Source organism: Xenopus laevis, chromosome 1L (assembly GCF_017654675.1).
Source record: "Xenopus laevis strain J_2021 chromosome 1L, Xenopus_laevis_v10.1, whole genome shotgun sequence".
NCBI classification, from domain to species: domain Eukaryota; kingdom Metazoa; phylum Chordata; class Amphibia; order Anura; family Pipidae; genus Xenopus; species Xenopus laevis.
The window spans coordinates 88,999,775-89,071,863 of NC_054371.1; the positions used below are offsets into that span (position 1 = coordinate 88,999,775).

General features: G+C 38.0%; 1 protein-coding gene across 3 annotated transcripts; it reads right to left on the minus strand.

The window, feature by feature from the left end:
- Positions 1-9,231: 9,231 nt before the first annotated feature.
- Positions 9,232-35,204, minus strand: prag1.L (PEAK1 related, kinase-activating pseudokinase 1 L homeolog). 3 transcript variants are annotated; one of them, XM_018252997.2, is made up of 6 exons: positions 35,017-35,204; positions 28,720-29,109; positions 24,484-26,102; positions 17,309-17,475; positions 12,668-13,395; positions 9,232-11,453 (listed from the first exon to the last, which is right to left on the minus strand). In XM_018252997.2, the coding sequence occupies exons 2-6, from the start codon at positions 29,053-29,055 to the stop codon at positions 10,401-10,403; spliced, it is 3,903 nt and encodes a 1,300-aa protein (XP_018108486.1). In that variant the 5' UTR covers positions 29,056-29,109; positions 35,017-35,204; the 3' UTR covers positions 9,232-10,400. The 3 variants fall into 3 exon arrangements, with proteins under 3 accessions (XP_018108486.1, XP_018108478.1, XP_018108495.1); XM_018252989.2 differs by lacking the exon at positions 35,017-35,204 and adding an exon at positions 30,530-30,803; XM_018253006.2 differs by lacking the exons at positions 28,720-29,109; positions 35,017-35,204 and adding an exon at positions 27,363-28,270.
- Positions 35,205-72,089: the final 36,885 nt, after the last annotated feature.

A 72,089-nucleotide genomic window follows, 5' to 3' on the forward strand; every position in this document is an offset into this window, starting at 1 on the left:
CCAAGCAACTTAGACATGGACAAAATCTGTCAAGAAGAATGGGCGATAAACATTCCAGACCAAACAGTGTATTGTATGTACTTAAAGGGCATGTAAAGGAAAAAAAATAGAATCCCATTTTTACTTTCTTCAATGAAAAAGAAACCTATTTCTAATATACTTTAATTAAAAAATGTGTACCGTTTTTATGAGAAACCTGACTGTATGCAGTGAAATTCTCCCTTCATTTACTGCTGTGGATAGGAATAGTCAGACGGTCCCTAACTGCTGTGCAGAGAAACAATCATACAGCAGGGAAAGCCCCCACCTTACTTCCCAGCCATGCAGAACTCAAGCAGATTTGTTTTTTTCCCTGTAGAGCAGTCGGCGACTGTGTAGAGATTTGTATTGGATTTTATTTTTGCCTTTACATCCATTTACTGTTTCCAACTCCAGCTGCAGGGACCAAGATCATGGAGCCCCATTTAAACATATAAACTGGTTGGAGGATTATTTTGCTGCAGCCACTGGTTCTGGAGAGTTGAAGAAAGTTTGTATTAAACAATACAAAAACTATAAAATCCACATTAGATTACATGACAACTCAGGACCCAGTGCAGTCTGCATATTCTGATTATTAATCAGTCTTGCTGTTTGGACGCCGGTGAATTTTTGCTGGCAAATTTTTGCAAATTTATTTACCGTGTGTTTGAGCCTGTTGAATATCGCCCATCACTAGTAAAAACCCCAACAAAATTATTTTCAATTCTAAAAGGTGGACACATATGTATGGCACTATAAGCAGTAAACCAACTTGCAGAGCTATTTTCAGCAAAAAAAAAAAAACAAACTTCAAGAAAAAGTTGTCATCTTCCGAAAAAGATAAAAATAAATATTAATTTTTGGGTACTTGTTTTTTTTTCATAAATTATCTAGCTTCCACGGTAAATTATGTTTTTCCCACACCTGAGAAGAACAAGTAATGACAAAAATATACAGAGATTAGTGAATTGGTACTTGATTTTTTCACACTAGTAATGAGACTACTTAGAAAGCTTTTTGCTGAGAGCTAAAGTGGGTGAGATTTTAGCTCACATAATATTCATCTGCACAGAATTTATTTCAGACATTTTCTGTTGTCAGAAAAGCTGATATCTTGTTGGTTCACAGCCATGTGTAATAGTGTGTTCAAAAAAACATTAATTCATGTTTATTTTTCTGATAACTTTAACGTTATGTGACTTTATTGCCATGAGACAGCGCTGTCTAGAAATGCTCCACTGCACTCCATCCAATTGTGGCTGGAAAACCTGTCGAGGTCATGTAGAAGGCAATGGCAGATGTCCCTTTTGCAATTTGAAGATGTTTCTTAACATTGTGCTCTGCACTGGTTTTTTTACGATAATCCGAAAAAGTCTGGGTTTTTGTACAAAAACTCTATAAAAATCGTACGATTCTGGTGTCAAATTAAATAAATTGTACAACTGAAATTGTTGCATTATTTTGTTAAGACTTTCCTGCACTGATTTTTTTTAGCTGATTTTTTGATAAATGAGATAAATTCATGGATGGGCGTTAGGTCGACTTTGTTTTAATAACAAAATGGAATGAATTCGAGTTTTAGTAAGAGGCCCATTTATCAACATTCTCATTTTAGTAGTTTTAGAGCCTTTTGAAACCATGAATAAACAAATTTTCTCTAAAACCACGAATGCCATGTAATTTATTAAATGCTCCAGATATAAAAAGTACCAACCAACAAAAAAAAAGCAAACAAACAATAACCGAACAATGCGTTAAACAGTAAAAAAAAAAAACTTTAAAAATTCTAGTTTTTCTGACAATTGATAATGAAAAAACCCTATAAAACCTCTAAAAGTCTGAATGGCTAAAAAATGGCTAAAAAAAAAAAAAAAAAGGATAAGCACAGCTGCCATTGACTTCTTTGTGACCTCAACTGTTTTTTATTCAAGTTTTTCATGGTTTTTACACTTTCTAAATGTCAAATTTTTAGACTTTTAGAGAAATTTAAAAAAAAGAAATTTCAGGAAAAAAAATATGTTTTTTTTCCAGTATACTTACATTTTTTTTCCAGTTCAATATAATAAAGATTTAAAAACTCTTGCTTAAGCTTGAATTTTTTATATTTTTATATTATAACCACTGATGTTTCGGATGAGGCTTTTTGTCACAAAAACCCCAAAAATTTGCAGGGAAAAAAAGCGCAACTTTTTAAGGATTTATTATGAGTCAAAACTGCGACTAATCCGGGTCTGAAAATTCTCCAGCTAAAACCTGTTAAAATCAAGTAAAAGTCAATGGCAGTTGTCCCTTTTACAACTTGAAGATGTTTCTTGCCTTCATGATCTTCGAGGGTTTCAGGCTGTTTTTTGTCGCAAGGTTATATTTAACAAATTTTTCCCACACATGATTTTTTTCATTTCGATTTATTGGTAAATTAAGGGGATTCAGGTTTGGGAGTTTGATCAAATAATTTTTTTACATAGGTAGAAAAAGTGGAGTTTTAGTAAATACCCCCCTAATATTAGGGTTATGATCAGCAGCCAGATGAGGAATAAAGCTCTGCTTTGTGCAAACCCTTGTGCAAACCAAGGCTACTTGTTCCTAGGGAATGGCCCTCAGAATACTGCAGGCAGGGTGTAGGATTTTTGGTATATATAAGTGGTGGAGTACACAATATGCAGGAACTGCAGAGATTAATTAGTTGGCCACGCTTAAAAAACGCTTACGGTAAGTTCAGCTTGCAAATGGTGGTGCAATAACTAAACAGACATAGGGCTTTTGACCATGGGAAGTAGCTCAGCAGGCCTAGTATCCTAATACTAAAATATAACACATATTAGCAGGGCTTTACTTGCCCTTTAAGACCCTAAAAGGTAGCTGCAATTTGTATCCTAGCTGAAGAGGTTTTATTCTTATGTGTGATAAAATGTTGTTTAAGCACATAGGAGCCAGTTGATTATACTTGTTTAGTGTTACACGTCTCACAGTTAGCAGGCAAAATTGTGTAGAACATGGCTAAGTATCCTAAACTGCATACTCAATCGGGGTAAATTAATGCACAAGCTCCCCTAGGCTATATAGCCCAGTGGGATCAGGGGACCATCTAGCTTTTTGTCAATTCTTTTTTTTGCGATGATGGTTGTGGTGGGGCTCATCTGCTTGGAGAAGAAGGCAGGAAAGGTGTAGGTGTGTTTGTGCCCAGATGCTTGCAGATCCAGTGGCGTCAACCAACGGGTAGTGATGAGCGAATTTGTCCCGTTTCGCTTTGCCAAAAGATTTGTGAAACCCTGAAATTCTAGTTTTACGCATTGAAGTCAATGGGCGTGTTTATGCGCAACAAATTTTTACGCGCACGACAATTTTTCTCACTCCAAATGCATTAAAGTCAGTGGGTGTTTTTTTCTTATGGTGACTTTTTTCTCCAAATGCATTAAAGTCAATGGGTGTTTTTTGTTATGTGTGTTTATTCCCGGCAAATTTTTCGTGAAAAAAATCGCACATGGTGAAATTTAGAATTTTGCTGCAAATCCATGGCTGGTGAATAAATTTGCTCATCACTACTGGCGGGTGCCGAACCTGCCCCAGTATAGAGAGCTTTGGTGCATACATTCAGACCCAGCAGTAGCCTAGAAGGGGAGACCTGTGAATGTAGCCTAGGGGACCCACATGTCATTAATCCAGCACTGCACATACTGGAAACCTCTAAATAGAAAACTATAATACAGTTACAAATGACTAGGTTGTCCTTTTCATTAGAGATTTCCAAATTAAATAATGGCAATTTGTTGTTCTATGTCACCTATATGTGAACTTCTGCTTTTAGCATTTGCGTCATCCATAGCATGATTCACATATCTATTATCTAGGATTAACCTTCTAATTCCATCCTGAATCATATTTGCATTTCTACATCTATGGTGTTCCAGTAGCGCAGTTGTATTGACTGAACAGGAACATTCTATGGTATGTGATTCAGTCAGGGAACAATTTAGCTAGTTGAGTCAAGCTGCAAAAGTATTTACATTCCAAACACATTTTCAGCTTGTAAAGGAGTAAGAATTACTTAGGACTGTGTCGTTACCCACATATGTCATAAAAAGACACAAATGGATTTTTCAAGTTTAAATTAACTTTTAGTAGAGATGTAGAGAGTGATAGTCTGAGACACTTTGCAATTGTTTTTATTTACTTTTTATTATTTGTGGTTTTTAAATTATTAAGCTTAGCAGCTTTCCAGTACAATTTCAGCAATCTAGTTGGTAGGGTCCAAATTACCCTAGCAACCATGCATTTGAATAAGAGACTGGAATATGAATAGCAGAGTGCCTGAATGGTAATAAAAAGTAGCAATAACAATACACGTGTAGCATTATAGAGCATTTGTTTTTTTAATACAGGGGCAGTGACCCACATTTAAAAGGACAATCCAAAAGAAGAAGGCAAATAAAAACAAACTACAAAAAATAAAATATGAAAACCAATTGAAAAGTTGCTTAGATTTGGCCATTCTATAACATACTAAAAGTTAACTTAAAGGTGAACCACTTCTTTATCAGACTGAGTTTGCCATAATGTTCTCCTAAAATAATGCATAACAAACAATAAGTTGTATGCTTTTTAAACAGGAGACCAGTAAATGCTGATTGGCTGCTAAAGGTGATTAGACCATTAGTAAACACTGTCACACACTGGAGGTTATGTATAAAAAGAAAAGGTACTAAATTATAAACACAGGGCCAATTTGCACATGTGCAGTAGCCCACAGCAAAAAATCAGTGATTGGCTTTATTTCAGTTAGGAGCAAGTCAGGGACTGCTTGACTTTAGTGAGCAGGAGCTTTCACAACTTTATGCTGTGGCCCAACAAAGAGAAAACAGTGGAGTTTGATGCCTTACAGATAAGGGTTAAACAGAAGAAGTCAATGCATGCTATGAGTCAGGAAGCAGGCATGGAGTCAATAACCAGAAAAGCAAACAGGAACAAAGTTTAGGCAGGACTGTATCAGCATAGAGCCAATTGAGCAAAATTTACTAGCAAAATAGGCCCTTTAAACTTAAATTTGGCACAACGCTGTGCTTTACTATACAGGGTACATTTTAGAGAACAGGTTCCCGGTTTCATGCTGCGTCAGGATGTGTGCCTAATGTCTCCTGGTGTGCATGAGTTACAGTTACTGTCTGGTTGCTATTGGTTACTGCATCTGGGCAAACTTAATGCCATACGAAGATATGTAAAAGGCTATTTAACCTATCTATAAGCAGCCACAAATTGTATCAGCAAATTAACATTTAAAGGGATCAGTCAGCCCTTCTGAAAAAGGCTAAATTAAACTAATACATTTTTCATAGTCGTTTTTTAGTCGTTTACATTGTATCATTTTTTATTTTTCAGTAGTTTTTCATTTGATGAACTTGCATGTATTCTTGGCTTGCCTTGCAAGTCTGTTACTGCCTCCGCTTAGTACATATAGCCAAAGCGAAACATTGTATATTCAGCAAAAAAAAAGAAAAGAAGAAGTGCTGTATACACAGGAAATATTTAGATTCTTTTTCAGCTACCTTATACAAAGAAATATGCCCTTAATCACCCAAGGAGTTTTTACCTGTTTTCTGGTTCTTAAGGACACACCTCTACTAAACAGATCACTATATTAAAAAAGTTAACTGCATAATGGCTTGCAACCTTATACAGGACTTCTATAGAAAAACTATTTTTTATATTGTTGTCTGCCTGTTTGGGGCAGTGACCCATGGAACCATAAATTTGGTTGTGAGCCTAAAATTTTATTTTTAAATAATTTTTTATCCCATGTTCCACAGTGGCAGATTGCTAAGGGCTGTAGCCATAGCCTTAAGAAAACACACAAAGTTGAAGGGTTATGACAAGTGGTTGCCATCCTCCCATGTATGATGTTATGACTGTTGTTCAGCATTTGATTTTACATTCTGCAGTCATTCCAAGATCACTGGCGATCCCTATTGATAACACATCAGGTTTACTTGACTGCCACTCCTTTAAACAGTACTGGATACTGTGAAAAAGAGCCAGTGCTCAACTGTATTTGTTTTTAGCAATGATTCACTTAGGAATGTGTGTAGGCGGGTGCAAAGGAAGGGAGAGGCAGAAAGGTTAAAATTTGTGCACAGCATCCCATGGAAACCTTGGCCTATACAAGGTACAATGTATGGAAATAAAATGATTTATACAGAAGAATGTTAAAGAGTGTCTCCTTGTCTTTCCACACGCCCAATATAAGTTTATAATGTACTGGAAGGAAATGCATTCTTCTGTGTCTATTATAGTCATGGAACACCCAATTACCAGAAGTTCCTCTTAGAATTTTGCTTCATCATGCAATGGGCATGTTTCCCGTAGCACATGGCAAAGCCTTTTGTCAGAAATAAGATTTAAAATATGGGAACATTATAGCAGCATTTTGTCTGGGTTGACACATGCCATTTCCCTCTCTATATAGGGAATAAAAAGTACACCCACTTGTTAAATATAAGGATATTATAAGTTACCGAGGAATTCCATGATCAAATAAAAGCACGAGGCTGCGGTGACTTCTAATATCTTTATATTTTGCAACAGGGGTATTTTATTTAATATAATACACAGGTTTCTGAGTCATGTGACCGAAATGACATCACTAAGCACTGTTTAGAAGGATATCATTTACAGGCTATTCATGGCTCTTGTGTATTATATGTATATATAAAATCGGTAATGCGCCCCCCTTAGTGCTCATTCAGTTTGGACTTGAGGCAGGGGCACTGATTTTCTCTGAACCTCTGCACACAATTCTTTTAGCATGCAGCTGGACGCAAATTGCAAAACATGGAGGACTGCATCATTTATTTTGCACTTTGCAATCTGCATTGTATGTAGTAAATGACCATGTATGTAGCATACATCCATGGTAATGGCAAATCAAGTCTCTCATAAGCTCCCAAACCTATGTGGGTGTACACTATATATAGGGAGTACGGTAATGTACATTCTACTGTAAAATATAAGGATAGTATAAGTTACTGAGATGTTCGATGAGCAGATAAAGGCACAAAGCCGAAGGCTGAGTGCTTTTAAACAGGTCATAGAACTCTGAGTTTACTTTTAGGGCAGTTTTATCAAAGGTAGAATTTCGAAGTTATGTGAATTTTTTTTTTTATTCTAATAAATTCGAATGTACTCACAGCTCGAATGGGAGATTATTTATGAAAAAACGTGAATGTCTAATATTCGATCTAATACAAAGACTAGAAAATTCGAATCAAATTTGAATCGAGTTTTCCACAGAAAAAAAACAAAACTTGAATGTCAGGAAGGCAATTAACATCTTCAAATGGTACAACAGACCTCTGCCATTGATTTGTAAATAAACTCAGCAGGTTTTAGGTGGCGAGTATTCAAATTAGAACTGTTTCGAGGGTCTAGGTGTGATAAATCTCACATTCAAATTGGTGATTTAAAATTTAAATTTGTGAGTTTTGTATATTTGAATTCAGATTTACCATTCGAACCTTAATAAATCTGCCCCTTAATTTCCTTATATTTTTCTATAGGAGGTACATTCCTTGTATACACACACAGGTATAGGCGTTATTATCTGGAATGCTTGGAACTTGGGGTATTCTAGATAAGGGATCCTTCTATAATGAGGAAAGTTAATGCTACTGCAGAAATAAAAAGACAATTCAGAATAAAGCTTCTGTATTATATTATATGCTTTTGTGATAAGGCTGCTATTTCAAAGTCTTTTTGGCTTACATGTAAAGAATGCATTTCCGAAATAAGCCCTTCCATTAACTTGACAGACTGTGTTTTTTAAACCCAAATAAACAAAACACCTTACAACAATATCCATTTCCTGGCCCCACAATAAGCCTTTTTAACACTCCCCATCTCTGCTTGATATTGGTTTCTTTCTTTCATGGTGTAAAATATTTGAAACCTTTGATCCTTTCAGTACTGTACTAATATGCCAAAGTTATTTGAGATCTTTGAGTGTTGTTACAATAACACAATTCAGTATATTATGGATACAAAGCTTACTCTCTCCCACAAACCAAGTATTTTTGTTTGATTGTGAATATAACTTCCCTTTTGCATGCAATATGCAAGTGTGGAACCAGCATAACTATTTAGAAAGGGCTTTTGTCTGCAGCCTTTTTTTATTTGTTTTGTTGCAAGTGTAAGGGCTAAGGTACAAGGGGTGTATTTTGGTCTGTATTCTATAGGACCAAAACTAGCCAGACACCTGCCTGTCCAACATGTCATCCCCAAACCAAGGATGGTAACCTTTCCCCTGCCAATTATGTAAGTACTATGATGTCAGTAAGGGAAGTGACAATCTGCTGATGACAAAGTACCTATGTTTTGATGTTTGAGGCTACAGGAAAATCATCTTGCCTAGCAAAACAATGTTCCAAAAGTGAAACAAACCTGCAGCTTGAAAAGGGGGTAATATGACGCTGATGTTGGGGATCAGAAGTGGTTTACAATCAGCATTCCAATTCAATCCACCGTGTTCATTTTGGCTGTGGGCAGGTCTCTGAGCAGGCCAGCCAAGTTCTTCCACTACCATCTCAGCAAATGCATTGGGACATTATTGGGCGGATACAGTAAAGAATCTTCCCAAAACTGTTGCCGTAGCCTTAAAGTTTGCAGTTAACAAAACTAGAGGCCATAGCCAGTGTCAGACTGGGCTGTTGACCATTGTGACCTTAAAGGCCCCTCTACTGATGAACCCCTCCCATCACCCCTGCATCAAATAAGCTTTACCATGTTCCTCAACTGACTCGCAACTTGGATTGGGCAAGAGGTAGTGCATCTGTAGTGCCACGGGTTGGCAAGGCCCAAAAAGGCAAGGCCAGCTAGTTTTTTTCTGGTGTTCCATCAGCCCAGTCCAACCCTGGCCCTTGCCCAAATCAATGAAATGAGCTTTCAAATGTTTGCATTTTAGACATTTCGATCTTCACTCGTCCACTTCCTTGGGAGCATTCCCACATTTTCAAAGCGCCAAGTCAAATTTGTCACTTGGTTGCTGTAAAACTAGCCTATAATAATAATGTAGCATAATGCATCACATGTGGACACGCTAGATATAAAGCTGCAATGGTTTCACTGTATTTCACACCAAACACTCTTAATTCAATTACCCACAGCAATATAATATGTAGTATACACTTATAATTCATATTAGACAAAAAAAAGTTAAGACAGTTGTTAGCATTTTTTAATTTTATTTTTTACAAAATTCAGTATTCTGAAGTACAAAAAAAAAGAGTTCTTTCTCAACTTTCTTGCATCTCAAGTTAAGTACTTTTGAAATTGTTTTGTAAACATTTTAAACCTAAATTGTCCAAGTAGACACTGTATATCATTGCTCTGCAATGTGTTTTAGTCCCTTAGACAGAAAAATACACAATATATTTATATATACACAAGCATATACACATCTACAATGTACAAAGCAAAACATATTTACACATTATACTAAAGATCTAAAAACCAGGGGGTTCTCCAGCTGTTGCCTAACTGCAACTCCCAGTAATATCTGCTAACATATTGGATGCTGGGTGATAAAGATAAGCTACAGTTTAAGAGCCCCAGGTTGCAGATCCCTGATTTAAAGCATAAGTCTAAATCAATCAAGCTGTGCGGGAAAATTCTTTTTTGAAACAGATTTTATATGTAGCTATGAATCAAGTAAAGAGCTTCTTATTATGTGTTGGTGGGGCTTTTTGTAACTCCCTGAACACAAAACAAGTTTTATTACTATACATATCCTGTGTATTGAAATGAATACCTGCACTAATCTAAAAGCCGTTAGTCTAAAGGAGGGAAAAAAATTACGGCCACAGTCTAATTTACATTCCTAAAGAAAATGCAGCACCTGTACTTTTGGGTGACTATGAAAACAACTGAAGGCTTGTTGTCTGGTAAACACACTACAAAACAATATGCTAAGAATAGTGATAGTAAGTAAGCTTTCAACATCTTAACATCTTTTAAATAGCTTTTAAATTACAAACCAGTAAGTGGAGTTACAAGGAAAGACTGCCAACAGGTTTGTTTGTGGTTAATACAGATGTATATGTATTCTAATTTAAACTGCAGCAGCTCTGGACACTGAAAGTTTCAGTGATCCTACTTGACAACGACATTTTTTTTCAGAACAATGGGGATAAATTCTTGAGCAACCAAGAAGTGTTAATGATTATCTGAAGAACAAACAATAGTTATGCAAAGTTAAGGAGATGTGTGTTAATTTTCTGATGGGGTTCATCAGTGATAACCTCTTTAATGCCAGCGTTGTGCAAAGAATTGTTTGTATAACCCACCCTTCCAGTGGCAAAAGGGAAAATTTTATCAGGTTTGCTGCCCAGGTTTATTTAAATTTTGTCACTGGAGGACACAGTTGCAATTAACTTAATGAGTTTAAGTGTTTTATACAGATAACATGGATCTGCTGATGCTAAGTACTGGCAGCAGAGCCAGTCCTCCAATGAAATATTTTGCTGGGGCTCAAGGGCCTGCTCAGCGAACTTCATCATCAGAAGAGCACGTTTCATGTCAATCCAATTTTGAAGAGCACAGTGGAAAGCTTCCTCATGGCTAAAGGGTTGATCTGTCAAGTCTTTTCTTGGACCCCACAAGAGGCATTGAAGTATTCGTTTAGCCTCCGAAATACGAATCCGTTTAATTGGATCAGCTTCAAGCAGCAAGTGAGCAAGGTGCTGAAGCCCGCGAGAATAAACAGACAGAGCTGGAAGTGATGGCAAGTCTTTCTGGCTGTAATCATGTTCATGAAGGCTTGTGCGGACCTCAAATGGATTGGGTTGATGGAGTAGTTCATAAATAAGTATTCCTGTCTGAAACTCATCAAATTTTTTATATTGGGAAGCTGCCATAATTTCAGGTGCCAGTCTTGTTTTATCTCTCATCGGCTTGGACTCCTCACAGCCAGGTCTTTGTTTGGCTTTGGAAAAATTACTAACAATAAGCCTAGGAACATATTTTACATCTTTGATCTTTTCAGCAGAAGTCTGCCGATGAACGAGCAAGAGATTTTCCAAGCACAGATCTCTATGGATAATGCCATGTTCCTTTAGATGCTCCAAACCATTACAGAGCTGGAGCAAGAGAAGGCAAACCTGACGTTCATACACATCAGGCTGCAGTTGGTGGGCAGACACAGACTCATCTACAAATTCTGCAGAGGTGAGGTAGGGAACCTCTCTGGTGATCACCACCACACACTCCTGCTCACTAGCTGGACCCACAGTCTGAGAACTCTCATTAGAAGAAGGGCCCTTGGGTATGTCGGGTGGATTTAACATACTTAATGGAACGGTGGCCACAAAACTTCCACATTCCTGCTGTATGTTAAAGTGGACTGGGAGTGACAGACTTGATGGAGCTTTTGCATCCTCAGCCTTGCACATCTGCAAACAGAAATAGAAAGACATACATTAACCAATGGCCATGCTTTGTATTTTGAGTAATTTCATATTTGAAATTTTTGAGTCACATTGCAAGCTTCAGTAAACGTTATACTGCCGTCAAAAGACATTGTGTGTGATTCAAAATGTAATGTTTATGCATAATCTTTAAGTGTAATTTTATGTAATGTGACAATTTTAAAATTATTACATTTAACTGCGAGTGACATTTTGTACACGCTATCACATAGCAAGTCTGGGACATGGTTCTGCAGTTTATGAGCAGCCGATCAGAAATTATTAGCAGGAGTTAGTCAATCAAATTTGCCAGAGGAATGCAACCACCTTTTGAGGTAAACATAACAACCAGTAAGTAATGTGTGCCTACTCATGCAAAAACATGGTTATCTCTCAGCATGGCAAATTAAATAGACAAGGCCCAGACCAACAAATGCTTTGTTTGTTAAGTCCTGAAAAAAGCTTACTGAGCACATAATGCATTTATCAGTTTACAATTTCACACTGGCTAGTAAATTGATTTACCCTAAGTCAATAAATCCCTTAGCTAACAATGAACCTAGGAACATAATACTACAATGTATAAATTTAAAACTAATAAAGAGAAAACTAGATGTGGAAAATTGTATTTGTCAATATTTTTTGGTATACTACAAAGTAAACAACATATAAAAGTTTAGTATCTCAAATGGCATTTAGATTCTGTTCTAATGCAATGAAGTGGCATTTTTCAGTGAGTTTGCTTATAACATATCTCGAAAGATAATTTGTAGGCTTGTGATACAAGGATATTTTCCCCACTGGTTGAAATGTGCTCATGAAGAAAATTTCTGTATGTTGTTAGTCTTACTGTTTCTGTAATGCTGCTATTCAGCACAACACAGTGTGATAGTGGAGGCATCTTCATGTAGCAAGTGCATTGGGCATTTGCATGCTTATTATGCAAATTTATGATGCCAAGTCAAATTATATCTATCTATCTATCTATCTATATATATATATATATATATATATATATATATATAGAGAGATAGATATATATATATTCAGAAAGTACCCACACTCTTACTCCAAAATCCAATGGTGGATGGTTGGTCAAAGTATTGTGAATAATGTTCAAAATGGACCAGCACTCCAATTATTTTCTAATCAATTTTGAGTCATCACCACACACACACAGAGAAAGTTTGTGGTCTTACCTTTACAGAATAGTTGTTATTTGGATCTTTTGAACATGTGACACAATAATAAATGGCATCCCCAGCAATACAGCATGGTTTGTTACTCGTTAACTTGAAGAGTGACCAGTTGTTTTCATTGAAATGGAGTTCTTGTTTTTGTTCCCTCATAAAATGGTCTTCACATTTGTTCACTAAGCGGCGCATGGATTGAGCATAAAGTCCACTAAGCTTGCCATACATTCCCTCTTTGCTGTCAATGTTACTCAGCAGGTGGTGGAGCTGAAGGCTGGATCCTGAGGAAATATGACTAGAAACGCTCAACTGAGAAGAAGAAAGACCTTTTCCCTGAACAGAGTTTCTGCTTCTTATTTCATTTCTGTGACCACTACCTTTGCAACATTTCTCTAGGGATTCAGAGGAGGAAAACATGACGTGTTTTTCTCCAGGACTTAAAAGTAAACTGGACTGTGTTGCTATATCTCCACATACATTGTTTTCTGACTGGCTAATATTGTATCGGGGATTGTTTGAGGTAATTAAAGTTCTTGAAGGATTAGTCCTTCCCAAAGCAGAGTTGTCCGGTACTGAAGAAGCTCTATTCATTGATTTCTTTACAGGCAAAGGAGGTGGTTGAATGGCTCCATGTTGAGTATCCTTCCCAGAATCCAGAGATAAGATCTTTGTGAAATGTTTCTTTTCGCCTCCAGGAGAAACGGAAGGTGAATTCACTACTTCATAAGAGTGACCTGAAAAAAAAACCAAAACAAAAAAAGTTAAAACAGATGTGCAACGAGTAATTTCAAAAGTTTTCTCTTATGGAGTTCCTGGTTGTAAAAACATTTACTCTATGGTTACATACAAAATTTAAATGAATTAATTTATGAAAATAAAAAAAAAAATCCAAACTAGGTAACATCTTATGGATATGTTATGCATGTACCTGTTTTTTTAACACATTTGTGATGCAATCATACCATAGAACTTACATATACACTCGCCAACATTTATGGCATCCAACCCTTTAGACCACAGGTTGAACACAGATACATATGATTTCCCATACACAGATGGCTATATAATAAAGTCCTGCTTATTATGGACAACTCCTGCTCCTCTTACTTCCTCATCTACTTATGGAACATTCACCAACAAGTTGAATCAACAGCTGGAATTTTTAAGGTAAGACATGTGATCAGATTTCACCATAGGATAATTGGTCAAAAATGCATAAACATTTTGACCAATTATAATGGGCAACTGCCCACCCAGCTTGGCTAGCTTAAGACGTACGGCTTCTTGTTAATAGACTGGGATATACTAAAGCTGTAGTAAATCATGAAGAAATGTGCCAGTTAAAGGTGAAACGCCCCTTTAACATTCTTAACAGAATGAAGCCCTATTATAGAAACAAACCTCTCAGTCACCATTATATAGATGCATAAATGGAGAGGAATTCCTAATGAGCAAGAGTTCTAAAAGAAAGTTTCAATTTGACTAAGATGTCAAATTGGAAAGCATACAGTCACTAGGCACACAATGTACACATTTAAGAGACACGTGCAGTCAAGCAACACCGAAAACCTGTTATGGGAGGCTGAGTTTGACCTTTAAATAAATCCTTAGTTGGAGCAACAAGTAATTGCTTTGGGTAATGAAGAATTCAGATAAGAACAGGAGGCCTCAAGAAAGTGGTCCCCGCTGCACTGTCACCCTTTAGCTCTTTTTTCATAGTTTTTTTACTTGGGGGTGGAAAACAGCTGCCAAGAAAAGAGACATTTTCCCACAGAGTGCACATAACCATAATCTGATACTCAGGTTGATGGCACATAGGGCTGATTAAAATGGTTAAACTATGCAGTTTTAATGATCATGAACAAAGTTCATTAAGTTGTCCTGACAATTGACTGCTAGTATACACCCTACCCGACTTCATACCATCACAAGTAGTGAGTCAATAGAGTGAACTTGCACGTCCCACACTAGAGCAAATAGTTGGCAAAATATCAGAGACGGGAAATTCCACCACCCATTACAAAGATCTTGATGAAGTGGGAAAATAACTGATATTATATATATTTCAAGTACAAAACAGCACTGTAAAGTGTTCCAGCTGCCTATTCACTTGTCTGTGACAATGTAAAACCAGTCAAACAAATCTAGCACATAGCAGGTATTGAACAAGCCATTTATATGACTTTACGTGTGCACATTGACATGCTGGCACTTAGCATAAATACTAGTTTAGCCTTTGCGTGTATACAAAAATTTTACAAGATGGAACAAAAACATACACGTATCATTGTTTCATCAGCCTCACTTGGAAGACTTGCTAACCTTACTTCATAGAATCACAAATCTTCCCAACAGGTAGAACAATCTCCACTCCACAGTTTCTTTCATGGGAACTTTCATTTAAAGGAACAGTGGTTCGTCACAGTGAGAGCAGTGAGGCAGTAGAATGCCTTGCCGGGTGATGTTGTGATGGCCGATTCTATGAATGCCTTTAAGAGTGGCCTGGATGATTTCTTGAAGAATAATAATAATATCCAAGACTATTGTGATCTTAAGATCAACACTTAGTTAGTACTGATATTGATAAATATTGGTGTACATATAGTTTATATATGTGACTGCATACATAGGTCTGTATGAGTATGTGTATATATGTGCATAGGGGTTCTTTTAGATAGGTTGGAATTCTTGGATTTTGGATTTTCCAACCCAAATTTACTATGCAACTCTGTATCACTATAAGGGAAAATTATTAAAATGAAAATCTTATACCATAGTTGGTGCTAATGGATGACTCACATGAGACAAAGTAAACAAACTGTGGCTGTTGTAGGCCCTCCTAACTCATGCATTATGGTTAAACAGTAATTGGATTTTTTCTCCCTATGTGGTTTACACAAATGCAAGCTTTAACATAATTATGTTGTGCTTATATACAATACACTCTAATACAATGGTGTCTGTAAAGCTTATTTCTGCATAACAGTAAGCTCACTGGAAAGAGCATGTGCCAACATTCTTATCGTTTGTTTGCGTTGCTCAGGTAGGGAGTATATACGTAATGCATTCCAAGGTTCCCTTTCTTGTTCAAAGATAGAGACAAGGAGTGGCAACAGGTTGAATACAGATCTGAAAACCTATATTAAGCACACAGTCTGTACATAGGGCAGATGCTGCAATACTTTTAGTTAAAGCTTATCTCCTACGATCTTCTTAAAGAACACAACACACTTAAATCACCTTAAGGGACAACTATAGTGAAATGCCATCTGCTCTAATTTCAGACATTTGTAATTTCAATGAATTCATACAAATGAACTTTGAAAACATAAAAATAAAATGCAGTTTCAGACGTAGGTACAGGGTTTCCAGATAATGGATCCCATACCTGTAATTCATGATGAAGCTCTTATCTTGTAGATTTAGAGACACTAGTATGGCTGAAAATTATACATTTGTGTCTTTTGTTTTTCAACATTACTTTATTGAGCAAACACTCTAACCTAACCTTTTCAATCTGCATGTAATCTAAGCCCACCTAAATAATTCAGTCGGAAGGTATGAGTTAAGGTGAAATACCCTGTAAAATAGTTGGGTATTGTAGTTAGTATTGTACATACTTATAGCATTTCTTATACATGCAGTATAGAAGGTTGTTTATATTAGGAATGCACCGAACCCACTATTTTGGATTCGGTCTAACCCACGAATCCTTCACGAAAATGAAAACATTTTTTACTTCCTTGTTTTGTGATAAAAAGTCATGTGATTTCCCTCCCTGCCACTAATTTGCATATGCGGATTCGGTTCAGCCTGGCAGAAAGATTCGGCCGAATCCGAATCCTGCTGAAAAAGGCTGAATCCTGAACCGGATCCTGGATTCAGTGCATCCCTAGTTTAAATAATATTCTTTATATCATAAGATCTTTGTGGGTAAATGATTTTTTTAGTCATCATAGTGTTGATATTGTTCTAATCACATTATTGTGATATGACATGCTATTTATTGTATATTAAAATTACAAAGATTGCATGGAACCCAAACAAAAACAATGACAAGCAGATGTAATAACTGTTCTACAAAAACACTTTTTTTTCAAATGCTTTACAAGTGCTATTATGCATTTCTAGGTAAAAACATGAATTCAAAAGATAATGGATAGTAACAGAAAAAGGGAAAATGCTGTTGGGTAATAAGTGACACAATACCATAAATATAACATGATACGTTATATACGGTGTTATAAACTGCAACAGAGGGCATTATTCCACCCCAGTCTTATCTGTGGTTAGTACTATGTTCTCACAGTTAGATATCAAATTTCCTTTTCCTGTTTTCACCTTTACCGTCCAGCCCAAATAAAAGTCGGTGAGGGACTGGCACTAAGACAGGTGCACAGAGTACTTCCTGATAATTAGGGAGGACTCGAAGTGAAAGAATATTTTGATCAGAATAACAATATATCATTGTCTCTATCCAGCCTGTGCACCTAGTACAGGGCATAAGACCCTTGTGCAAAAGTTCTACATGTATGCCTTCCCTTGCCATTACTACAAGTAGTAGTATCCGAAACAAAATTAAAGTATCCGAATCCAAAATTAAAGTCAGATTTTGGTTGCTCTATGCATATATGAAAGAAATATTACCTTCTTCACTGCACGTTCTGGAATCAAGGCTGTCTATGGAGCCGGTGCTGAAGCTGACATTCACGTTTGAAACATGTGTGGCTTTAAATGATTCTCCCAGACTCTCCACTGAGCCAAGGCTCACCACCTCTAGATCAGTGCTACTCTTGTTTAGTTTCACAAGATGCCTTAAAAATAAAAGGAAAAATTGTTAGCAAAGGTTTTCCAAAACCAAGAGAAACCTGTGTTGAAGTAAAATTTTCATGCTCGCCAAGCAAATCTTTAAAAAAAAAAGCAAAGAACAATACAAAAAAAGGACAAAAGTGGCATTACTATTATTACATGTCGGAGCAGAAAATACTTTTTAAACGGAGGGCCTCTCTAAATACTAACCAAGGAAAAGGTACAGCACATTTTAATAAGAGTCAGTACTGTTCTACAGGCAATAATCTTAAATGCGTCAGGTAGGAGCGGCAAACTTCCTTTGCCCTCACTTTATTAAAATTTTTCAATATAGTTACAGCACCTTTCTATTTTTTTTTTTTTGGTGGGGTGCGGGGAAGTATTGTCCAGGATGAGTTTTACCTCCTGGTATTTTTTTTTAGTGCGGCAGTTGCCCGATTACAGTTTCTTGTATGTAAAGCCCTAGAACACTTATTTCATCCTCTGGATATGACACACATCCCACTGTCAAGCTATATGGGTGACCAAGGACTTCCTGTTTCCGAACCCACAATGTTTGAATGGGGATGTAGAAAAACAGGTTTTATTCAACGTTCCTATAAAATGTGCACATTTTTTCCCCATTTGCTGAAGCATGAAAACTCCCACACCCAGCTCTCATCGTCAGACTTCCAAGTAGTTACAATATCTTTCTTGGCAAACAGGAGAAATGACACATCAGATTTGTTGCTTTAAAGGGACACTAAACTGGATAGGTATTGAGTGTGAAAACAAAACATGCTGTGAAAGGTTTATACTTGAGTGACAAGGATACTCCCGAATCTGAGAAATGCATTGTTCCAGCATTATCATAATAAAAAGCAGAGTAAGCTTTTCAACAATTTGTCATTAACATTTAACTACCTGACACAAGATTGCATAAACATTCCTCCCACAAAAGAAGGCACAGTACAGGAAATAAACAGCTGCAATTCCAGATACTGGTAGTTTTTATTAACACACTACATTACTGTTTTTTCCTTTAAGATGTTATCAGAGACGAATGTAGCACAGTTAAAGGGAAAATACCTGACCTGAACTCATTGTGCTAGGTTTATGCCTAAAAGGTGCAGAAACACCTGAACTTCCAAAAATAAATATATTTATTTTTACACAGACATACCTCATTCCATTAACTGAGAGGAAACTATCTTTTAGATGGTAAGCTCATTTAAACAGGGCCATTTTTACATCTTGAATCAGTTGCTTTGTATTTTCAATCTATGCATCCATGTATTGTACAGCTCTGTTGGCACTTTTTAAGTATGTGTTAAAGCCCCCCCCCCCTCTAAGCTCACAATGTGATGCAACCCCTCACTCATCTTGTCCCTTAGGGAAGTAATGGATTCTGGGACTTGAAGTTTCTTTGCTTTACAGAGAATCTGTGCACCACCCACTCACAAGGTGAGGGAGGGCTTCCATTACACTTTAAACCTAAAGGTGTCCATAGATGTTACAATTACAATCTTTCCAGAAAAGAGAGTAGAGCTAAATTGTCAGATAAACAGTAGAAACAATAGTTTTCTACCTGTATCTGACGATTCAGCACTAACAGCGGCTGATGTTTGGTTGCCTTAAAAGGTGCGGAAGTAACTGACATTATCAATCAGCAAGGAACCAGAACCTTATTTAAACCTGCTTAAGACATGCGCAACTCACTTATGCCCCTGAAGAAGCTGGTTTACCGGCGAAACGCTTTGGGTGGCATAGGTGGATGTTGGAGGACCAGCCCCCAAGCGCTCCCTACGTAGCCAGGCAGGACTATCTGGGAAACATCTGGAAGGGAGGTGTGGGTTGGCTTGGTGGTGTCTGTTAATGTGCAAGCTGTATGGCAACTGAACCAGATTACTTTCACTCCGTGCTTGCCTTACTAATAGGGGGTAATACTGAAACGTGGTGGAATGTGAGTGCAGTATCGACTATTGACACTCCAGAGACCTCTGTTTTTTAGAAACTAAAGGGCACATAAATCTCTGGAGAGACATAAAGAGTGGAATTAACTCACACCCCATTGTTACCTCCTGAAATGATCGTGGCTGAGAAATCATCAGCTCAGTATCCATCCTATGTATGTTTTTAACTTTTATGTCGTTTTATGGACACGGTCCAGCATCACTGGGGGATAATCGTCAGTGGTGAGTCTTGTATATTTGGCAGCGTGTTTTTCTTTTTAATATCAGTTAATAAAAGTTGAGTTTTATAATTCTAATTACTTCAGCACCTGAACAAGTTAACTGGAGGATAACAGGGTGGATGCAAAAGCTACAATGTATTCCACTCTGTAACTCCTCAATTGCTACATATGTTTGCCTTAAAAGGCGCCTGATCAAAATTTACCAGCCAGCTCAATCGACGAGCCGACCAATATCAAAGTCTTCTGCCGATAACAGTCAGCTCGTCTCCCACCATACACACACCGATTTGTTTCATAAGATACTATTGTTGCCTTTATGGCCACGGATGGTGGGAAATCATTTGAGTATCATGGTTTCCTTTCAATCTTTGGAATCAGGTATGTTTGTTTTAAAAAGTAAATTTACATATATTTTTGAGGTGGAGTGTTTATGCTCGAGTTCAATAAATAGGGTTAATGCTGAACATGAGTTTTGCTTTTTGTTATAATAACAAAAATATATGGTTTCTGTTCTGTTCTTTTCAGTTAAGTACACCTGCAACCTTCCTTAAATTAAGTCCACAGCCTTTCATTCTCGTCATTCTCTTTACTGGAGCCCATTGTTACCTCCTGAAATGATCGTGGCTGAGAAATCATCAGCTCAGTATCCATCCTATGTATGTTTTTAACTTTTATGTCGTTTTATGGACACGGTCCAGCATCACTGGGGGATAATCGTCAGTGGTGAGTCTTGTATATTTGGCAGCGTGTTTTTCTTTTTAATATCAGTTAATAAAAGTTGAGTTTTATAATTCTAATTACTTCAGCACCTGAACAAGTTAACTGGAGGATAACAGGGTGGATGCAAAAGCTACAATGTATTCCACTCTGTAACTCCTCAATTGCTACATATGTTTGCCTTAAAAGGCGCCTGATCAAAATTTACCAGCCAGCTCAATCATCGAGCCGACCAATATCAAAGTCTTCTGCCGATAACAGTCAGCTCATCTCCCACCATACACACACCGATTTGTTTCATAAGATACTATTGTTGCCTTTATGGCCACGGATGGTGGGAAATCATTTGAGTATCATGGTTTCCTTTCAATCTTTGGAATCAGGTATGTTTGTTTTAAAAAGTAAATTTACATATATTTTTGAGGTGGAGTGTTTATGCTTGAGTTCAATAAATAGGGTTAATGCTGAACATGAGTTTTGCTTTTTGTTATAATAACAAAAATATATGGTTTCTGTTCTGTTCTTTTCAGAATAGTACACCTGCAGCCTTCCTTAAATTAAGTCCACAGCCTTTCATTCTCGTCATTCTCTTTACTGGAGCCCATAGACTCTCAACTTGATTTCAGAGCAAGCAGGAGATAGGGTTAACCCATTCATTATATCCTATGGAAATCAGTATGGGGCAGAGATGATGCAGAGGATTTATAGCAGAAGACATCTGAGGGCAGGATTTTTTTTTAGAGAATGTGCAATTGCATGCTGAAGTGGCCCACAACAGTGCCCAGAACTTTAACACAGAAAGGGTTGTGAAAGACAGACAAATGAAAAAAAAGATTGTTCAAAACCTTTAGAAAAGCCATTCACTAAACCAAAGCACTGCTTGGCTAACCATGTACATATTTCTGGGTGATTAGACTTGGAACAGGCACAAAACAAGAAAGATAAAAGATAAAATCTCTACATAAATATGTGGAAAAGCAACCAAGTGCTGGCATAATTATCAAGACAGTTTCTGAAAGAAGACAGTGTAGTGGTGTGCGTTTGTTCTACTTGGAACATTAACAATCATTAACCTCTCTCTGCCTCTTGCAATATTTACATTTTCTGCTGTGGAATGCACAAAATTGCAGGTGAACTAGCTTGCACAGAGTTTTGTTTGTATGAATGCTCTTTTCTCATCTACTCATTAATATGTGTAGCCAGGCATTTTGGCCTATGTAGATGACATATTTGTGAGATCTGAGGCTGAATAGAGATTCCAGACAGCTTTTCAGCTATAGAATGGAATGTAGATAGACCCTTCTCTAGGATTTGGTCATGAAAGCTGTGGGAATAGGTGACAAAGACTCCAAGGGAGAATCCACAAAAGCAGCTATATTCAGGGGCATATCACATTCTTGACATAGCTCACCCCCTCATATGCAGTTCTTCTACTGAAAAAAAATACCATTTAAGGCTTTGAGGTCAATGCACGCACAAAGAAAAGCCTAAAATATATACTAGAAACAAGTCAAGTATTTGATAATTATTTGATCATGGTGCTTGGTAAATGTCACCAGACAAGGGCCAGTAACACCAGAAGAGGGAAAACATAACACACTGTAGAAGGGCACTCCTGCCAAAACATAACTTTTATTTAAGGTACTTAAAAAAAAAAACCCCCGGTTAAAATTCCACTCTCTTGTCTCTTGCTTATGGTTGTAGGGAAAGATATAAAATTTCTCCATGCAATTTATTAGATTAATTGTTGGTAGAATGCAGGAATATTGGTAATATGTGTGGAAATGTGTCCACAGAAGGGTGCGACTAAATAATGATACAGCAACACTACAAGCTACCGTTCATACTCTCAGTTTAATGTGTCCATACTCACATTTTATCTCTAGAACTGAGGGGACAGATTTGCTGTAATAGGACTGCAGTAATTTAGTTGTTTATTAATGTTCTGTCCCTGCACGTGGCATGATAGTGGAATTGTAACAAAATGTTATTTTTTAGATGTTCTGAATAATAGTTAAAGTTTAGCAGGCGTGCCCCTCTGCAGTGTGCTCTTTTTACTTTTGGGTACCCTTTGTCTAGGAAAAACGGTTTCCAAACAAATTAGAGATTTGTTCCAGTATATACAATACTGGCAGTGCAATGTGTAGGTACCGCCAAATGGCCATGCTACATATCAGTAGATGAATGAGGAAGAGAAGCAATAGATCTTGGCCATTTCAGAGTGTGAAAACTATAAAACATCTTGTGCTCAACAAACCTTTGCTGTGAAGGTTTCTTTTCCTGGCTCTACATATGCTGACCAAAAAACCTGCACCACACTGTTTTAGCCCCAATAAGGGCAAAACCAATCTATATTTGAAATCTAATCAGCAACTACCCTGACTTTTAATCCAGTAGGTAAGCTTTAACCTATAGACTACCCCATAAACACAGAAATACTAGTAGTGAAACTTATTTTCCTGCTTAGGATTCCATCTCCTTTACCCTAATCTACTAAAAGACAACCTTTTGTGTGTCCAGAGTCAATTATCCCATTCATCTTATGACACAGGTCAGCGACAGGGCCCATCAAGTCACACACTTGTCAATGGTAAACAATTTGAATTCCCAGCTCAGAGTGTCTGCTAGGAATGCTGTGAGGATTTTACAGGAAAGGGTGATGATAAATGCTATCAGGGAAGAGTTACAGACCATTAAAGTGAAATGACCTTTGCACATCACTTAGGGAGCTAGCACACCGAACTGCCTTCCGGCTGCTATAATGAGAAAACGCCAGCGCCAATGCACTCGCGGCACTTCGATTTCCAAAGTCGCCAGAAGTTGCCTCACGAGGAAACTTCGGAAATCGAAGCGCTGTGAGTGCATTTGTGCTGGCGTTTTCTCATTATAGCAGACGGAAGGCAGTTCGGGAAGATTGTTGCCTCGCAGAAGAGGCAATTAGTCGCCATGCGACTAAATGTCCCCGAATCTGCCCGTGTGCTAAAGCCCTCAGCATTACTAAGATAGCAGAGAAATGGTTTGGTGAAAATAGTATGGAAGTCAGTCCTCAGTGGGTATGTGCTTCTGCATCTAAAAATACTACCTTGTTAAAAAAATTAAACCAGTAATACTAGGGTTTTCAGATAAGGGATCTTTCTATAATTTGGATCTCCATAATGTAAGTCTGCTAAAAACATTTTAACATTAAATAAACCCAGTAGGGTTATGTCAGAAATATGGATCCATGTGTATCAAATATATACAAGGTTACGGTTACTATAATGGAGTCCATCCCGTAATTTGGAGCTTTCTGGAAAAGAACAAGTCACTTTTTGCTGGTACATGGTTGACAGGAAATAACAGAGTCCATATTATACTGACAATGTTCAAATTAACAGATTTTTTGACTGAATTTTTATTGAATGAATTGTCAGTCCTGATTCATTTATTCCCATTCTGATCATATGCAAACTGTTAAAAATGATTGGCTAAAGGCCTCAAACATGAAATGATGGGATGCAACTCCATCAGTTAAATTGTATGTATGTTATGTATTGTCACTTAGACTCTAATAAATTAGCATTTTAATGGATAGCCGGACTCATGCCGTTGCTTGGGGTTTCAGGTCTATCAGCTATAGAGACAGACAATCCTTTCATTTGGGGGTGTTGCCATTGCCCTCCAAGAAAACAGGGCACCTTAAAGTGGATGATTCCCTTTAAATACATTTTTAGTATTTTATAGATGGACCTATCCAAAGCAATCAGTTGGCCTGCAAATTATTAGTCTCCCTATTCTCCCTCTCTCCTGAAAATGATGGTTGTTGGGAGGGTCACATCCTGTGGACCAGCTAGCAACAACAGCCAGTTTTCTATTCGCCAAAAGGGATCAACCTAAATCATTATGTTAATAATATGTTAAGTTTTCAAAACCAGAAACTGTAATTGTGTGTTTACAGAAGTAACTGAGAAAAGTTTCTTGCTTTTATTTATAATCTTTTACAGGTAGTTTATTTGTTAAAACATTCATCAGATAGCCCAAATTAAAAAGTGGAATGGATTTATGAATGAGCAAAAATGCCAGTATTAAAAACAATGATTTCCCTTAAAGACAGTACATAAATACAATGTAATCTCATACATACCGTGTCTGTTTCTTAGGTGGAGGAGGGGGAGGCTGGCTGGTATCTTTTTCGTGGTTTGCTTTAGACAGTTCTACAGGACAGGAAGCAGATTTACTCATGCCTTTCCTTGATTTCTGCTCTTCCACACTTGATTTTTCCTCATAATTAAAACTTGACTTTGTTAGTTGTCCATTGCTGACCACATTTATCCTTGAAGTTTGGGAGACTGATACTTCCTCCTCTTCTTCCTCATCAATTTTACACTGCCTGCTCCACTGTGCCTGATAGTACCTGTGCCTTCGCTCTGTAGATTGCAGACACCTTTCATTTACCTCAGGCGATTCCTTTTTTTGAGAAGACAAATGTACAATTCCAGCAGTTTGTGTTGGTGAGGAGAGTTTCAAGCTAGAACACTCATCTGGTTTTATCAGAATGGAAGACACAACAGTACTGCTATTCCCTTGGCTTTTAGGAACTGAAGGACCACAATACCTTTTATTTAACTCAGCAGTTTTGAATTCTTGTCTTCCTTGGATTCGTTCTCCCCATACAAATGGTGACATATTTGAATTTTCTGAAGAAGATGATGGGCTGCTACATGTCCACTGAACTCCAACTGCTGAATCTGGACTGCTAAGAAATATCGTTCTATTATCTTCTTCTGTATGAGCTGCCATCACTGTGATTTTAGCAGCAACCTGTGTTGTAGTAATCTCTTGCTTTTCCTCGCAAATAGGACTGTTTGGGGGTATAACATTTTTTGCAGTATTCCTTTGAGCTTGTGGCTTGATCTCCAACCTACTTAAAACTCCTTTCCTTTTTGTGCTCTCTGCATAAATGGGTTCACCATTACTTCCTTCAGCTTGGAACTGTAGATGATCCTCTTGGCATGTGAGTTGCTGGGAGTGTTTTACCAGATTCTTCCTGCAATCCATAGCTAAGTGAAACTCAGAAGTCTGGGAATCTTTGTATGGAGGTGATCCAAGAGGGTTGTCTCTTGTAAAGGTACATGACAAATTGTTTGTCAGGGCATCTGACTCAGAATGAAGTGTTACTTTTAGATTGCTGCAATTCTGGTTCTTACTAGAACCCAGCTCTAAGCTTTTTAAGCTGTTTTTGTCTTGAAATTTTCTAGTAGGCTTTATAGGTGTTGGGTTATCCAAATTACACAGTCCCATTCCAGACCTACCAGTGCTCTGGGACAATGAAGTGCCTCTTGTAAGTAAAGTTCCAGGTGGAGTGGTCCTGTCTGTAGAGGACAGAGTTCCAGAGGAGCAACCACTGCTGCTCTTTAAAGAAAGTAAAGTGGATTCTTCCTGAATGCAGCTTAATTTCTTTGTGTCTCCATTAACAAGGTTTCCATTAGCAGTTTGTTCGAAGGTAGAAGGCAATTTTTCCTTAATAAATGTTGCTTTATCTGACTGACCACTAAAGTGGCTCACATAGGTTAGGTTGTTCACAGCATTTATGCCCATCTTCCTGTCAGGGCTCTTAAGTCCATTAAAAACATAATTGGGAGTATTGTCATTGAAAGCAGTGAACTTCTGATTGAAGGAATTGCTGAAATTATCAAGGACTGACTTAGAAATATCCCCAGATTTCAGAAAAGAATTGCTTGTTTGAGACATCTTCCAACTAACCTGTAGCAGTAAGATAAAAAAAAATATATTCATATATTTCATGGAAACACTCTCAGTATTCAAACGGCTAATATCTAAGACACCTAAAAACTATGCGATACTTGTCAGAACAAGTATTTGGAATTTCAAAAAAAAATTAAATGCTTTAATTTGCTGACTATATCCAAAGCAGCATGTATGATTGGTCACTTAGGAAATAAAAATGACTACACAACTTATATTTTAAAGAAAATCACGTGTTTGATTAATGTTTGCGTGCAGCTAACAATTTTCTGCCTGGATGTGCCAACGAGCATTCAGATGTATGTTTAAGCACAGATGTGTTACACTGCATATGTAATTTTTCTGTTAGGAAGATTCCCACCACTTAGATCACACTCGTACCCAGTAACAGTCTGAGTAAAGGGACTGGTTATTTATCTTTAGTCTGACTGCTATACCAATATAAGGAACTACTGGGTGCAAGTGTCATTACAGGGGCAGTATCTCTCTTGTTCAACATTAGTTATTTCTTTTTAAACAAGGTAAGGAGGGAAGTTTAAGCAACTCCATGTTTGGCTCATTCGATGTAGATCTGCACAGGGAAAAAGCTCACCAACACAGAGCAGCCCTGAACAAAAGGGAAGAAATTGTGCAAGTCTGATTATACTTATTCAGTATAAATGGAAGCAACTAGAATTGGTAACACAGTGCAGGTACAGCATCTCTACCATTAAAATATACAGCCAAATTGTTCAGCTCCGGACTATGGCACAAAAGGGGTATTTTTCCCAAAAGCCCATATATGCTTTCAGTGTTGCTGGACTGTAGTCCACCTTTGACCGGCGGCAGACAGGGTGTTTTGACTATCTCCTCACTGTCTGTGAATATCGGTGGTCAAGATGGTTTATGTGCTATTAGCAGAGCACTAAGGCTATGGACACACATGCAGATTTTGGCAGCGTTTTCAGATCGGTACGCAACACGTTTTTTTTTTAAATAACCGACGTGGCATAAATACGATAGTGGTTTCCATCTTAGGCAATGGCATACCGCGTGTGTGTCCAAAGCCTAAAGGGAAAAGAAAACATATTCTTTTCTTTCCAAGTGCCCTCTTGGCCATGCTCAGTTTGCCAGGTGGATGTGTAGAGCAGGTCCACAAGCCTCCAGCAAAGGGAAGAGAAATATTTGAAGGTAAGGTGAGTTAACAGGCTTCAAGTCAGTACTGAAGTTAATTGCTGCTATTAAGTAAAATCCATCTGTGTTTAAATTGTTCCTTACTTTTTTTTCAAGTTACTATTCAGTGTTGAAATAAGAGGAAAGTCAATTTTAATAGTTCAGTTTACTTTTCCATTTCAGCTTGCCTTTCAACAAATGATTGTGGCAAACAGGATTTAGTTCCACATCTGACCTTTACCCGACATCTCTTTCAAATCCTAAAGGAGAAAGACAGCTTCCATTTTGTCATGTAATGGCAAATCAGTGCACACTGAATTGTTAAAATGGAGGATTGCCTTTGATGTCATTCTTGTAAGAAACAACATAATTCTAACAGTAATAGCTTAAACACTTGAAACTTCTTATATCACCACCTTTTACTGGGTGACCGATCTTTTCCAAAATGTTGCCATAGAACAGTGTTAAGGGATTTTTATAGGAACAATTCCATGAATTTTACTTGACATTAGTAACTCAAGTGCTGTACATTGTTACAACAACTTCAATATAAATAATTATCCCAGCAATAGTTTAATGGGAGATTATACCCGCCTCTTTAATGTGAGCTCATTAAATTGGACTTATGTAGAAAAGGCTCAAGCACACTCTGACCTTCCAGAAATAAATATACAGACATACTCATTTCACAGACTGAAGGAAAACCATAAAATTCTCTCTTTGTTCACAGAGATCATTTACCCACTTCCCTTAGGCTGACAGTGTTATATACCCCCCCCCCACCATCACCTGGTTCCATTGTGAAACAACAGACCAGACTTTGGGACTTCAAGTTTCTTTGCTTTCAAAACAATCAGTGCTCCACTATGGACAGTTGAGGGACTTAAAATTCCAGAATCCATAGATTTACAATGAAACAAACTTTAAGATGGCCATAGACGCAAATATCTGATTTCTGGACCCTGTGTGGAGAGTCCCGACATTTTTCGTCCCATGGAGATTGGTCGTTTGGTCAATCGGACAGGTTAAAAGATTTCTGTCGGCTGCCGATAATATCTCTGCATGAATTGCCGATCGGATGATTTTCAGTGGGAGACTAGCTTTTGTTGGACATAACTTTCTTACGATTGCTGTAGGGGCAGAACATCGGCTGATCTGTTCTTTTACTAACTTATTTGATCTGAAAGGTTAGTGGCAGGTCTGGGGGTGGGGGAAGTCCGATCATTTGGGGATCCGAACAATCGGATCTTTGCGTCTATGGCCAGCTTTACGCTATTAATCTTTGTATGTGTCAGTGTTTTCACATAATTCACATTCACTGCACATTATGAAAGAGAAATAAGAAGTGATGGTCAACACGCCATGTATGTTTAAAATAAGGTACTGTCACTTAAGGATCTATTAAGTACTATAACTACTGGATAGTGTTTTACAACAAACAATGCTAACCAATAAACTATACCTGAGTTAGAGTTTCCGTACTGTTAAGCTCTGTCCACATCTCATTATCTGAGGTAAGCATGGTTGGTTTCACAGCAATTGTGGGTTTTGTATACAAAGTAGCTATTACAGAATCTTCATCCTGACTTGCATTGTCAGGTTTGAATTTAATCCCATTAAGACTTTGCAATGCTGGTAGGTTTCCGTTCTTCCCATCAGAGAGTGTTTGTGGCTGTCTGTGGTCACTTCGTGGGTGAAAGCAGTTCTTGCAGGATCCAGGCTTCCAAATGTGTTCCACAAATTCACTGCACACAGACATTTTCACTCCCTGGCTGTTCAGTGTAATGGTTCTGTGCATCCTAGGCCCAGAGGATGCTCTCTCATTTTGTGCAGTACTAGGTGCAGAATGGCTCTAAGAAAAAAAGAAAAGTGAATTCAGTTACTATTAACACGCCAATACACAAAGGCATTAACAATGCTTAAGGAGGAATACCTATTTTAAGGTTCAGCAGCAAAGTTGCAAAGCAGGTGTGTGTGTGTGCGGGTGGGGGGGGGGTGTTACTGATATTTGGTGAGAATACACATCCTGGACCTTCTATGAGTTTCAGCTGAAATTCAGCACAATAATTTAAAAGATAGAAAAAAACAATGGTGTGTTCCTAGAGTAAGCGTGCCCATAGACGCACCAATAATGTACTAAAAATTTTTTGTAAGATATTCGGTGCGTGAATCTCCCTGAACTGCCTCCCGCCGGCTAGAATGTAAATCGCTGGCGAGATGGCACTCTGAGTGCATGGTTTTCCAAAGTTGCCTGAAGTTGCCTCACGAGGAATCTTCAGGCGACTTTGGAAAACGAAGCACTCTGAGTGCCTTCTCGTCAGCGATTTACATTCTAGCTGGCGGGAGGCAGTTCAGGGAGATTAGTCACCCTGAAGAAGAGATTTGTCGCCAGGCGACTAATCTCCCCGAATATAAGCGTGTCCCCTGACACTAAAGGCACCCGGAACATTGGGCATTGTTGGTGCTGAATCGTCAGATACAGGTAAAATTCTATTGTTTCTACCTTTATATCTGACGATTCAGCTCTACATGTGTGTACTGAAACAAACGATCTTTCTTGGAAAGATGTTTTCCAGGAAAGATCTAATTGTAACGTATATGGCCACTTTAGATAATAACTGAATTGGCACATTTATGTGGCTCTCTCCTGCCAGGCATATATAGGTCCCACTATAATATAATTTGTCCTAGGGCCAAAAAACCAGAGCAGCGGGATTTTACCCAGCAAGTGGGTGGCCAAATTGGGCCCAAATCTGATTGTATGGCCATCTTTAATAAATGATATTACATCTCTTTGTTATGAAAACTGTATAAATTTTTGTCTTTTTTACTGTGCTATAATGTTGCTACTGGTTTTCATTTTCAGCAATGTTAGTCATATGATGTAATTTTATGAATCTTTCAGGTTCAACTTCTACTCGATAGAATTAGACACTTGAAGGAGGATACAAGTTATAATATGCAGGTCTTTTACAGTTTCACATATGACAACTCTGTGGCAATCAGAGATGAAGAAATCTCCAATTTACACTGTGCCTCCAATATTGTACAAAACACACCATTTAAACAAAATTTACTAATCCATCTAGAACATTCTATGGCAAAATAACAAGTTTATAAGTTTATACAGTCTTCTAAAGTCCAGCATCTATTTAGTGTAGTTAAGAGAACAAATATATGTTTCCCAGCATCACAATTGTAGCCTCCCTCCCAAATGGTACATTTCCTTTCTCAGCCTAATGGCAATTAAAACTGACACCTTGAACATTTACCATATCAAAAGTGTTTGTTTTTCTCCACAACTGCAACATCCAAGGCGGCTTTGCAGTTTTTGTCAAGGTAAAACATCAAAATCAACTGCTGGTGAAATTTAAACTCAAGGAAAATTACAACTAAAAATGATATCTGTCACTACTGGTAATAAAATGTGACCACAAACCTGCCTAAGTCGCAGACATATTATTTATAGAAATAACAATATAAATGGTTATTAGGTACTTATAAACAGAATGATCAGTCTGTAATCGAGTACATTCTAAATACATTTTATTTATTTATATGCACACACATACATACATTAACATGTTACTCAATTAATGTTGACAAAAATACACTTCTGTTACATATGTGACTTGTAGGCCATTTCTGATATATAATTCAAATGTATACGACATTGATTAATACCTAACTGCTGTCTGTTCACAAAACCTTTAATTAGCAATAAATCTCACTTACTCAATACCTCTTTGTATAGTTCAGCAATTTGATCCATCGAATGAAACTTGCTAAACTCTTACTCTTAAGAACATACCAGGACTTCTCCCTAACGTTTCATAACCAGCCTTACCTGAAAGCTGGCTTTTTGTAACAATCAGCAAATATAGGATTCTAACTCAATTACAGTTAAAACTAACAAATTAGAAATGGAAACAAGTTGAAGAAGTTGTCAACTGTAATACCCTTCATTCCTAAAGGACAACACGTGCACCTCTTTGTTGTCTTTAAAAAAACAAAGAAAACCCAGAACTTTGCTCACCATGATAGCTATATAGCAATTTCACCCGTCTCTTGGTGCCATTGATGTAGCTAAACAATAGCTGATGAGTCACAGACTGGCCTGGCCTACCACACATCAAATAAATGGGCTCCAACATGGCCTTGGTGTCAGAGTAGAAAGAAAAATGCAACTGTAAGTTGTCTACCCTTCTGGCACTTTACAGGTTAAAACAGGTAAAATGAATAGCCTTCATGAATAGTCTTCTGTTAAGCCCAAATATGAGGAAAAAGCTTATCTTGTCAGCAGCAGGAATGCAGCTTCACACCCTGCAACTTTCCCACAGCACAATTCAGTGGGTCTCTACTATCCCATTTCACCAAAAAATGTGCTGTCAAGCAATATACTTATTGTTTCTCTGAATAGCTTGCTGTAAAAGGTATTGCTGAGAGCCGACTGCCTTTAATAGCTGTTGTTAGACCACTGGGCTCCGGCTGTCTGCAGGGCAATAACATATATCTGACAGAAACTACCTGTTTTAAGTAAAGCATTTGTCTCAAGACAGCTGGTATAATATGAAGTCTAGTACAACACTGCAAAGCCTAGAATATCTGTCTACAACGTTTATTTGTGGAGTGTGCCATACATAGAGTTGCCGCCTAATCCCTTAAATTAAACACCTTTAAAATACTTGTGTCGGAGACGTAAGCTTTTTTATAAACAGCCATGTGTCTAAAGTGACTGCTGTTCTGCCACACAGCATGTGCACTTTATGGGTGTTTGGTTTAAAAGTGATAAAGGGGGCATTCCTAACGGGTGTCTTCACACTTGCATTCTGACAGGACAGATCCTAATAAGATGCACTATTCACATATCTCAGGATGTCAAAAGAAAAGACACATTTGCACTTTTCAATTATTGCGCAACTACAACTCCCAAAACCCCCAAGGTAACAGTATGGGAAGGATTCCGGGGAGGTGATCCAGGTAACAACAATGCTTTAGTTGACTATGCCATAACACTAGTTTCTCACAGGCTCACAGGTATAGGATCTTTTATCCAGAAACCCATTATCCAGAAAGCCCGGAATTATGGGATAACCATCTCTCAAACTCCATTTTATACAAATAATACAAATTTTTATAAACTATTTCCTTTTTCTCTGTAATAATAAAACATTACCTTGTACTTGTACTAAGATATACTTGCTCCTTATTGGAAGCAAACCCAGTCTATTGGGTTTATTTAATGTTTAACTGATTTTCTTGTACACTTAAGGTATGAAGATCCAAATTACGAAAATACCTCTTGTCCGGAAAACTCCAGGTCCAGAAGATTCTGGATAACAGGTCCCATACCTGCACTATGCTTTGCTGGCAAGATTAGGAATTGAGAATGAACATGACTCATCTCCTTAGTCACTTGCTGACTTTGAAACACTACCTATAAAGTACAGTGTATTCTGTTTGCTGTCCTTTAGTGAGACAGAGGAAAGAACTACTAAATAAGGGTTCAGCCAGAGTTTGTAAAGTTACAGCATGATTTACGCATTTCCTGTTCAGTCTGGCCTTTAACTACAAACAAAATAATTAGAACTTTCCTGGATTTAAAGAAAGGTAGGTTGCTGCAACTGAATTTCCTTTAATCATCTGCCTATAACAGCTCAGCAAAGTCCGAGAACCCACTTTATCTCCCAGCAATGTGAATCTACAGAATAGGATTTGGGGTAATTTAAAAGAACAAAGCAGGGGACAAAACAGAGGCAAGCTGGCTTGCTTTCTATTTATATGCACCACCCACTGTAATATAAAAGGATATTTGAAGGCACCAAAAAGTTCCAATGACTATATACTGACGTGAGGCCACTGATCAAGTGCTTTATATTTCTTAAAATAGACAAGTCCCAAAAAGTCATACACAAAGTCAAATACAATTTATAATTGATGACACTACAAACACAAAAAAAAGATCATACACAAAGTCAAATACAATTTATAATTGATGACACTACAAACACAAAAAAAAGATATGTGATAAGAAATTTGGTTTTAGATGCGGTCAATGACCCCCACTTGAAAGCTGGAAAGAGAAATAATGAAGGTCAATTGAAAAGTTGCTTAGAATTAGCCATTAGGGATGGGCGAATTTGACCAGTTTCATTTCGCCAAAAACTCGCCGCAGCTGCTCATCTTTTTTTTGGTAGCATGACGCCATACAAGTCTATGGGCGTCATTCTGCGGCAAAAAAATTCACCCATTCCTATTAGCCATTCTATAACACACTGAAAATGAACCCCTTTAAAACATGAAGACATGTTTCCTCCATCTTTTGATGAATTACATTTTGGTGGATGAGTAGCTCTGTACTCACGGCAGGTATGAACAATACTCCCAATATAACATGCTTTTTTTAACCGAGGCTTCTGATACTGACAACATACAGCGTTCATTTCTGTCCCCAGTCTATGCTGCTCACATTCCCTTCATTACTCGACCCCTGTCCTGTCTTTGTTTTTCAGGGGGGGGGGTGATCCCAGAGCAATGGCCACTGGAATGCCTTATCAGCATCTGATCCAAAAGTTACTTTGGAAGTTTCTCAGCTGCTAAAACAAAACATTCTATTCAAAAATGTTAAATAATTATTTACAGTTAATTATTAAAACTTCTGGTGAAACATACAGTAGTTGTGATTAATATAATGTTTGAATTAAAAAGAAGGTTATACAGTCATTTTGGCCCTTGCATCTAATATTACAGAATTATGTTGAACTATAGTTTTATATATTGTTTGTTTCTTAATTATTAAAGGATATGTGACATTTCCCAACAGGATAAATACGATTAAGGTATGGCTCCAGACATGGGTCAATTGTTTGGCTTGTATTTCAGCCATAAACTGCCGAGATCTATGCTTCTAGTGACTCAAGTTGGCAAAGAGAATAGGGCAAAGTGCAGTGTTATTGGAAGGGGCAAAGTACTGCACAATTATCATTTTTTCAACCTTATTCCCAGGCTGTCTGGCCAGTGCTTTCCGTATCTCACCAACCAGGATGCCTTGTATTCTGAAAAGTACAACTGATAAGTCAGTGAAAGACTAGAAAGACTTTTCACCCAAACACAGTTCCATTCCAGGGCTGAACCTGTTCCCTACTCCACGAACACCTTTTCATTTCATCTCTCCAAGGGTCAAGTTTCTCTAACCACTTGCAGAGCGCGCAGGCAACTGATAAATACACATTTTTTTATAAAAATGGCATTCCCTGAAGGGAAGGTTTAGGGATTCCATACAGCAACATCCCTGGAGGGAGGATTTAGGGATCCCATACACTCAGTATCATATGTGCAGGCAAGTTCCACACAGAAAAATCCAATTGTGGAACCTGTTGCAATGCACTGCAAATCCACATGGGGTCACAAAATAAAGTCATCTCAATAAAGACTGACTTTTTGAGATTGTAAAAATGTTCATACTTTTCCCCACAAAAGAAATTGTTTTATCTTGATAAGATTTGACAATGAAAAAAACAACAACAAAAGGAACCTACTGTGCAAACCTCAATTCAGCCTCAGCAGTGCCAGTAAACCAGTGGTCTCGATAAAATGCCTGGCTTCATGGAAAACGTTAGGGGAAATTGAATATACAACGATTTTGCCTGGACAAGTTCCTATACAAATCTGGATATTTCAGGAAAATGCGAGAGTGAAAATAAACGTTCACAATGCACAGGCTGTACCCGGTTTACCGCAGTAAATAAAGTCACGTTACCTGATGCTATATAGCTGGACTTGTACTGCCTTTACACCAGCTTGCTGGTCAACTTGCTGTAACCCAAAGACCGCGCTAAACCCGGAAAACAGGAGGCAGTGGAATGCACACTCCCGGGACATAAACTCTCAGCTCAGTCCGAGAGCAACAACTAGAATGGGAGAATGAACTCTGACAGAGGGAAAGAGTTGGAATTCATGGGTGGGTGGGGCCTAGGTGGAACTGCGGGAGGCGGGGCTAAGCCCTAAGCACAATTATTCACTGCATTAGAACATAAATCCAACTGCATTCCTGATGGCGTTAACGCTTTCTCTTATTTACTGTTACCCTGACTGCATCACAAGAAAATAATAATAAATACTTTTGGTGCCGTTAGCAAGTTGTAATTTAATAGCGTCGTGTGTCTGTAGTCCTACTTTTGTTCTCTCATATATCTAGATAGGTATAGTCTACATAGGAATAATAATATAGAGGACGCTTGCTGGAGATTTATTTTTAGGTATTTACTTTGCAGACAATGAACAGTCTTTTGCTGCACGCATGAATCCGATCCCTTAGGGTAAGGGCACACCTGGCGATTCGGGGATATTTAGTCGCCTGGCGATTAATCGTCTCTTCTTTGGGGTGACAGCTCCCCGAATGGCTTCCCCCTGTCTTCCGCCAGCTACAATCAAAAATCGCCTGCAGCTAAGGTTGTAAAAATGATGGTTGATCCCAAGGTTATTAATAGGGAAAAAAGATAAATATATAGGAAGGCTGGTATTTTTTCCAGAAAGGATGGCAACCCTACCTGCGGCATGGCACACGCTGCAGGCGATTTTTCATTATAGCTGGGGGAAGATGGGGAAGCTGTTCGGGGAGATTAGTCGACCCAAAGAAGAGGCGATTAGTCGCCAGGCGACTAAATCCCCCAGAATTGCCAGGCAGGCCCGGACTGGCAATCTGTGGGTTCTGGCAAATGCCAGAGGGGCTGCTATAAGGTCCCATGGAAAGTGAGTATTTTGTGGGCTGGTGGGGGCTGTTTGGGCCTCAATGTAGGCTGATTGGGCCTCTGTGTACCTGAAATGCCAGGGCCTATTTTAATTCTCAGTCCGGACCTGTTGCCAGGTGTGCCCTTACCCTTAAAGATATCAAATTCATATACAATTTCAATAAATATTGGTAAAACAGGTCAACCTCTAGACATTTTGGGGGCCCAGTACTATCTAGTTACGCAACTGGGCAGCAGTGCAGACGAATTGCTATGGTGCGAGGTGCAAAGTCATATCTGGAAGGGCTCCTGAGACTATTGAAACCAAACTATTGGAAACTTTGCCTAGATTCCCAGTTATATGTCTCATGCTGCATTATCCCTATGCCAGGGGGCTGCTGTAAATTGCCGTAGACAGTCACTATTTATTGGCCTGGTGGGATTTTTTTTCAGCCTCTGTGTACTCTGACTCTCTTAAATACCAAGCTCTGTTGATATGTGTGACACAATGGTTAAGTTGCAAAGTTTTCCTCAAATTGTTTACCAATATTGGTGAATATGGCAGTCATTAAGGATATGGGTTGTCTGGAATATTTTGAATCACAGAATTTACTTAAAGAGATGGTGGTGGATTAATGAGATATGGGGCCCTTTAAGCTACATTCACACAGGCTCCCCTTCTAGGCTACTGCTGGGTCTGGATGCGTGCAGATCCAGGCTGCACCTGAGCTCTCTACACCAGGTTGGTTTCAGCGCATGCCAGAGACGTCTCTGGATCTGAACACATCCAGGTGTACACATGCATGCGACTTACCCGCTGCTTTCTTCCAGCAGGTGCACCCATCTAGACCCAGCAGCACAAATACAAATAAATATTAAAAGAAAATAGAAATAATAATTAAAAGAAAATTAGATGGGCCACTGATTAACCTGGGCCACTGATTAACCCGGGCCCCTAGACTAGACTATAGCCTAGGGTAGCCTGTGCATTAATCCACTACTGACATACCAGAAGAAACCTTTTGTTTATCTATCATACATTGTCTTTGCATTTTGACATAAAAGTATTTGCCCAATGCGTTTAGATTACCTATCTGATTCCCTGTGTTCCCTCTTAAAAGGGGGGCTGCTATATTGCAAAGGAGTAGTCTGTTAGCATTAAGGGTCAGAGCACACAGGCAGATTTGGGGAGATTAGTCGCCCGACAACAGATCTCCTCTTTAGGGTGACTAATCTCCCCGAACTGCCTTCCCGACGGCTAAAATGTAAATCACCGGCAGGATGGCGCTCGGAGTGATTCGTTTTCTGAAGTTGCCTCACGAAGACTCGGGCGACTTCGGAAAACGAATCCCTCTGAGTGCCATCCCGCCAGCAATATACATTTTAGCCGACGGGAAGGCTGGGGAGGCAGTTTGTGGAGATTAGTCGCCCTGAAGAAGAGGAGATTTGTCGCCGGGTGACTAATCTTCCCAAATCTACCTGTGTGCCCTAACCCTAAAAACTCTTGAGAGGTTGAGAAAAAGCAATCAGGTTGGCAATAAAGTTGTGGAAACTTCAAATAACAATTACAAAAGCAGACCTATCAGCTAAAAATGATCAACATGACCTATAAGTAACTTTTAATGCACATCAATATTTTGAAGAAACTTGAGAGAGCAAAAATTTTATGTCACGTACGGCTTCCTAAAATTCAGAATAAGTGCTAAACTCCCAGTCACAGCTCAATCTTCCATCTGTAGCAGCCGCCTCTGGCCTCGGGAGGGCCCTCAGCTCAGCCGCCAGGTATTAACTTAAGAGGAGCAAATCAAGCGGTCTAAACGAGAAAGGGGCACATTCATTACCAAAGTTTAGGAAGGAAGGCAACGACAGCTTAAAGGGGAAGGAAACCTAGTCGGCGCAACACCCCCCACCCCCCCTCCCGTTTGTTGCCCCCCTCCCTCCTCCCCCCTGGCCTACCCGTCCCACTGGGCAAATGCCCCTAACTTGTTACTTACCCTTCTGCGCAGGTCCAGTCCAGGGAGTTCACCGACGACATCTTCTTCCACGCGTTCTTCTTCCTGCTGTGAACGGCGCATGCGCAGTAGGATCAGTTCGCCGGTACGATCTACTGCGCCTGCGCGTGACTTTTGGCGCATGCGCAGTAGATCCGTACCGGCGAAATGCTCCTACTGCGCATGCGCCAAAACGCCTTTCACAGCAGGAAGAAGATCGCGTGGAAGAAGATGTCGTCGGTGAACTCCCTGGACTGGACCTGCGCAGAAGGGTAAGTAACAAGTTAGGGGCATTTGCCCAGCGGGACGGGTAGGCCAGGGGGGAGGAGGGGCAACAAACGCGAGGGGGGGTGGAGGGTTTACGCCGACTAGGTTTCCTTCCCCTTTAAGGAGTAGACGATTGGGTTGAGTGCAGAGGACCTCTGTATTTGTGTATATATATATATATATATATATATATATATATAATATCAAAACAAGGGGGTTGTGGGAGCACTCTAAAGGCTTTAAAGTATATATAAGTATAATAAATGCTATTGCATATGTACCCAAAACAGGGGTTATTTTGTTACAAAGTTATGATCATAAAATTGATAAGCCACCATACCACGTCAAGGTAAACCCCGAATGGCGGTCCCTAACTTGTTTTATATTTTATGTGCATTTTAGCATTACCTGTAATCAATGTCCGTTGAACGCTGTTTTTTCACTGAGGGCTAAATCCTCCCCAGCCAGCAATCAGGCTTTTAAAGGAGAGATATTCCCAAAACAAACGCCCAATTTTAAAAGCATAGGATCACCACTAATTCAAAGGGGGGGTATGGGGTGCTACAACCACTGAAGCTATGCCACAGCTCCTGGCGAAATATACAATATCAAAACAGGGGGGTTGTGGGAGCACTCTAAAGGCTTTAAAGTATATATAAGTATAATAAATGCTATTGCATATGTACCCAAAACAGGGGTTATTTTGTTACAAAGTTATGATCATAAAATTGATAAGCCACCATACCACGTCAAGGTAAACCCCGAATGGCGGTCCCTAACTTGTTTTATATTTTATGTGCATTTTAGCATTACCTGTAATCAATGTCCGTTGAACGCTGTTTTTTCGGGGTTTACCTTGACGTGGTATGGTGGCTTATCAATTTTATGATCATAACTTTGTAACAAAATAACCCCTATTTGGGTACATATGCAATAGCATTTATTATACTTATATATATATACTTTAAAGCCTTTAGAGTGCTCCCACAACCCCCCTGTTTTGATATTGTATATATATATATATATATATATATATATATATATATATATATATATATATATATATATATATATATGTTCAACTGGCTGATTGAACTCTCTATTGTTTTGCTTTGGTTCTGTTATATTTACTGTTAAAATAAAATATATTTACTGTTAAAAATATATATTTACTGTTAAAATAGAATGTGTATTTTGCCTTTTTTTTTGGATTTTATGGTCTCAAATTACGGTCAAAAATTCTTCGGGATGAATTGTTTATTTCATAAAGAGAATTTGAAAAGAATGGACAGAACGATTATATTTTACATCACTTCATTCAAGTTTTTTTAAACAGAAAATGTGAGTTTTGACCACAAAATACAAAACTCTAAAACTCGAATTTTCATGGAAAACACAGCTTGATCCTAAATCTGCCCCTAGATGTTGCATTATGGAGGATAATAGAGAAACCTTATGGTTATGGAAAGCATAGATAAAATTATTTGTTTCACAGTCCTTTTAGTGAACTCATTCTGTTGGGGTTCTCTGGCGGATGATCCAGATTCATACAGCCTGTTTCCCTGTTTGTCTATTTCATATATTTACAGAGCTTTAACAATATTCTGGTGTTTACTTACAAACCATGAATAGTCATAGTCTATCTGGTTACAGCAACATTGTTAAATACAATTTATCAGCAAAGAGACTTAAGTGTTTCTTTTTTCTTTACAGATCACTGTATACTCTGCTCCAAACGGTATCACTAAGGCATGGAAATGGAAGACTGCATTTGTTTTACTGGGTACAGGTGTAAAGAAGCATATGACTGAAATTCAACGGAACAATACAAAAGTTCACAACAGCAACACTTTTCCTCCTTGGCTTTCCTTGGATTATGTTATACAAAAAAATCCTACGTCATGACTGCAGGGTTGATTTATAAAGTATGAGCATATGTCATAGCTTCCCATCACACCCAACACGTTTCCTTGGAAGGAGACAAAACTTTATAGCTGACACCCTATAAAGGTCTGACTCACAACATCTAAATTCTATTCAGTGCTAATCAAACAACATCTATTCTGTAGACGGACTGACACACAGAGCATGACATGTATGGGATTTAGACCTCACAAAGAAGTGGCCCTAACTTTTCAGTCTATAAATATTTGTTAACAAAATAAGATCCTAAATTGATTCCAGAAGTGATTGTACATTGTTACTGGTGCTGAGTATTTTCAGAAAACAAATCTTTGGTCCACATTTATAATGCAAATGCTTTGCCAGGTACTTTAGTGTTTTGAAAGCAAGTAAGTTGCAGGTAAAAATTAGTCCCTGTGTAAAATGTTTAATGAAGCAGTGTAGGTCTGGCCAAACCAGGGATGACTTTAATGTAGTTGGCCTGCTTAAACATATTGCAATTAATGATGAGCGAATCTGTCCCACATTGCTTTGCTGAAAAAGCAAATTTGTCTCTGAATTTTTGCCGCAGTTTCGCAATAAAATTTGCAGATGGCGAAATGTGGTATTTCGCTACGAATCCATGACTGGCGAAAAAAAATCGTTCATCTCTATTTGCAATACATGGAGAAAAGGGGAGGGCATTTTTTTTAGTAGCTTAAAGGGGTTGTTCACCTTCCAACACTTTTTTTTCAGTTCAGTTGGTTTCAGAGTTTACCAGAAATGAATATTTTTTCCGATTACTAATTAATCTATTTTCTATGTGTGAGTGTTTTTCTAATATTGAAGTGTAAAGTGTAATTCTTCACCTTCCAAAGCAGCTCTGGGAGGGGGGGGGCGGGTCGACGATTCTCTAAACTGTTCGAAAATGATACATTTAGTTGATGCATTTCTTATCTTTGTCCCTGCTGAGCAGTTTCATTAAAGGCAGCTGATAGAATTGATGCAATAGCTGCTAATACTGAAAAATACTGCTAAAAAAAATGTATCATTTAGTTTTGGAAAATTGTAACAGTTTAGAGTCTGCGCCTGAATCACTGAGCTGCCAGACTCAAACACCACAGACAGGGACATTACACTTTAAAGGGATACTGTCACGGGAAATATGTTTTTTCAAAAAATAGTGCTGCTCCAGCAGAATTCTGCACTAAAATCCATTTCTCAAAAGAGCAAACAGTTTTTTTTCTATATTTAATTTTGAAATCTGACATTGGGCTAGACATATAGTCAGTTTCCCAGCTGCCCCATGTCATGTGACTTGTGCTCTGATAAACTTCAGTCACTCTTTACTGCTGCACTGCAAGTTGAAGTGATATCACCCCCTCCCTTTCCCTCCAGCAGCCTAATGACAGAACAATGGGAAGGTAACCAGATAGCAGCTCCCTAATACAAGATAACAGCTCCCTGGTAGATCTAAGAACAGCACTCAATAGTAAAATCCAGGTCCCACTGCGACACAATGAGTTACACTGTGTAGGAGAAACAACAGCCTGCCAGAAAGCAGTTCCATCCTAAAGTGCTGGCTCTTTCTGAAGCACATGACCATGCAAAATGGCACACTAATATTACAATTAAAAAAATATATACTTGGTGGTTCAAGAATGTCATTTTATATTGTAGAGTGAATTATTTGCAGTGTAAACTGTAATTTAGAAATAAAAACGACATCATAAAAATCATGATAGAATTCCTTTAAACTTTAAACTTAGATTTGTAAAAACGGTTAAAAATAAAAAATGGGAAGTACAGTAATTGAAAAAAGTCTGGTGAACAATCTGAAAACAATTGAACTGAAAAAAGTGTTTGGAAGTGAACAACTCCTTTAATGCACAAAATGTGTCATTGTCCTATATGTATTGATAATGGTTTGAGTGCAGAGGACCTCTTGTCTTTGAATGAATTTTGTGGTCATGGTGTCATTGCATCCCTGTCTAATGCTTTAACATTTTGTGGTTAGCACAACTTTCCCCTTTTGATCCTGGTGGTGGCCAGTAAAAGGGCAACTGTTTGGGAGTTGAAACTTGAATGCAAGCAAGTTGCAAACTAAGTCCCTGTGTGCTATAATATATATATATATTATATATATATATATATATATATATATATATATATATATATATATATATATATATATAATGTATATAATTAAGCAGTAGAATTCTTAATGAATCAGATGAAAGTGAGAACATTTTTTAGTAGCATAATGCACAAAATGTCTCAGTGGAGGATTTTGACATTAATGCTCCTGTATTAAATAGCTACCAATGATTCAAGCCATTTTTATCATTGTATTCCATAAAAAAATGTGCAAAAACCATTAGGAAATGTAGTAGCAGTTGCAAAGTTTGAGCCGGAGTTTGTAAAGATCAACTTTACAATGGTTGCTATGGGTCATTATACCTGGAGCAAACCACTTGTATTGTAAAAGGTACGAGTCTCAAACCGGTCTGCTGGCCAACACCACCACCTCCACCTCCACCACCACAAAATAGGGTTTATTTTAAATTACTACTTAACTCAAATTAGATCAAATAACTGTCATCAAAAGTAGTTTTGATATGGTCAGTCTGATTTGACACAAGGCAAAAGATGATTATCTGCCTTAATATCTAAATGGAAGTGATGACATATACAGTAAGTGACAAAAACAATCCCCCTCAAGAGGTTGTTTTTCAGAAAGTGCACTAAGCAGACAGACACTTGCATTTGTGCAGCTCATGAATGGCACCTTTCGATGGCATATTGGAAATAGGTTACCAAGATAAACCTTCAAAAAGTAATGCTGAATTAAACCAGATTATGTATGTTGTACATTATGGCACAGCGTTTTCCCCCATAGTAGTGACATATGAGAGGAGGTTTTTGGTAGCTTTGGTTGGAAGGAATAAATCAATTGTTTTCTTAAATATCCAGTATGTATTTTCTTAAATAGGAGCTGTCATAGGTATAATATGTAGAAATTATCCAAAGTTTAGTGGATATTTAATTAACATGTTGTCATCCATTTAGATTTTTTTAAATATTGGGATTTAAATAGTTTGTTGGTCTGCAAACAATCCAATAATGTTGATTGGCAGTTCAGCATTCAAGATTGCTGAGTCAGTTTATTAGACAACTGACTGACACATGCTCCATTAACCTAAAAATTATCACATTATGCAATTGACTGCTCTTGCTTTGCCTCTGGAGGCTCATAACAAGGGAAACAGTAATAGATATTAGGTTTTAAAAGTTGTAAAACAGTAAGGTGGGTTATAAGTATTTTCTCTGAGGAAAGCTAGGGGTCAAAGAATTAGATCAGACCAATTTGGCCATGTTCATGGTGGCCAGATCAGGGAAAGATAATCACCAAATGAGTGGATCTTAACATGTATGTATGACCAGGTTCAACGCAGAGATCACTCACCATATTGTTATAAAAGGTGTCAGCGTAACTGGTTTCATCTGCCCTAGAAATGTCTGAAACTCCAAGAGAAAAATAGACTGTGAGCCAGATTTGTTAAACTACAGGTGGGTGGATGTTACAGGGACTGTTCCCTTGTTGATTGCAACATTTTTTTGCCTAATTTGTAATTAAGCAAGTAGGAGATCAAATGGTGATAGGACAGAGGGCAATACATTGTGTTTGCCTTCCTGCATATAATCTGGAATAGATTTATTTTGTATAATGTTGCAGCAGCAGCAATTTGAAAATTTTAGGATTAGGATTTCATTATTGAGCTTTATTCAAATCCTTTCATCTGAAAAATTCTCAGATTACACTGTAACTGTTTATTTCACACAGGAACTAATATACTATATATAATGCAACTATGTACTTTTCTAGAGTGGAAATGCTATCAGCACTTCCTCAAGGAATGATTGTTGTGTTAGGATATGTACTCACCCTTCCTCTTACTTACTCATTTTCCGTTGCATTATTGTTCAAGGTCATATAAATGTAGTGGTGCACACATAGCATTTCTGATAATGATCCCGTTTTAATGGACAGTTGAAAAGTTTGTACACCATTGATAAAAGTCCTTTACTTACTGTGTCCAAGTTAAATGAAGAATAGAAAAGTTTGATCTGAAATTTCTCAAAAAATATGGAGACAGGAATACTAAAAATGCATATATCACTATCACATGTTAAGGCAAAGGGACAAAAATGTGATTTTTGATTTTTATCAATTTGACTTGCACATGCTTCTTCTGTTACATGTATAGACACATTTGACTAATAAAGGCTGAGTACCTAACAAGTATTGCTTTGTAACAGTGTTTGAAGGAAGAACTCAATGGCACTTCTGTTTAATGCCTTTATATATATTATAATGCCTTTACAGAAGTAGTGATTGTATCATTATTGTATTACAACTTTCATTAATAAAAGAGACAGATGGAAAAGTACAGATGACAACTAAAGCATTCTAAATAGGGTATTGCCTCTCTCTTGAGGGACAAATCATCTTGGAATTGCTGCATGTAAAACACTATGTGAAGCAATCCGGTTTAGTTGTGGGAACATGTGGAAGAAAACCTCTTCCAACTATTAAGATGAATCACTGCATGTAAAGCAATCCCCATTCTCCTGCATTACAGGGTATTTTTGGATGCATTGTCACCCATAGGAGAGGTGATTCCTCGCAGGTGACAAATACAATTGATGATCCATGCTAAAAAGTTTTTAAAAATTTTAAAGTTCAGTTTAGTTCAGTTAAATTTGATGGCTGTCGAGCATGGACAGCCTGCTTCAAATCGTCCCATAGATTTTCGATGATATTCAAGTCAGGGGACTGTGACGGCCATTCCAGAATATTGTACTTCTTCCTCTGCATAAATGCCTTTGTAGATTTCGAAGTGTGTTTAGGGTCTTTGTCTTGTTGGAATATCCATCCCCTGCGTAACTTCAACTTTGTGGCGTGCGTGTAGAAATGGCTTCTTTCTCATCGCCCTGCCATACAGATGTTCTTTGTGCAAATTGCTCTGAATTGTATAACGATGTACAGAAACACTATCTGCAGCAAGATGTTCTTGCAAGTCTTTGGAGGTGATCCTCTGCATATGCCGCTCCTGTATTTTTCTTGACCTGCCAGACCTGGGTTTTACAGCAACTGTGCCTGTGGCCTTTCATTTCCTGATTACATTCCTTACAGTTGAAACTGACAGTTTAAACCTCTGAGATAGCTTTTTGTAGCATACCCTTAAACCACAATACTGAACAATCTTTGTTTTCAGGTATTTTGAGAGTTGCTTTGAGGATCCCATGCTGTCACTCTTCAGAGAAGATTCAAACAGAAGCACAACTTGCAATTGGCCACCTTAAATACTGTGCTGTACCTTTTCTCATGATTAGACACACCTGCCTAAGAAGTTCAAGGCTTAATGAGCTAATCAAACCAATTTGGTGTTACCATTAATCAGTATTGAGCAGTTACATGCATTCAAATTAGAAAAATTACAAGGGTACCCAAATTTTTGCACATCCAATTTTTCACAATTGATTTAATCCTATACAACTAAATACTGCTTCACTAAAAATCTTCGTTCAGATATAAGAAATAACAGATGTAAGAAATAACGTGTGTGTGTTTGCACCTATGGGCACACGTGTAGGATTACAAGAACAGTTAATTGAAGAGGGGCAGACAAAACTGAGATATATAAAACTAAATATATGAACTGTAAAATATGTGTTGTTACAGGATTGGCAGGTGGCATATGGTAATCAATTAAAATGATAGGTGGCATAGAATATATTAGGCCGAAGTGACAGATATTATTGTTTTTTGTTAATGAAAGAAAACAAGTTTTGCTTAACTGAAAATGTATGCCATAATCCCTTCATTGATTAGAAAGCCTGTTCTGTCACAGTACCATTTTATTCCCTCAAATCCCACAATACAATAGGCCCTGGAACTAAAACTGCTCCACTTTGCCATCTGCAGAACGGCAGCTTTTAAAACCTTAGCTAAGCAGGGCCAAGTTTTATGGCTAGCTTGCATTATGGTATATGTAAATATAAAAGCTGCTGAGGGGTTAAAAAATATAGCAGTTTTAAAAAAACCTTTTGGGTTGAGGAGCAGATAGGCTCCTTGATTTGGTCTTCGCCCAAGCTGCTTTGTGACAACTGACAAGCCCAATATTACCCACCTCAAGGTAAGCATACTGGTGAAAGATCTGCTTGTTTGGCAACCTTGCATGTATGGCAATAGAAATTGCAAGTGACTTTTAATAGCTCACATAAGGCCCAACTTTATTACCTACATTTATCCTAACTACTGTTACTCATGCAGAATGTGTTGTCCTAAAGCAATGTTTACTTTGTGTACACTTCAAGGTTTTTTATATATACTATATAAATGTATGTCTTGTTCAAACTGTAGGATTAGAGTGCCAGGGTGGAGATCAATATGAATCTGAAATGATCTCACATTTCAAGGCTGCTAAACTTTTTTCTGTACAGTAGAATACCCATTTTATGTTTTTCAGGGGACCAGGAAAAATTATGTAAAATCTGGGAAATTGTAAAATCAGGGAAATGTTATTAAAACAACTGCAATGAAAGGATAAGCAAAGGAGTCAGTTTTACTTTGAAATACAATTTTTATTTCATTAATAACAAGGGTTAAGCATTGCAGCATTAATTTTACATTATGGGGGCATGAGCCTCTCTGCCAGTCACATGCACAACCTAAAGCAATAAGTGAAATAAAAAATGTAAAATGCAAGAAAACCTTAAATCAGGGTACTTAAAAATTTAGGTTTCACTGTATTTATATTAATAGTATGTTTTTTGGGATTCAGAATTTGAAAATCATAACCTTTATTAATCTAGTGAATTATAACAAAATTAATACTTTTCTCTCATTTTATAACTTGTAGTTTGTTTAACACTAGCTACTGATACCCATTGCTGTTTGGCCTGTCAGCTCTAGAGTAGAGTAAGGATGGTGTCACAGATATATGTGGGCATTCTGGTGAACTACTGCTGAGGTATGAAGAGAGAAGTTGCAGCAGAATTTATATTACTCATCTGATGAAAAGCACAGGATTTTGTGTGGTCAGAGAGCTAGTATACACTGATAACATTTCAAGGAATAAAATTAAAAGATAAAAAAGTTTTGAAAAACAATGTATCAAGCCCACGTTTAGTACACACTTTTTAAAGGAGAAGGAAAGGTTAAAACTAAGTAAGCCTTATCAGAAAGGTCCATCTAAATATACCAGTAAACCCCCAAAGTAATGCTGCTCCTGTCAAAAGAAACACTGCATTTCTTTCCTTCTATTGTGTACACATGGGCTTCAGTATCTGACTTCCTGCCTTCAGCTTAAACCTCATTGCCCTGGGCAAGAGCATGCTCAGTTTGCTCCTCTTCCCCACCCCCCTCCCTTCTCTACTGTAATCTGAGCCCAGAGCAGGGAGAGACTCAGGCAGGAAGTGATGTCACACCATATTAATACTGCAGCTCCTATCCTAAACAAACAGAGAGTTTCTAGAGCTTTTTACTCAGGTATGGTAAAACATTCTACAGAATAAATATAGCATTCTAGCTTGCATTATTGCAGCTAATCTATTGGCAATAAAATGCCTCCGTAGCTTTCCTTCTCCTTTAACATCCTCCATCCAAGTGAGACTTGCACAAAGACAGTCAGTTGGACACACACAGAAAGTCAGTTGGACACACACAGAAAGTCAGTTGGACACACAAAGCAGATGTAATCTCAGGAACATTCCACTCAACACCTGCTGTCTGATTTACAGGCATTACAGGAGAAAACAGTCAACAGATCTATCAGTGTCTCAGGATCTTCACCAAACAAAGGATCTTTAACAACTGCATCTCCCACTTCAGATGTAGCTGAGCTATTCAAGCATACTGCCTGAAATCATTCATAAATTATGCAGGTTTATTTAAATCATTATATGGAGACATTATTACATTATTCAAAGAGTATACCCATCATGCATTTTTTAAGAGGAACACTGGCAGAGAGACAAAGGTTAGCAACTGAGGTCAAATGGGGTTGTCTTACAAAATGGTACTCCCTTATTTTTTTCACTTTACTTACCTATGAATTAAAATCAACAGACAATGTTTTTTCTTTTAATGTATTCCAACACAAGGGAACACACAAGTTAACAGATCACATTTACTCTAGTATTGACTATAATGATGGATCTGTGTTGAACCACTAGGTGCTGGGGAGATGCTATGTTGGCACCATAGAGAAAGGCATGAGGGAATGCTCCTGGCTAAGAGCTCTTAGGTTGTTGGCAAGCAACCCGTCACATTAAATCCGCATGGACAACAGTAGTGATATTCTGTGAGCTTATTTGCAGGTCTTCCTCAGAGTCAGCTCAAGACAAATCTCACGGTCCACCCAAAGCAGTAGCACCTCTAGCTTAGGGGTCCCCAGCCTTTTACACCTGGGAGCCACATCCAAATGTACAAAGAATACATGAACAAAGTTCCTGGGAGTGCCAAATAAGGGCTGTGACTGGCTATTTGCTAGCTATTTTGGGAGTCCACCTGGTTTTTATGCAACAGAAGGTTAAGTATTAATATCCCCCCCATACATAAAGCTCTAGGTGTGCTATTTCATTAAAGTTTGTTAAGAATTACACTAGAATTGATGGAAAAATCATACACTACAGTGAAAGTGTGTTGATGAGTATAAGATACTTGTGCAAATATAGCAAAACTGTGTGTAAACCAACATTAGTTAATAAAATTCTGTAACAACGTATTTACAGGATACATCTGTATCTATGCAACTTGAAAAGATATACACTGGTTTCTTACACTGGTTATTGTTAATGCAAAGGTAATTTCCACAGTTGAAAAACTTAGCTGTTTTAAAGGGATACTGTCATGGGAAATTTTTTTTTTTAAAAATGAATCAGTTATTGGTGCTGCTCCAGCAGAATTCTGCATTGAAATCCATTTCTCAAAAGAGCAAACAGATTTTTTAATATTCAATTTTGAAATCTGACATGGGGCTAGACATATTGTCAATTTCCCAGCTGCCCCAAGTCATGTGACTTGTGCTCTGATAAACTTCAATCACTCTTTACTGCTGTACTGGAAGTTGGAGTGATATCACCCCCCTCCCTTTTCCCCCCCAGCAGCCAAACAAAAGAACAATGGGAAGGTAACCAGATAGCAGCTCCCTAACACAAGATAACAGCTGCCTGGTAGATCTAAGAACAAAACTCAATAGTAAAAACCCATGTCCCACTGAGACACATTCAGTTACATTGAGATGGAAAAACAGCAGCCTACCAGAAAGCATTTCTCTCCTAAAGTGCAGGCACAAGTCACATGACCAGGGGCAGCTGGGAAATTGACAAAATGTCTAGCCCCATGTCAGATTTCAAAATGGAATCTAAAAAAATCTGTTTGCTCTTTTGAGAAATGGATTTCAGTGCAGAATTCTGCTGGAGTAGCACTATTAACTGATGCGTTTTGAAAAAAAACATGTTTTCCGATGACAGTATCCCTTTAATTTTCTTAAGGCATAGAGGTCAAATGCAGCTCTCCAAGGCATCTGGATGCTTCCAAGATTTCCCTAAATTGTCCTTAGAAACATAAGTAGTTGCTAGGGTATGTTATAGGTAGATTTATAATTATTAATTTTTCAATCATGCCTTTTGCACAAATTCTGCATTTAAGCAGGCCCGGATTTGTGGAAAAGCCACCTAGGCCCGGGCCTAGGGCGGCAGGATTTTAGGGGGGCGGCATGCTGCCCAACTACACCCACATTGGTTCAAAAACACAGGTGATGCACTGGAGTAAATTTCCCATGCGACAATCCCCGTTGCTCTGGTCCAGATGAAAATATGCACGAAAAAAGGGGAGGGGACTGGGGCGACGAACGCCAGTGGGCCTAGGGGCGCCCACTATGTAAATCCGGCCCTGCATTTAAGAGAGACATGATGTCTGGTGATTTTAATAGAGTGAGCTCTAATACATCTTCTAGGCGAAAAAAGCCCCCCTATAAGATATATTGGCTCTAACTGTCAATGAATATCTGACACCCAACTCCTGCATGAAGACAGAATGAAGAGAAACAGATACTGAGAGAGAAATCGTGAAGATGAACTTGATTATTTCAGAAACAGTACAGAATTTTTAATTGATTGTATTTAGAAATTTCTTATTTCTGTGTGCTGAAGCTTATATTACATTTTCATTTTTGAGATAGTTCGCCTTTAAAGACAAGTGTCAAAATGTCAAAAATTCGGGTCAGCCTATAACAGAAGAATGCATGAATCACAGTCAGTGTTATAAGTGCATTAAATATGTTTATTAACAGTCCATATTATTCATGCAGTCATGTTTCATATAAAAACTGCAGTTACTTTTTATGAATCAGCAGCAAAGTTCCTAACTCTTACACAAGCCCTGTACATCTTAAGGTGTTCTTAAGTCCATTAGATATTGTGACTTTAGATGGTATAGTACCTGAAACCACCCATAGATCCCTCCTTGTCTGGCACCTCTGGGGCCAGTGTTTATCAGCCTACAATGCTCAAATGTGCAGTTTTGCACTTTATGCAGTCGAATACTGGGACTCATAGTGGGGTCAAATAGTTGTTATGGATTTTGTGGATCATGGGCGAAAAAATTTGCGAAAAGAATCAAAGTCAATGGTCGTCAAACTTACTTCGACACCGATTGACTTTAATGCATTTGGACAAAAAAGTCGCTCATATAAAAATTGCTGCGCCTCAGAATTATCTTGACACCCATTGACTTCAATGCGTTTTATAAATTCTTCGCCCATCACTACTCATGATCCACAACTTGGCTTTCACAGAGCTATTTTCTTTTTTACGCCTTCTCCTAAGTAACTATTTGTGCTTTTTGGTGGTTTAGATAGTACGAGAATAATATATTTTAGGTTACTCTTATTTCATTATTTAAAACAAAATGATTGCAGCCTTATGAAAAACATTTCCTGCTGTTTGTGACATTACCCAAGGAAAATTAGACATTGTTAACCCATGAATAAATAGTAATTATTGGTCTGAATTTATTTGCAGAGGTTACAAAAAACCTGTCTGGCCCTTTCCTATGCTTATTTATTTGCTTTTTTGAATGACAATACCAGTGTATTGCAGGGTTCTGGTTTCCAGGAAGCTGTGATATCCATAATCCTGAATATACCCTTTAATGTTTTCCTCTGCTTACTCTAGCTATACTGTAGGAAAGTGATTGCTAGACATAAGCATAGGAAGAGGTAGGTGTATTTTAAGTACTGCAGGTGCCAAATTAAACTTGTGTATTTGCTCATTAACTGAAATTAATTGACTTGCAGAAACAACTCACTGTGGGATTTTTTTCATCATTGCTATCACTTTGAGTCAAGAACAACAAATTCCCCCTTCATCTGACAGTGGTAAAGCAAATAGAAATGTCGCGAACTGTTCGCCGGCGAACTTGTTCGCGCGAACATCGGGTGTTCGCGCTCGCCGGAAGTTCGCGAACGTCGCGCGACGTTCGCCATTTTGGGTTCGCCATTGTTGGCGCTTTTTTTTGCCCTCTCACCCCAGACCAGCAGGTACATGGCAGCCAATCAGGAAGCTCTCCCCTGGACCACTCCCCTTCCCTATAAAAACCGAAGCCCTGCAGCGTTTTTTCACTCTGCCTGTGTGTGCTGAAGAGATAGTGTAGGGAGAGAGCTGCTGCCTGTTAGTGATTTCAGGGACAGTTGAAAGTTTGCTGGCTAGTAATCGTTTTGATACTGCTCTGTTATTGGAGGGACAGAAGTCTGCAGGGGTTTGAGGGACATTTTAGCTTAGGTAGCTTTGCTGGCTAGTAATCTACCTTCTACTGCAGTGCTCTGTATGTAGCTGCAGTGGGCAGCTGTCCTGCTTCTGATCTCATCTGCTGACTGCTGCAATAACAGTAGTCCTTGTAAGGACTGCTTTTATTTATTTTTTTGTTGTTTTACTACTACTACTACTACTACTACTATAAGAGCCCAGTGCTATTAGTCTAGCAGTGTTGGGGAGTGGGACTGGTGTGCTAATCTGCTGCTCCTAGTAGTTCAGCAGCACCAACTTTAATTTTTTTTTTTAATATTCATTTTTTTTTTATTTTACTTTTTTTTATTTTACTACCGCTGTAGTAGTGTATAAGTTGACCTTTTAGGCATTATTTGCCCTGTAGGCATTATTTGCACACTGTTTTCTTCAACCCGCCATCGAGCTGTGTGACCTTGTTCCCATTCTGTCTAAATATCCATAATATTACCGTCTCCAGAAAAAACACCGGAGTCACTTTTTTCAAGCAGCATTCATATATTTTACGTAATCCGTATCCACCGCTGTAGTAGTGTATACGTTGGCCTTGTAGGCATTATTTGCACACTGTTTTCTTCAACCCGCCATCGAGCTGTGTGACCTTGTTCCCATTCTGTCTAAATATCCATAATATTACCGTCTCCAGAAAAAACACCGGAGTCACTTTTTTCAAGCAGCATTCATATATTTTACGTAATCCGTATCCACCGCTGTAGTAGTGTATACGTTGGCCTTGTAGGCATTATTTGCACACTGTTTTCTTCAACCCGCCATCGAGCTGTGTGACCTTGTTCCCATTCTGTCTAAATATCCATAATATTACCGTCTCCAGAAAAAACACCGGAGTCACTTTTTTCAAGCAGCCATAATATATTTTACGTAATCCGTATCCACCGCTGTAGTAGTGTATACGTTGACCTTGTAGGCATTGTTTGCCCAGTTTTTTTGGCCACAGCCACTGAAGCACAGAGGCCAGAAAAAATATGCCATATAAATGCTGAAAATAGTCATTTTTTGCCATACGTTGACTCAACGTATATGGCAAAAAATGACTATTTTCAGCATTTATGTGGCATATTTTTTCTGGCAACTGTGCTTCAGTGGCTGCAACCAAAAAAACTGGGCAAACAATGTCTACAAGGTCAACGTATGGCGAAAAATTACTATTTTCAGCATTTATATGGCATATTTTTTCTGGCAACTGTGCTTCAGTGGCTGCGTCCAAAAAAACTGGGCAAACAATGTCTACAAGGTCAACGTATGGCGAAAAATGACTATTTTCAGCATTTATATGGCATATTTTTTCTGGCAACTGTGCTTCAGTGGCTGCGTCCAAAAAAACTGGGCAAACAATGCCTACAAGGTCAACGTATGGCAGTTGTTTAAAGAGAACAGTAGATTACTAGCCAGCAAAGCTACCTAAGCTAAAATGTCCCTCAAATCCCTGCAGACTTCTGTCCCTCCAATACAGAGCAGTATCAAGCAGATTACTAGCCAGCAAACTTACTATCATCTGTCCCTGAAATCACTAACAGCTCTCCCCCTACACTATCTCTTCCAAGCACACACAGGCAGATTTTTCAGATACATTTTTGCCCTTGATCCCCCTCTGGCATGCCACTGTCCAGGTCGTTGCACCCTTTAAACAACTTTAAAATCATTTTTCTGGCCAGAAATGTCTTTTCTAGATGTTAAAGTTCGCCTTCCCATTGAAGTCTATGGGGTTCGCGAACCGTTCGCGAACCGCTCGCATTTTTGCGCAAGTTCGCGAATATGTTCGCGAACTTTTTTTCCGACGTTCGCTACATCCCTAAAAGCAAATACACAAATGAAACTGGAGCACAAACAAATGCTAATATGATACACAAAAGCTACAAATAAACTGTAAAGAATGTCACACATGCACATATTTTTCCATACATGATATTTTATTTTACAAAATAATGAACCCTATACAGTAAAATATAAGAATACAGGTATTAGCAATATACTTGTAATTCCAATGCCCTTATTAAAACACCAAGTCCTTATACATTATTTGTGGATTTCTCAGTGACTTTGTATATCAGTATTCCCTGCAAAATGATATGGTGCATGTTTATACTCAACTTTCTGCTAATGTATAAAGGTATATGTTAAATGTAATTTTTACAACAAAACAAACTTGGAAAGCGTTAGAGCACCATAATGTTGCAATGTTACAGCGATAAGAACAAAATGGAAACACAAAACCTTTTTTTTTGCTCAGCATTCTCTGTTTTTTTCCAGCTACAAATAATTATAAACTTTTTCAAAATTTTATTTAAATGATTATAAACTATGATTATAAAGTTTAAATCAGTGCCCATACCTTCTAAAATACATAGTTTATCTTATACATTCATACATCAAATTATTCAGTCTGTTGATCAAAGTGATGTGCAAAACAAGTACATGAATATTTTTATACTAACTAAATTAGTCTAATGTAATTTTTCAATGATAATGTATTGCTTAGATTACCGTAAATTAAATCAATCCTATTTTCTACTTTGAACAAGTCCAAACATGGAAACTGGTTCCCCCAATCTACTCACCTCCACATTAAAAGGTGTATTTAGCAGGGTATCTGTATTTCAAATTGCAAACAAACCCTGTTTACTCAACACCTGGGGTGCCTGCTTACAAAAGCAGGCCATACTGTAACTCAAAATGTTTTCCTCATTGTCTCGATTCCCTTTCAGCAAAGTATAATTAAACTCATGCAGAGAACCAAAACATACAATCACTTACAAAAAATAAACAACCCACAATTTATTTAAAATCCTCTTATGCCAATCCTTTTGTTATATCTTTTTTTTATATCATTACAGGTAAGGGTGGTGGTAGACAAAAGATTAGTCGCCCAGTTACAAATCTCCTCTACTGTGTGCGACTAATTTCCCTGCACTGCCTTCCAGCCAGCAAGAATACGAATCGCTGGCAGGATCACCTCAGATTTCTAAAGTCGCCCACCGGTGAATCGTATTCTTGCAGACGGGAAGGCAGTGTGGGGAGATTAGTCACCTGCAGTAGAGGAGATTGGTCGCTGGGCAACTAATCTCCTCGTCTGCCACCACCCTAAAAGAGATGCTTAGTTGTATTTGTTTACTCGTTGTTATAGGTAGTCAGACCTTGATTTAGGTCAAACACTAAGGGGCAGATTTATCAAAGGTCGAATTTCGAAGTTACAGTATGTAATATTTTTTAACTCAAATAAATTCAAATGTACTCACAACTCGAATGGGAGGTTATGCAAAAACTTGAATATCTCATATTCTATCAAATACGAATGACAAGAAAATTTGAATCAAGTTTTCCTCCAAAAAAACTTGAACGTCAGGAAGGCAATTAACATATTTAAATTGTTCAATTGACCTCTGCCATTGACTTGTACATTAACTCACAGGTTTTAGGTGGTGAATATTCAAATTAGATCTCGCATTCAAATTCAAATTTTTAAAATTCCAATTTGTGAGACCAAAAAAAAATTTAAAAATTTGAATTTGTTAAAAATTTGTGAAAAGCATCAAAGTCTATGGGTGACATTTTGTTGCAGTGACCTTTTTGACGTGGTAATTTTTTTAGCAAAATATATTAGAGTCTATGGGCGACTTTTTGTCACAGAGGCTTTTTTTGTAGCAAAACATTTTAGTCTATGGGTGACTTTTTTTCTCACGCCAAATGCATTGTCAATGGGCATTTTTTCACTCCAAATGCATTAAAATCAATGGGATTTTTTTTCCTCAAGTTTTGTCTCACTCCAAATGCATTAAAGTGGATGAAAAAAACCCAACAATGGCTAAAAGTTTAATTTTGTTGCAAATTCATGTGTGGCAAAAGATTTGGTCATCACGAAATTTGTGTTATTTCCATGAGTGTTGAAAGTCATATGTAAATACAAGAAAAACATGGACAGTAAGTTTTGCATAGTGTTGTCTCCACCAAGCACTGACAGTGCTGTATAGTATTTGTTTTGTATAGGTTCTTTGTTTATGCCATGCAGATGTTTATGTAGTTGCACATCACAGCATGATAGAGCAAATGTTTATGTATTTATTTATTTGCATGAGGGGAAACCATAGTGCTACTTCTCAAAGTTTTCAAAGTTACTGTTAAACCATATCCATAGACTCCATAAATTATGTGGAACCCTGGGAGTGGGGGTTGAAAGAGGTTGGTTAATTGTCTGAAACAAGGGTGCATTGTTGCTGATTTAACAAGCGATCAAGTGCTCATATTTGATCATAGCAGTTTGTTTATGGGAAAATCCCTATTTTATTAAGTAAGAAACTGTATATAAAATGTTAATTGTTTTCTGAACTTACAGTTGATAACAATTTTCCTTTAATGAAATACTGGCTAATGTGTAAAGTATACATTTGAGAAAGAGAGGAAGTTCTGTTTTGCATTAATTGTCCCTTAAGGAGCAGTAGCAGATTAAATGAGCTGACTAAAGATCTGGTAGGAGAAATGGCTTTCAAGCATGTAAACTGTGGTAGGAATGCCAAGGACAGCCCTGTCTGTGACCTTTGGTCTATTGCAGTTCTATGTAACTTTGAAAGCAGAAAGATTAACTGTGAAGTCCCCTGTGCTGATGATGAAGCATGATATTTATGTTCAGATACTGCTCTTAGCTTTTGACTTGAATTTTGCTAATGAGCTAACATTGTAGTGGCTGGGGCCAGGTGTGCGGTAAGAGATAATTTACCTCACTGCTAATGTTTGGTTAAGCTTAGAGCAATAAACGGAGAATGTATTTCAGTCCATTGGCATCTATCTGGAATTTAGTATTGGTAGTATGTTTGAGACAGAAAGGAAGTATTGACAAACAAATGATTGTCAGTAAATAGTGTTTACCATGCAAGTAGCACATTGTTCCAGATGCAAGTAAATATTTTTTGATTTATTTTTTTTAACTTGTCATTTTCTTGTTAAGTGGTTCAAGTCCAAAAAAGAAGGTTACTTTACCATGAACTAAATGTTGTGTCCACTCCATGACCTTCACTTTATTTTAAAATTATAATACATTATGCATTTACCTTGTATATTTACTTAGTATATAAAGCATTGTTTCTAACAGTAATTCAAGATGTCCAAAAAACCTAAAACATAAAAAACTATCGGGGGAATGTAATAAAAGTCGATAACAGAAAAACTATTCGCAATGTGAAAAGTTATGCCTTTGCAAGAACAAATTTTACTGCTCATATTGAAATATAGCTTTTGCGAACCCGGAAACTGTTTAGCGACCACTTCCGACAGTGGAAGACTGTTTGTAAATTTTATAGTTTGCGCCAATGCACAGTCAATGTAATAAAACTTCTTATTGAAAAAGTCGTTATGTTTGATCCAAAAGATTACAACACCTTCAAGCACTTCTTAAGGATGCAATTAAAATTCTCAATGTGCAATTAAAATTCGCAATGTTTACATTTAAGGAACAATATTACATTGCGAGATGTGGATTTGTATTCTTATTGGTGCGAATTGTTTTGCTCTTTGCAACTTTTATTACATTCCCCCCTGTTTATGTATTACATCTTTTGACCTTTGCCATATTGAAAGCAACCTGCCATACATAATCATACCCAGTTTCGACATTTGACCCTACTACCCCAATTAGTAAAAAATGTTTTTGACAGGTTTCACACCCCCAAATGACCTTTGACAGGATGCACACAAAGTAGGTCACACAAAAACAGTATGTGTCTGACCACAATATAGTGCTGTGACAGGATGAAGCACACCACCATTGTTATGTAACCTGTAACCACTGGTAGCAGCAAGATCAAGCTGTTGTGAGACCTTAAGAGATTTTTACAAGGCATCAAATTTTGATTACAGTGGGAAGGACAAAGAAAGCTCAATCAACTTTATATCCCATGTGAAAGGCCTGTTAAAAATACAATGTGTAGAGTGCTTTATTTACATTAAATATCATGCATGTATGTCCTGTATAACTGTGTTCCCTTAAAAAACACTAACTGCAATTATATGCAGAAAATTTCGGGGAGGTCTAGAGTGTTCTGTCTGCCTCCTCTTTAGTTGTTAGGTAGCCAGCCTCCCCAGCTGCACTCCAACTTACCACAGCAGTATAAGCACAGGCTGAGAATTACTCTTTCCGTTGGCATCTGCTCACTTGTGTGTCTGCACAGATACTGCGTTGACCAGAGGGCAGACATACTGAGCATATTTCAAAGCAGAAATGCGTGAGTACACATTTTTGTGGGAAAATCTGACCCAGGGTGATGCAGTGCCTTTGAGTGCAGAAACACAAATGAGTGAGTGCCAGCGGAGGTGCAATACAGCCCTGTGTAGCAGTACCCTAAGATTTTATTTAATTTAGTGCTCTTTTGCTCTTCTTGTATTTAACAGAGGAGTTAAAATGTTGCCATCTTTATGGTTGAATGTGATTAAAGTAACATTAAAGTAACATTTCCCACTATTGGAACAAATGGTGTGTGATGATGGTTTTTCTTTTGCATGGGGAATTAAATGTCAACATAAACATAACATATCAATCAGTTTTATTATACATACGTGTTTACATGTTATTGCATACACATGTTATTATTATTTCCCACAGAATTTATAGATTAGCAGACTGGCTATACATTTGGCTACCCATGTGTAAAGCTAAATCTTGCTATACTGTAGGCCTATAGGGACCAGATTGGATCAACATGCCTATGATGGTTCTTACCGGATTTTAAACCTGCCTGGCTGAAAATCAGTTGAACAGGCAGTCCCACACACCCCAAATGTTGGCCCTTGGCCAGCTTTACTCTTGTTTTGGTGACATTTAAAACATTTACAAAATTAATCTCAAACTAAAACATATAAAACAGTTATATGGGAGTTCAATGATTGGTTAAGTCCTGAAAAGCAACATTTTGTTAGGTTAAAAAAAGTTGCTGATGTAATTAAATATTTAAATTTTTATCAAATATCCATGCCATTTAATAGCTTTTTCTATCTTCTGTGGGTAGATGTGAATCACATGAGGATGCATCAGTTAGCTTGTCCAGCTGCATAACAAACCTGTCTTTGGTGCCCAGATGGCATCATATGACATGGTCTGGAATATCTGTTACACTTTTAATGAACACTATGACAAAACATGTTTTCCTTATTCTAACATGTTTACAGAATTCAATTTTTTGGTTTGTCTACTGCTGAGTGAAACAGGTGCTTTTCAGAGCTTTATTTACTCTTAAAGGTAAGGATAAATGGCCATGCTGCTATACAGTAAATTTACGGGCTTGTCCAACACTTTAAGGCATGTTAGGACAATGTTGATAGAGCAGTGCTTCAAGCAAGTTTAACTACTACCAAATGCTGAGAAGCAGTAGAGACAAGGTTTCCCAGCAAACATCAAAATATGAGGTTTATCCACTCATCCCTTCAGGGCTTTTCCTATAGAAGATAAAATAAGCATTGCAAATAAATAATACTTGGTGATGAGCCATGAAATTGAAACGGATTCTGTGTAGATATTTGCTTTACAGACAGTTAACTCCAGAGACTGCAAACATTTTAGCCATGGTTGACTGTTTATTTCTTGCAAAAGGTCCAAATTTATTTTGCAACCATTTTCACTTTTAGCACACTGATTTGGTGATTTGTTTTTTCCTAATCTTTATGTGGGTTTGTTACCTAATAGGGACTTTTGCATTTTTCATATACAGTAAATCCCTCATATAAGAACATTTGCATAAAAGCCATTGGTAACAGCTTATTTTTTTAATATATTTCCTGATATTTTTACACATTTCCACAGGACTTTACAGAGAATATACATCATTCATATCAGTCATATCAGATTTATCTTTACTTTTCAATGAAGAAAACAAACATCAGATTTGTCACTCTGTGTTACTGACTGGCCAAACGTTTGCCACTGCTATAGTAGGATCTATATAATTTCAACTTTACTAATAAACTGTACTACATTGTTTACACGGGTTTAAATAGAGGTGTGCATTTTTTTACATACAGATCCAACAGCTTATTTATCTTGGGGACCAAGCACACATTTGTATCTGAATTACTGTAATTGAAAGCAATTTTCCTGCTACTAGTGGGTGCTGACTGCAGTGTGCTAAATGTGCAGACTAGCAGTAGGTACAGGGCTTCCTAATTTACAAAAAAAAAAAGTACATAATTACAAGGCCTTTTACTAAATACACTGCAGGATTCTTTCATGTGCACCTTTGCATACACTGAGCAACTGTCATGCCATATATAGTTGTAACACCTATTTGGGCCACTCGGGGTTAATTCACCAGCTAGAACAGTAGAGCATGGGTTACACGCGACTTACACCCAGGGCAGGGCCTTCGCTAAGTGGAAGTGTTCCCTCTGTGGTGTAGTGCAACTACATTCCCCCCAGGCTACTGTGCACACAAAAACAACTTGGGCGCCAGGAGGTTCTTAACAATCAGGAACGGTTTATTATGCCAAAAAGGGCAAATGACCACAGGTTTCAGTACTCACGCAGGAGTTGAGGAAAACAGCATATTGAGAGTTCACACAGATCAAAGGCAGGCTCACACAGAGAGTACACAGGCAAATGCAGTACAACCTTTCCCTCCTGGAAGTTGTCAGGAAAGCAGCTTCTACCCTACAGTCCCTCTTCACTGAGGTCCCTGACTGGAGGCAACACACAATGCCTCTGAGAAGCTACTCCCTTTCTGCAAATCCTTGTTGGAGCTTCAGCTGCTCTTTCTCTCTATCCTATCTGCCTTTCTCTCCTAGAGAGACTATGACAAGTCTGCCCTAGGATATCTGTTCCTCATTCACGGGGTTTCCTGGTCCCCGACTTGGACACATGCCTTCTTCTGGGCCTATTGCACTCAGTCCCCCTGAGCACATCCAGCTAGAATCACATCCAGAGGCAAAAGAGGAAGTGGCCACTCCCTACACACACTATATAGGAGTGTGTCAGAGCAGTGTCATCAAATCTCTCAGCCTATCACTGTAAAGGTTATTCTGTAACAGGGATTCTACCCAATAACCCAAGGAAATGGTGAAAAGATTAACTCTATAGGGCCTGTATCCCTATAGGGCCCTACACAGTTATGCAGTTTAGCTGTGCTCTTAAAGCTCTGTTAGAAGCTTGGGATTTTTCACTTTTATAAGACGCATTTGAGAAACTTTGCTGTTTTTTAAGTACCTAACCACTTCACTTTGCACAAATTATACCTATTATCAATGTATTTTTCTACTTTAAAGCTTACTATACATTTTGCTTCAGTTGCTGTTTTCATTTTTATTCTGCACACGTTTTTTCAAATTGTCTTTTAGATTGTAAACTGTTTTGAGCAGGGCCATCCTTACCTCTTGTATCAGTTATCTTTGTAATGTAATGTTATCTGTAATTTCAATATATAAAGGATTTATTGTACAGTGCTGCAGAATATGTTGGCATTTTGTAAATAATTTGAGTAATTATAACAAGAGTAATAATAATAATAATAGCTACAAGGCATTTCATTTACAAGGCATTTCAGCTGCCTTCCCTCAGCCCAGACAGGGAGGTTTCTCTAATTCAGACTACTGTTATCTATTTTGTATATAGTACTTTTACGCAGCTCTTTAGGGTAAGGGCACACGCTGCTATTTCGGGAGATTAGACGCCCAAAGACAGATTGCTTCTTCTTCAGGTCGACTAATCTCCCCGAACTGCCTTCCCGACGGCTAGAATTTAAATCACCAGTGGGTTGGTCGGATTGCCTCGCCCAAAGTTTCCTCATGAGGCAACTACAGGTTACTTTGGAAAACGAAGTGCTTTGAGTGCCATCCCATTGGCGATTTATATTCTAGCCGGCGGGAAGATAATCTCCCGAAATAGCAGAGCCCTTAGGGTGGTGGCACAGGGGGAGATTAGTTGCCCAGCGACAAATCTTCTCTAATGCGGGCAACTAATCTCTCAAAATGCCTTCTCGCCAGCAAGAATACGAAACGCTGGCGGGATGGCATACAAATCAATTTGGATTTCCAAGTCTCATGAGGAAACTTTGGGCGACTTTGGAAATACGACTTCTTTTCCATTCACACAAACATAGTTCAATTGGTCAGGAGCCAATTACACTGACTACAAGAATCATGGGTACACCTATACAGACACAAGGAGAACACAGTACCCCCACCTCCACAAGGCAAAAGTGCCACCCACTTAGCCACTGTGCTGCCTTATCAATAAAGATATAAAATGCATCTTAAAATCCTTATAAAAAATAATAAAATTACGATTAGTAAGTACTTGCCCCAATGGTTTCATTGAGTAGGTGTGCATGTCCATATGAATGAAAAAAATTCCATTAACAGCAGCAATTAGCATTAGGTGCAAAGTAAATTAGAAATAGCAGCACATTTATCAGGAGGAGATGTTTTTAAAGTTGTCTCTACTCCAGGCTAATACCATTCTATTTTTGTAGTTAACACAGTATAGGAGGTAGCAAATAAATTGAGCTCATTTACTACTATGTGGCTGCTTTGCAGTGGCCTAGAACAACCAGAGATTTTCTTCTATTTTTTTTCCTGAAGACTGACTCTCCATAATGCTATAGATTGTAATCCTTTGCAAGCAGGGCCCTCATTACCTACTGTATCAGTTTGTCTGTATATCAGTTATTGTGTACAGGCAGTCCTCGAGTTTCATACACCCGACTTACATACAACTCACACTTACAGATGGGGGCTGTTACAGTAACATACAAGGAAAATGTTCCTGTATACATTAACTTAAAAATGTAAATGGTTTTGGAGTTATTTGTAAATGTAATATATCTTATAATCAGTATCTGTCCCTTTCTGTTCTTTGCACTCATGGCTCTAAATATACCCATTGATTACCATACCTATAAAGAAGCATGCAAGGCAATATAGCAGTGGTCCCCAACTTTTTTTGCAACACGGACCAGTTTCAAGAAAGTATATTTTTATGAGGACCTGGGGGGGGGGGTGTGTAGATCCATTGGTGCATTTCAGACTTACCAAAAACTGTCCAAACAGTATTTTGGTCTTTATCATCATCATTAGAAAGCTTCCTGGGCTTTGCACAGATGTTATCATGGCAATGACGCATCAGGGAGTTGGGATTGCAGGTAATTAGGGTCTTTTTCATTGTGTTTGCAGCTAATATAGTCTACAGCTGAGACCAGAGGTGCCACAGTTTGGCACAACCTGTGGCCCGCCACTGGTCTTAGGCCAGGTGGTTGTGCAATATAGGAACTAGAGACTTGTAAGATGGCTTCTGCTACCAGGGCCTGATTTACATAGTGGGCGCCCCTAGGCCCACTACCGTTCGTCACCCCTGTCCCCTCCAGGGGGACAGGAGCAATGGAATTGGCGCACAGGAAATTTAAAAAATGATTGTCAGAGGGACCCATACACTGCTCAATAAACTGCCGTCAGTCTGTCGGCAGCATTTATTGGCTAGTGTATGGGGAGCTTTACTCCTTGTTATTTATTAAATTACTTACCACCCCAGAATATTGCAGGTACAGGTTTTAACTCATGAAAAGCACTTCTACCCCTTTAGTACAGATATATTTGACAAAAAAGCCCAGGGTATGACACATCTACCATTCATGGCAATGCCTATAAATAATTCCTAAAGGTTTACTGTATTGTTAGTATAGCAGTATTTAAAATTTATTTTGCAATACACTAGAAACAATTATCTTGTGTCTGAACTGGGACAGCTGTAAACTAACAGGATGATGATTTTAGTCCATTCATTCAGTTTCAGGAAGGGAAAATGGAAGTTTACAGACATTTCAAATAAAAATGTGGCAAACAATGGATTACTGTGAAGCAGGAACAAACCTAGGAAGTTTAGAAAGAGGAAATATTTTGTACACGTTAAATGAAATGGAAACAATTATGCAGCAATGCTTACTGAGGCATGGCATATAATGACTACATTGCTGCTACATTGTTACTTTAATATTTCTTCTGCTTCTTCCTTTTTTCATTAGTTCAAATACTTAAGGAGATTTTTGCATGACATATACACTATATATGATTTAGGCACAGCAGGCTACTTTATGAAAATGGTCAGTTCCTCAGCAGCAAAATTCTTGTACTTCCTGTTTTGAGGCACTAACTGATCTTATATTGATGTACTTAAAAATTGGGATAATTACAATCAAACTTTGAAAAAAAAGAGTAATAAAGGCTTGGAGAGATTGTTCATCATTCTCATTTGTCTCATCTGTACTCTTCCATCGAAATCCTTCTTCTCAAATGTCAATCTTGAAAGCCAAATATAAAGTTAAAAATATATAATATGAAAATAAGAAACTAAGGAGCTGGAAAAAAATATTAAAATCATCTATAGCAGGTAGCATTTACCGGTCACCTTTACCTTTTCTACTGTAGTTTATATAGGAGCAGTGGCCAGCTCCCACCTTTCACAGCTACAGTCAAGGTGCAACCATTTGGAAGTTAACCTTGAAAGCAAGCAATAACCCACTATCAAGGGTTCTGATCTGTTTGCAGATCAGTGCGCACTAAGGCTCAGGGCACACAGGCAGATTCGGGGAGATTTGTCGCCCAACGTCAAATCTCCTCTTCTTCAGGGCGACTAATCTCCCCGACCTGCTTCCCCTGCCTTCCCACCGGCTAAAATGTAAATCGCCGGCGGGATGACACTCTGCGCGATTCGTTTTCTGAAGTTGCCCAAAGTTTCCTCATGAGGCAACTTTGGGCGACTTCAGGAAATGGAACTCGCTGAGTGCCATCCCGCTGGTGATTTACATTTTAGCCAGTGGGATAGCAGGGAAGGCAGTTCAGGGAGATTAGTCGCACCGAAGAATAGGAGATTTGTCGCCGGGCGACTAATCTCCCCGAATCTGCCTGTGTGCCCTGACCCTAAGGAAAGACAACAGTAGCTGCAGATGGGAACAGTTCTTATGAAAGAGCAGTGACTTGCTGCAGGGCAACACTCTTAGTCTGCCACCCCCTACTATTAAACTCCCAGCAGCTTTTGTGGGCACTATGAGAATTATAGTTTGGCAACAGTGACAGGTTATGCACTACTGACCTTTGTCTTGCACTTTGAAGAATTACATAGAGAATATGATTAGAAGTTCAAACATGGAACATTGCCAGAGAATCAGACTTGACTCCAACTTTGCTTCCTTTCCCCAGTAACTCGGGATCTTCTGACTTCAACCCAAAACTTTAAACCACTGTGCAATAGTCAGGTCTACCTACAATTGAAAGCAATTATAGTGATAGTGATATCAAAGAGCTAGACAGTTTTTGATCTTTTGAACATTGAGTCCGCCTATGAAAGAGAAAGAATAAATATGGTGAAAAACTTTCTTTTACATAGTTACATACAGTAGTTACATATTTAAATCTGGTTGAAAAAGACAAAGTCCATCAAGTTCAACCCCTCCAAATGAAAACCCATCATCCATACACACACCCCTCTATACCTTCACATAAATTATATATACCCATAGCTAAACTAACTATAGAGTTTAGTATGACAATATCCTTTGATATTATATCTGTCCAAGAAATCATTCAAACAACTCTTAAAAGCATTAACAGAATCAGCCATCACAACATCACCCCGCAGTGCATTCCACAAACTCACTGTCCTCACTGTAAAGAATCACATACGTTGCTTCAAATGAAAGTTCTGCACTGAAATCTGTTTCTCAAAAGAGCAAACAGATTTTTTTTTATATTTAATTTTGAAATCTGACATGAGGCTAGACATATTGTCAGTTTCCCAGCTGCCCCCAGTCATGTGACTTGTGCTCTGATAAACTTCAATCACTCTTTAATGCTGTACTGCAGGTTGGAGTATAATTATATATGATATAAACCCTCCTCCCAGCAGCCCATCAGCAGAACAATGGGAAGGTAACCAGATAACAGCTCCCTGACACAAGATAACAGCTGCCTGGTAGATCTAAGAACAGCACTCAATGGTAAAACCCAGGTCCCAATGCGATACATTCAGTTACATTAAGTAGGAGAAACAACAGCCTGCCAGAAAGCAGTTCCATCCTAAAGTGCTGTCTCATTCTGAAAGCACATGCCCAGGCAAAATGACCTTAGATGAGATGGCTGCCTACACACCAATAATACAAATAAAAAAAAAAATACACTTTCTGGTTCAGGAATGAAATTTTATATGGTAGAGTGCAGTGCCGTAACTAGAGGGGGGCGGGCCCTGGTGCGTGACGCGCAGCCAGGCCCCCGCCCCCCTCCATACACGGCGGATTTATTTGCAGTGTAATTGGAAATAAAAATTACATCATAAAAATCACTACAGAATCCCTTTAAGTCTTCCATCCCTTTAACCAGTTTAGTTGCATGTCTCTGCACTCTCTCCAGCTCCAAAACTGCATTGTATACTCCAGATGAGGCCTTACGAGGGACCTATAAAGAGGCATAATTATGTTTTCATCTCTTGAGTTAATGCCCTTTTTTATGCAAGACAGAACTTTATTTGCTTTAGTAGCCACATAATGACACTGCCCAGAATTAGACAACTTGTTATCTACAATAACCCTAGATCCTTCTCAGTTAAGGAAACTCCCAACAAACTACCATTTAGGGGCAGATGTATGAAGGGTCGAATATCAAGGGTTAATTAATCCTCGATATTCGACTAGGAACTAAAATCGTTCGACTTCGAATATCGAAGTCGAACGATTTAGCGCAAATCCTGCGATCGAACGATCGAAGGATTATTATACGAAGGATTTTAATACAACGATCGAAGGAATATCCTTCGATCAAAAAATCTCAGGCAAGCCTATGGGGACCTTCCCCATAGGCTAACATTGATTTCGGTAGCTTTTAGCTGCCGAAGTAGGAGGTCGAAGTTTTTCTTAAAGAGACAGTACTTCGACTATCGAATGGTCGAATAGTCGAACGATTTTTAGTTCGAATCGTTCGATTCGAAGTCGAAGTAGTAGTCGAAGGTCGAAGTAGCCCATTCGATGGTCGAAGTAGCCCAAAAAACACTTCGAAATTCGAAGTTTTTTTAATTCGAATCCTTCACTCGAGCTTTGTAAATGTGCCCCTTAGTGTATAACTTGCATTATTTTTACCAAAGTGCATAACCTTGCATTTATCACATTTTCCAGTTTGCTGCACAGTTTTCCAACTTAGTCAAATCACGCTGCAAACTGGCAGCATCCTACATGGAACCTATAGTTCTGCACAATTTAGTATCATCTGCAAAAATAGAAACAGTACTTTCAATGCCCACCTCCAGGTCATTAATAAACAAGTTGAAAAGCAAAGGACTTAGTACAGAGCCCTGCGGTACTCCACTATCAACACTGGCCCAATTAGAAAATGTTCCATTTATCACCACTCTTTGTAGTCTACATTTTAGCCAGTTCTCTATCAGGTACAAATACTATGTGCCGGCACTACATTAGCAATTTGCCAGTTTCTCTGCACCATGCCAGACCTCAATGAATCCTGAAAAATTAAGTAAAGAAGTTTGGCAATCACAGAGCTAAGCTCGCTAAGTACCCTGTGAAGAATACCATCCGGCCCGGACCTTTGTTTAGCTTAACATGTTCTAGTCTCTTTTGAATTTTCTCATGTGTGAACCAAGCATCATTAGTAGTATTACTAGAATTGGGACTATTAAGAAGGAAAACTTCATTAAAGGAACAGTAACACCAAAAAATGAAAGTGTTTTAAAGTAATGAAAATATCATGTACTGTTGGCCTGCACTGGTAAAACTGATCTGTTTGCTTCAGAAGCACAACTATAGTTCATATAAACAAGCTGCTGTGTAGCAATGGTGGAAATTGAAAAACATGGCACAGGTTAACTAATGGATAATAGATAACACCATTAGACAGACAGAGTTTATCTGCTACCTGCTGTGTAATCTGAGCCTTTTCTCCTTTGAATGGCTGCCCCCATTGCTATACAGCAGCTTATTTATACAAACAATAGTAGTGTTTCTTAAGCAAACACATCAGTTTTACTAGTGCAGGGCAACACTGCATTATATTTTCATTACTTTAAAACACTTTTATTTTTTTTGACATTACTGTTCCTTTAACTGGTTCCTCATTTGTGTAGACAGATGAAAAATATGAGTTTAGTTTTTGTGTTCTCATCAACCAGCTGACCCCTCCCCCTCTGATATCAAGGGTACCACCCCTTCCTGCTTAATTTTTGTACTATTTACATATTTAAAAAATTATTTTGGATTTTGTTTATTTTGCTTGCTGCAATATCCTTTTCCATATCAATTTTAGCTTGCCTGAAAGTTTTTTTTGCATGATTTATTGGCCTACTTGTACCTTATAAATGATTTGGCTGTCCCAGCTAACTTGAAAGCCTTTAAAGTACGTCTTTTCTTACTCACCTCAAAACCAACACTTCTATTGAACCAAAAAGGTTTTGCTGTGCAACGACGTTCCTTGCTTACAAGGTGGATATACTGATGTATATTTATTAAGCAGCATTTTTGTTCTGTGTTTAACCCTGTGTAAAGCATTTCCCGCTTAATATGTTGCAGAGATGCCCTTATACTGTCAAAAATTTAGTGTTTTAGTTACTCCCTTATATAATTGCCTCTGCAACAGAATCTCAAAGGAGACCATGTTATGATCACTATTCCCTAAATGCTCACCCACACAAATGCTAGAGATGAGTTCAGTATTATTAGTTATTACAAGATTCAAAAGATAGTTATTCCTAGTAGGTTCTTGAACGAGCTGGAATACAAAGTTGTCATTCAGCATATTTACAAACCTACTAGCTTTTAATGTCTTGGCAACCCCATTACCCCAGTCAATGTCTGGATAATTGAAGTCACCCATAGTAATAACTTGACCTAGTTGTGAAACTGCTTCTATTTGTAACAACAAAAATGCTTTATGAGATGTTAAGCTAAATAGGTGTAAAGAGTTTGTTCTTACTCCAATTCTCATCAAATTTCCTTTTCATATGTTGAAAGAAAATATGAATAAATATCTATAGTGAAGTAACTAATATTTGTAAAATAGTGTATGTTCTTCATGCAGAGCTGTTGCTAACAAAGCCTCTTGGTGATTGTTTGCTTTATGTATATATACACAGTTGCATTGTGAGGTGGCAGCTTAATCCTTGAGGAATGTATGTGACTTGAGAAGTTGAAATGGCATTTCTGGCACACTACATTATGTAAATATAAATTAATCTTGGGCATACTATATTGCATGTACAGTTTCTCAAAACTTGATCATTTTATATATTTAAGAAAATAACTATACTTTGGCTGCTGTCATGCAGTCTGTTATCACTCAGGGAAAACTGACATTATATTGTAGAATTGAAGACAAGTTTGGGATGTCTTGCATTCCAGAGATAACATATACATGTAAACATAATGTGCATCTTTCTAATTTGATGGCTTTGGGAAGATAATCAGGGAAAATAACTGATTTGTGGCTTGTGATTCACTACCTAGTCAACTAATCACCATGAGCCTAGCTGGTAGTAGGTTTCAGGGACTTACCCTCACTACCACTATCAGATAAATAATAGCAGATACTTGCTTCCCAGTGGAACAACCAGTTGTTGTCACTTTGTATGTCTTTTTTTAGTCATATAGCCCTACTTATAATTAAAAATGAAAAAGCCTGTATCTGGACTGAACTATCGTTGTTTAAAGGGATTCTGTCATGGGAAAAAAATTTTTTTCAAAATGAACCAGTTAATAGTGCTGCTCCAGCAGAATTCTGCACTGAAATCCATTTCTCAAAAGAGCAAACAGATTTTTTTATATTCAATTTTGAAATCTGACATGGGGCTAGACATTTTGTCAATTTCCCAGCTGCCCCTGATCATGTGACTTGTGCCTGCACTTTAGGAGAGAAATGCTTTCTGGCAGGCTGCTGTTTTTCCATCTCAATGTAACTGAATGTGTCTCAGTGGGACATGGGTTTTTCTATTAAGTGCTGTTCTTAAATCTACCAGGCAGCTGTTATCTTGTGTTAGTGAGCTGTTATCTGGTTACCTTCCCATTGTTCTTTTGTTTGGTTGCTGGGGGGGAAAAGGGAGGGGGATGATATCACTCCAACTTGCAGTACAGCAGTAAAGAGTGATTGAAGTTTATCAGAGCACAAGTCACATGACTTGGGGCAGCTGGGAAATTGACAATATGTCTAGCCCCATGTCAGATTTCAAAATTGAATATAAAAAAAACTGTTTGCTCTTTTGAGAAATGGATTTCAGTGCAGAATTCTGCTGGAGCAGCACTATTAACTGATTCATTTTGAAAGAATCTTTTTTCCCATGACAGTATCCCTTTAAGAAAACGATAATAAATGTGTGCCCAATTTCTTCTATAGTCTTCACCCTCTACTATGTCAAAAATTATCCTTTTTGGTGCGGGGAAAATCTTTTCCCTCTGCCTCTTGCCAGCTTGCAAAAGGGGGTCATTGTCCTTAATAGCCAAAAACATATTGTTCTGTGAGGCTTTAAAGCTATTGTTATTTGTGTATTACTAGGATAAACACTAGCAACCAGCTTCTAAAAAATTGAAGATATCCTGAACAAAAAGCTAAATAGTTAAAAAGTCACAAAAAAATTATTTGATAACCAAATGCAGATGACCTTTGGCCAGACTACCAGCTACAAGGCTTTATGACCTTTTCTCAGCACATCCATTGTTTATTTAGAATAAAAAGACGATTGAACGCTTTGCCTCTCCATGCAAAGCTTTTATCATGAAATAATACCTGTAAATCTCACATATATATATATATTTATGAGAAAGAATGCATTTCAATGTAGCAGCCTGTTATACTTAGCGGTTACCACATTTGAATCCATCACAATTTTGCACAGCTGAAACAAAAATCCTTCCAACATTATTTGTTCTCATTATCTTAGCATGTGACAACTGTTTACTAAGCAAGCACACTGTCATAATCAAATGGCAGGTTTACATAAATACTACAATTAGCCTTCTCTTGCTAAAGATGACAAACAGGAAACAGCTGGGTAGGAAGTTTCTCATCAACTGAGCAAAAAAAAAATGTAATTTGTATTTTGCTTTATCTGGAAGGTGTTAAAAGATATGCTAGCTATTTAAGATCCACACTAATATCAAAACACCAATATTTTTTACAAAAAGATACTTATTATTATTATTAACAACAAACATATGTAAATCATCAACATATTCTGTATGTTTTTATCATAGAAATACATATTACAATTTTCTTCTACCTGTATATATTAAAAAATTCTAGATGAAATGCCCCCCAACACCTACAGTATGTATACTGTTTGCAGTCCAGTCCAGTCGATTACTGCTTACCTTCTACTTACAATCACAATGTTTACATTTGCTTTGCATATTATAGGCAAAGTTTCAGTCAGCAGCTTCATAAAACAGCAGCTCAGTAGAAACTTGGAGTGCATGCTATGCATTCAAAATGCTTTTTTGTTGCATTTTCCAGGGGATAGCCCCAAGGGTTTCAGGAGTTGTAACAGGGCCCTTAGATTTGGAGATGCCTTGTGGGCACAAATAAATATTTGTTACACCACAAAAGTAAAAAAGAATATTCTTGTGAAGGAGGTATAGACATATATGAATGTGTGAGATATAAGAAACTGGTAGTCACTAGGATATCGGGGCAATAAACAAGGGGGTCTATAGCAAAGTTTGTGTAGGTGCCCAATGACTTTTAACTGTACCCCTTGCATTTGCATATAAAAATAAGGGAAAACACATACCGTATATACTCAAGTATAAGCCGACCCGAGTATAAGCCGAGGTACCTAATTTTACCTACAAAAACTGGGAAAACTTATTGACTCTAGTATAAGCCTAGACACAACTACAGCCCTGTCTCCCAGCAGCGCCCATTCTACCAAAGCGACCCCCCCAGCGATCAACCGGACTTCTTTGCAAAGTTGATGGTGACAGAGAATTGCCAAACGGATTACTGTGTGCATTGTCCCACTGTCCCACTACCATGTGCAGAGGGTGCTGTTTGATATTGCCATCACTGTTAATCTTTCGTATAACCAACAGAGGGCGCTGTTTGATATTGCAGTCACTGTTATTCTTTCATATAACCAACAGAGG

Excerpts from the sequence above, each read along its gene's own strand:
- prag1.L (XM_018252989.2), bottom strand. The coding sequence starts at position 30,568 with ATGTTGCAGTTGTGGAGAAAAACAAACACTTTTGATATG. Across the intron at positions 17,476-24,483 it reads CCACCTAAGAAACAGACACG|GCATCTTGTGAAACTAAACA; the intron begins GTATGTATGAGA and ends TTTATTTTTAAG. Across the intron at positions 13,396-17,308 it reads CAGAACGTGCAGTGAAGAAG|GTCACTCTTATGAAGTAGTG; the intron begins GTAATATTTCTT and ends TTTTTTTTTCAG.